The sequence below is a fragment of the Oryzias latipes genome, chromosome 23, assembly GCF_002234675.1.
Source record: "Oryzias latipes chromosome 23, ASM223467v1".
NCBI classification, from domain to species: domain Eukaryota; kingdom Metazoa; phylum Chordata; class Actinopteri; order Beloniformes; family Adrianichthyidae; genus Oryzias; species Oryzias latipes.
The window spans coordinates 7,180,382-7,252,470 of record NC_019881.2 but is presented as its reverse complement, the minus strand read 5'-3'; the positions used below and the strand labels follow the sequence as shown (position 1 = coordinate 7,252,470).

Here is a 72,089-nt window from a genome sequence, read left to right as displayed (position 1 = left end):
GTGGCTTTGAAGTTCAACAAACCTGTAATTAAACATTTTGACAGATTTTTTTAGCGCTGTGTACCAAATATTTTTTTAATTTGAGGTCAATAATATCAACCAAAATTCATACCTAAGACACATCGGATTATCATGAGGACGGTTTATTATTGAAAAAAAATTCATGGAGTTATGGTCCAAATAATCTGGTAAGGATCACTTAATCAGCAATTATTTACGGTAAAATAGACTGCATTTAATTTTTCTATGACTACTATATTTACTGCATTTAGATGATACTATGTGGTACAGGATGTTTTTTATTTTTCAAAGAAAGTCAGCCAAAACTTCGCCTCTATTGTGGCTAATGCTTCTAATGTGGCTAATGCTTCTAATGTGGCTAACATTTCTAACCTGTCTAACGCCTTTATTTTGGATAACGCCTCCAACGTGGCGAATGCTTCTAATGTGGCTAACGCTTTTGACATGGCTAACACTTCTAACCTGGCTAGCGCCTCTATTTTGGCTAACGCTTCTAACGTGGCTAATGCTTCTAATGTGGCTAATGTTTCTAACATGTCTAACACTTCTAACCTGGCTAACGCTTCTAACGTGGCTAACGCCTCTATATTGGCTAACGCTTCTAACATGGCTAATGCTTCTAATGTGGATAACGCTTTTAACCTGGCTAACGCCTCTATTTTGGCTAACGCCTCTGACATGGCTAACACTTCTAATGTGGGTAACGCTTTTAACTTGGCGAATGCCTCTATTTTGGCAAACGCTTCTAACATGGCTAACGTCTCTATTTTGGCTAACGCTTTTAACATGGCTAATGCTTCTAATGTGGCTAACGCTTGTAACATGGCTAACGCCTATGTTGTGACTAAAGCTTCTAACAGGGCTAATGCTTCTAACCTGACTTACGCCTCTATTGTAGCTAAAGCTTCTATTGGGGCTAATTTTTCTAACCTGGCTAACGCCTCTATTGTGGCTAAAGCTTCTAAAGGGGCTGATGCTTTTAACATGGCTAACGCAAAACAGCAGGCGAACTTTTAGCTTATACAGTTTGTATCTGGCGCTCCAATGTCCGTTCCGGGATAAAGTTGGAATTCTCCCTTTTCAGACTGTCGAACCGTTTGCCCTGTTTCGAAGAAATCTGATGCTTCGACAATGTTATGTGTCAAATGGCGAACTATGTTATGCTCCTTTTTTACGACACTAAATGTTCTTATTCTTGTTATCTGTAATCCCTAATTAAAACTGACGTTTTAAAACTCAAAAACTCTAAAGTTTCTCACGCTTCTAATGTGGCTATAGGTCTTGTAACGCAACTAATGCTTCTAACAAGTAAGGTGTTACAAGCATGTTTTACATTTACTGTGATCACAGTTAATAAAGTCTGATTAATGGACATAGCTCTGACTCTTGTCTCACTATATGTGCCTTATAATTCTGTGTGCCTTATATACAGTATTGCATAAGTTCGAAAATAGATCATTCATTGATGGTGCACTTCATAATCCGGTGTGCCCTTTAGTACAGAAATACAGTAAATAAATAGCGGTGTCTGATTTTTCTAAAGGTTGAAGTAAGACTTTGTGGCTTCTACTGGGTTATGGTCAGTGAGAAATGGACCCAAACGGCTCTTCAAGTAGTGAAGGCTGCAGAACCCTGATCTCCAATATTATGGTTTCAGTTTTAACCCCAAACCTGTTCAACCAAGCTTAAAAAAACACAGGAGTTTGTGAGAATGCAAACATTTTTAGAGTCAGGGCTCCTTGTCCTGTGGAGGTTACAGCTAAAGTTGGCGTGTGCAGCGAGCCAGCCAGGTTGCTGCATGGATTACTGTCTGGACTCAGCATTATGCAACCCTTCAGGTCTCTTGTCAGTCTGCTAATCTGGCAGGCGCATTGCATAACTATTCATTACCCTCTTCGTTCCTTCACTTTCTCACTCGTTTTTTCTTTCTCACACATGTTTTTTCTTTAAGCGCCTCCCCCGTTTGTATAGATAGTGTTGCCCAGGGTCATGCTCGTATACATGTGTGGGCGTAACCCCGTGCAAGCGCGCGCGCGTACAACCAGCAGAGAAGTTCTTGCAAGCCACAACAACTCATGAAAACTCCCAGCGGCACGCCTCTTTCTCTCATAAGGTTTCATTTCTCATAAACCTTTATTGCATTGTTGCTTTGTTTTGCTTTTGTACTTTCAGCGAAAGGGAATTCAAAAACAAAAATATGTTTGCGTGATGAAGTCATCCCAGTTTTTTATTAGCACACACATATCAACAAAAAGGCTAAAGTTATTGAATTATTATTGTTGCTATTGTATCTTCACCACATTGTATACTGACATTACTACCCTATGACTCAACAGGTTTGTGTAAACACAGCATTAGGCCAAAGTTTGGACACGCCTAAAGATTCATTTGAAATATGCGCTCAGTCTTTTCACAAATTCTGCATGACAGCTAAAAGTGATTACTCTTTTACACAGAAATATAATCCGAAGGAGAGATTTGTGACATTGCAAAGTGTCCTTGGGTGCAATAGATTCGGTGTTTCATGTTAAAAAGAACTAACTCTCAATTGAGAAATGTTTTCAAATGCAAAAAAGTACAGAAATTCACTGAACTCCAGCGGCACTGCAAGAAAAAATTGGAGTCAAGGGCAAAAAATAAAAAATCCATATGGGACCCCCTCAACTTGCATTGCAAAAAGTGGGATTTCAACACAGAAATCCAATAAATAAATACTTAAACACAAAAAAAGAGAAATATATGCAATAATTCTTATTTTAAAAAAGGACTTTTCCAACAACATAACAGATAAATGCTATTATAAAAAAAGTAAAAAATGAAAGACTGAAAAAACAACAACAAAAAGCCAGCTATTTAAAATATTTGGAATTGAAAAGAGATCTCTGAGGTTTAAAGATGTTGTTTATGTAAAGGGACGCTCGCTTAAGGTCAGCGTTGGGGGTGTGTCCAGCTTTAGGCGGTTTTGCAGCAGCTGACAAGTGTTGTGGCAAATTTTCCGCAACAGTAGGGCTGTAAACATTGAAACTTTGTTGGCCCTCGGGAGCCTCTTTGTTGCCTAGAACCATAAACCTTTACCTGGCTGTGTAAAATCAATGAAACCACATCAATTTTTCCACTTTATGGTTCTTTCTTTTCTTTTTTTTTTGCAGGAAACTATTGCTTGAGTATTAATAAGTGATGACACTCCCAAAGCTTTCTCTATTTTTATTTTACATTGCATACCATGAGATATATTAGACGATTTCACATTGGGATTTGAACCCATGACCTAACAATTGGTACACACTTTGTTTAACCCAACGGCTGATGCCATTGCTATTGTCTTTTTTTTTCATAGTAAAGCATACTATACTTAAACAAGTGCAAACTCTTCTTGCACAACAACAATTTTTATTGTGTACTGTGCTCTGTTTACACTGCAACATTTGTTTACGTGACCTTGATTGACGCTTTTCCCCAGCTTTGGGTTTTTCTCTATTGCAGCAATTGTTGTGAATATACTAATGTATAACGATTGCTGCAATAGGAGGAACAGAAAGAGCCCATTACACTTTCAGTCAAACGTCCACTCTGACACAAGATTATCAGCTGGGAACTTCAGCGCTGTGCTCCCGCTCCTGACGGGCTTTATCAAGTGTCCTACAATAGAAACGTGTCCATTTCTGCAATCAATTAAAAAACTTTAATTTACAGGTTTTACTTTTTCTTCTTCCTCTTTTTTTTCTTTGATTGTGGAGAGATCCAGGGCGCTAAGATGAATGTCACAACATTGTTACGTCACTGGAAACAGGTTGACTGGTTTTTGTGATTCAGCCCCTGCAGAATCTCAATTCAAATGTTTATATGCTGTTGTGCTCACTCATTCACACATACACACACACACCCACACACATACATATGTATATATATATATATATATATATATATTTATATATATATATATATATATATATACATATATATGTATAAATATAAAACTTCTCTGTCTGTCTGTCTATCTAACTATCTAACTTTGAAAACTCTTTCTGTGGACCGTCTTTCTTTGTAAATATATCATGTGTTGAACCTTTCCTGCGATTACTCTTTTTCTATTTGACGGTGGTCGGAAAATGCAGGGGAGATCTTCTCGACTGAAGGCGGGTCTTCCTTCTGGGTTCACTTCCCCGTTCGGACCCTCAAAGCCTCCAGAGCGGGTTCATAAAGAATCATTCACAGCTCTTTTTTTCTTCTGTTTTATTTTCCTGTTTTGTCATGTTCTAGAGTTTTACTTCCTTGGTCCCAATCTGCCCTGATCATGTTCGCCCGTGTCTTGTCAGTCCTGTCTGTATATCAGTCTTGTCCCTGCCTTCCTCTTGTGCTGGTCCATTAATGTCTCTCTAACGTCTCTTCCCTGACTGTCATGGCCATGTCTTCATGCTATGCCCACAGTAAGTTTAGTTTTAGTTTTGTGTTCCTGCTCTGCAGCGCTTTTTGTTAATAGAATAAACCCCTTGCCCTTGAACCGTGTCCTCCATCTCTGCATTTTGGCTCCTTCATGCTCCCCAGCCCCTCCCAACCTGACATATACACATAGATATATATATGTATGTATGTATGTATATATATATATACACATAGATACATATACATATATAGCTTAAGTACTCTTCTTACTTTCAGTGGCTTAATCCACTTAAATTCCCATTCCCCTCTTAATCGGATACCTAGACTAAAGCTTTAAATCCCCCAGGCCCCTGACATTGACACTATGGTAAGGGGTGGATAGGGAGGTTGGAGATGCCTCTAACTGGACATTAGTTTTATTCAAAATACAAGAGGGACTTTATTATGAAGTGCTGCCAATTAATGCTAAAGAGCGCTTGCGTCTTTTTTTTTTTTTCTTCGTGAAACATCTAAATTTCTGCGAGAATTTGAGAATTTGTCATAAGTGTTGGATAATTGCAAATGTGACATGCATTTAAGAACAGCTGGACGCACGTTTTTGGATGAAGATTTAGCTGATGGTGTTCCCCTTTTTTTTTCTTTTACTACTATTTGCTCCCTACAGTTGGAAGAGGCTTGGTGCAAAATGTCAAAGTGGTACAATCCTGGTGAATCTTGTTCCAGGCTTTTTGTTTTTGTTTGAAAGACTTTCAGAAGGGAACAAACCACAATTATTACTCTTTCATGATCAAATTTCAAGTGGTTGGCATTTTCATAAATTAAACGTAACGCTACTCATAAGGCACAACCAAATCAGAATGCCTGATTGGTCAAAGTTCAAATTGGTTTAACTTTTAATGCACATTCAGTGGCCACGCCTTTTGTACGTAGAGCTCGAAAACGGCCGTAGAAACCTGCGTAGAACATGCGAATTTTGACCGCAGATGCCTGAAATTCACATTTACGCACGTTTGCGTAAACTTTTCATATGAAGGGGGCCACGTGAACATGCGTTGAAGAGGCTGATATAAATCTAGCTTTTGTCCACTCCTAAAAGTGCAGTGTGAAAGCGAAGCAAACCGCTAAAAGTATTAAAAACGTCACATTTTTAGCTAATTTAAACAAATTTTCTTGACCCTCTCTTACTTTAAAAAGTTTTCACTGAGGGGTTATGTGTAGTACTAAAACTCCCTGTCAGAAGCTAATCATCAATTATGATGGCACTTTGAAATATGAGATATTTCATAAAAAATGAAACCATTTGGTGAAATTCCTTTGGTTTAGTAAAACTGTATCACTTTCATCCCCATGAATCCATTTAACATTAATAGTATTCTAACTAAAATCCTACAAACAAATCCTTCAGTATTTCAGTTTCTCCCTTAAGTTATGTTAAGGGTTTTTTTTGAACTTCATATGAAATTAGCCTTAGGCTAATCAAAAAATATCAATAAAATGTCTTTATTGCACGATAAAAAGAGAGTAGTTTACATTAGGCAGTACATTGTGGAAACCTTAGAGGATTAAACAAGTCGTAAGAGTTCAAAAACAGGATTTTCCTGGTTTTGATCCTAGTAAAATCTGACCATATTGGAAATTATTGATGTATATTTTGTCTCCAATTAAATTTGGCAGCTGGATGGAGAGTCTTTTTGCTGGTGTGGTGAGCTATCAGTCACATGACCCATAGAATATCTTGTCCTCACTTTGGACGCTGTGGTCAGTGCCTCAAGTGACCTGATTGGCTGAGCGACCGGAATTGTGCTGACGGTGTGTCTTTGAAGACCCAGCGCTGTGGCAGATGTTTGTCCGTTCAGCAGTCTGAGCTCCACAAAGACACAAGCAAACCCACCCAAAGAAAAGCAAAGGCTTCGATTCCACACAAACGCTGCATGGAGCTGCACGTATGGTACATGATGTGCTCGTTTCCCCGTCCGTCTTTGCGACAGTGGCGTCATTACTTATTCAGCAGCGTGGCTAATAGCCACATGTCACTGCTGGGCTCTGGCGCATTGTGCAGAAACTGAACCCCTTAGAGGCTTGGGCCTATAGATCCCGGTGTTATGACACGGCGACAATGGCGAAACAAAGCCGCACGTCACCCCTGACACCACCACAATCGGCAGCCAAATCTCTCGACACCGAGGTCCTTCACACCTGAGCGCTCCTGCTGAAATAAAAGTTAAGTGCAGTTTGTGCACAAAGTTGTTTCGGCTCCAGTTGGCGTCATTAGGGACAGCGGAGAGTGTTCAAGGCTGGGAAGGGGGATGACTGCCGGCTCCAACACAGCCAAGAAATCACCCCCTAACCAATCATGATTCTATCGAAAACGTACTTCAATCCATTGACAGGAACTCCAACGAAATAAAGTCAACTAAGTTGCCAATCTTTTCACGCCATATTGGAGCCGGGAAATGCCGCAATCTGCATCTTGGCTGAAATTAAATATGTGGGAATTACATCAGCCTTTATTTTGTCGAGACACGACTGGAAAAACAAATCCGTGTGATTGTTTGAACGGTTTCTAAGGACTGAGCGACATTTCTGCTTTAAAAAGCTCACACACCGCCCCAAAGTTGCTGTGTGATCTGGAAGTCTGAGCTCTGCTCGGACACAAAGTTCTCCTGAGTCCAGCAGCCGCTAAACCAAAGCGGCGGGACGGATCGCAGTCCGAAGTCTCCCACACATAACAAAACAACAAAACGCACATGTAACAGAGCACTTTCCCCTCCCCTCAAACACAAAGCTGTATATCTGTCTACTTTTCTCAGAGACACGGTCCGCTCGGTCCACCGGCACCCGAACCCGGACCACAGGGTCCAGACGTCACGGGGCGTACGTCACGGGGGCACGAACCCCTTGTGAGGGGTCTAAGAGAGGGGAGAGGGGAAGAGCCAGTGTTGGGAGGGTCACGGGGCTCCATGAACCCTGTGACCCTGAAGTGGAATTGGCTGGTATAGAAAATAGAAGGATGTCTGAGTTCATCTGACATGTCCCTAAAGTTTCTGTCCAGTCTTCAATCATTTGTACTATTTTGAAACAATAATTTTCTTGACCTTTGATTGACAGATACAAATACATTCACACGAGTGAGTGAAACTGCAAAGTCTAGATGTTTGGAGTGAAACAAAACATTTATGGTACTTGGTGATACTGCTATAGCACGTTTCAGCTTTCTTTTAGGTCCAAAACACTTTACAACCACATTGCCATTCACCCACGCACACACATTCACACAAGATGGCGGGCCCACTGGTGCTCGGTTAGAATTGCGCCTGCGCATTTGTAAGGTTCGCTCACTCAGCTCATGAATACAATCGCTCAGTTATCTTTGCGCTCAGTCAATGAATGGCAGACATCAAACGCTATTTTAAACTCAAATATATTTTAAGTTTAGTTGGGTTTTCTTCTATAAGTCCATTTTTCCAAGTGTTTTGCTCATTTAACCCTATAATGCTCACATCAAAGAATTCAAAGAAATGATCAAAATCATTTCTGGAATTAAGATGTGTTTTAAAACCTTTGAAAAAATCCACAAAGAAAAGTTTTGCATTGACATTTTTTTAATGAGAAATTGAAAGTATAAATTATGAATAATTGGGTGATTTGCTCACAACAAAGTTGTTAAAAATGGTCTAAACTTTTCCCGCCAAAAGTGTTTTTTGTGTGATTTCCAACCCTTCCACTGCCCCTAGTGGAATGATGATGAACTACAGTACAGAACACATGACCAACTGATATGTAATTGGTTTTTAAATAAAGTTTGGCTTATGCTAATGATGTAGGGGCAGCTGCTGGGATTGTGTGACATTTTCAGGTGGTTTAGTGTAACAAAGGCAAATACAAAAACACTGTACTGTGTCTGTAAGCTTAAGAAAATGTGATCAGGCACTATGAGGACAGTAAGCAGAGGGTGGGAGAAGGCCACGGAACAACTTTAAGACATTTAATCCTCCAAATAGGATGATGGGTCATTGTTGAATGATGTCAAGTGGAGCTTGAATGGACAAAAAAAGAGCTGCTGTCAATTGGCTGTGAGAACAAAATCTGTTTTCCCTACATATACTTTTGTTTAGGCGGTGAGAAAACAGGTCGTGGAGGCGCAATAAAGTGTCTGCCACATTCCACACCGCAGACGCACGTGACCCTCAATGCCGCGCACCATCTTGCCCCGCGAAATACGCCAGCGACTGCCAGAGCCTCTCACTTTTCCAATCCTCCTGCTTTTTCAGATGGAGCTGCAGATGGATTGTGGGTAATTTCAGAGGGCCCCTGAACCGCGTGTACTTACTGCCAGGAATATTCACAGCTTACCATTGAGTGACAGACTGCTCGTTGGCGAAGCAACCATGGAAGGAAGTGCTGGTCATTTTCTTCTTCAAAGAGAGTAAATGTCCTTTTTTTCTTCTTCATCTTTTAAACCTCGCAACGTTTCAATCAAGCAATTTTCTTCCCCCCTCTTATTTGTTCTTTCATCTTGGTGGCCGTGTACTTCATAAAGTTTGAAACATGTTTTTAAGGTTTGAAACATGTTTAAAGTTATATTTAAAAATCTCTGAGCAAAGAAGGTGGTCTTCATTTTAGGGTTCTCCACATCAAAGAAGTTGTGAACCTTTCTGATGATGCCTCAAGTTAGGCGTTGTATGGTTTTTGAAGACCCACAATGGTGTTTTTGACATGTTCGTGTGGGATTTTTCTGGACAAATACTAAGAAAATTAAGCTTAAAAGGGCATTTCTGAGTATTTTTCCCGATAGAAGGATAATCATAATTCAAAGATCAATAGGAACACCTTTACAACAGTTTAGAAAGATGATCAAAGTGGGTCTTTAACTAACATGAATGATATGTTATAATATAATTGTTCAAACAAAATTTTCATCTATTGATATTTTCCATGAATTTGCATTTTATTAGCTTAACTCTAGTTGTAAAACATGTTGCCATGTCATAAACCCATTTTGACTTCTAATATTAATATTAAACAATGTGTCGTGGGTCCCACCAGGGAATGATTGGGCAGAGGCGCCAAGGTGAAAGTATTCTTGACTTTAATGCAAGAATAGAGCACACCAATTGCTCCACAAAGGTTAACCAACATAGACTTCTCCAATCCAACACTCCAAATTCTCCTCTCAGACTCTCCAACTTCTCCACTCAGACTCCCACACTGACAGCTGTATCTGGTTCTCTTTTAAGTGGTAAGCCCCTCCTCCTGGGCGTTGCTCTCCATCAGTCCAAAGAGAAAACAGGGAGAAGTGTTTGCATTGTTCAACAACATAAATAAACTTACAGAAATAAACAGTTTCATTCAACTAAACATTCTGTGTCGTGTACAGAAAAATAACAATAATCATCAATAAAAATAAATACAAACAGTGACCGATGCGTCACATGACCCAGGGTGTCCATGACCACTTCCGGGTTACTTCCGGGTAAACAAACCAACGTTAATGTTGGCGTCGTGTGTGCTTCGTGTTAATGTATGCATGGGGATGGTGAGTCGGCAACCTAGTGTGCACCCAGGGCTACCTGCAGAGGGATAGGGACGGAATGAAAAGGGTAAGCTGATGTAAATGACGTGTTACCGGGTCCCAGCGTGCGCGTCTATGCGCACGTGTGTATGTGTGCGAGCGTGTGTGCATGCGTGTGCGCCTGCAGCGGCAGCTGACGGTTCTACACCGTCACATCATCCCCCTCCTCTGGGAGATTGGCGATGTGCGGCAATCTGGACAGGAAATCTGCCACTATGTTTTGTTTTCCGGGACGGTGACGTACGTTAAATTTGTACGGCTGAAGCGCCAGATACCAGCGCGTAAGCCGGTTGTGGTGGTCCTTCATGGTATTTATCCATGTCAGGGCCCTGTAGTCTGTCTCAAGGTCGAATTCTCTGCCAAGTAAGTAGTACCTCAAGCTATCCAACGCCCACTTAATGGCAAGTCCTTCCTTCTCCACAGTGGAGTACCTTGTCTCTCTCGGCTGCAGTTTCCGACTGAGGTACAGGACTGGTCGCTCTTCACCTGGGTCTCCCTGAGCCAGGACAGCACCAAGTCCGACTGCTGAGGCATCCACTTGGACGAGGAACCTTTGATCAAAGTTAGGACTCTTGAGAACAGGACAGGAACACAATTTATTTTTCAATGCTTGGAAAGCCTGTTCACACTCATCTGTCCAGGTCACGGGGTTTTTCTGCCTCTTCTCTGTAAGGGCAGTGAGAGGAGCTGCAATGGTGGCAAACTGATGGACAAACCGCCGGTACCATCCAGCTAACCCCAGGAAGGAGCGTACCTCTTTCTTGGTGCGTGGTCGAGGGCAATTGCGGATAACTTCAACTTTATCCACCTGCGGACGCACCTCACCACCTCCCAGCAGGTACCCCAGGTAACGAGTTTCCTTCCGGGCCCACTCACACTTGCTCACGTTTAAGGTCAGGCCTGCATTTTGTAGTTTCCTCAGGACCAGACGCAGGTGATCTAGGTGTTGCTCCCAGGTGTGACTGTAGATCACCACGTCATCCAAATAGGCTGCACTACAGTGGTTACATCCCTGCAGCACCCTGTCCATCAGCCGTTGGAACGTGGCTGGTGCTCCATGCGTACCTCTTTCTTGGTGCGTGGTCGAGGGCAATTGCGGATAACTTCAACTTTATCCACCTGCGGACGCACCTCACCACCTCCCAGCAGGTACCCCAGGTAACGAGTTTCCTTCCGGGCCCACTCACACTTGCTCACGTTTAAGGTCAGGCCTGCATTTTGTAGTTTCCTCAGGACCAGACGCAGGTGATCTAGGTGTTGCTCCCAGGTGTGACTGTAGATCACCACGTCATCCAAATAGGCTGCACTACAGTGGTTACATCCCTGCAGCACCCTGTCCATCAGCCGTTGGAACGTGGCTGGTGCTCCATGCAGACCAAAAGGCATAACTGTAAACTGAAACAGTCCAGCAGGTGTTTTGAACGCCGTGTATGGTCGACAGGTGTTGCTGAGAGGTACTTGCCAGTAACCCTTGCATAGGTCAAGAGTGGTGATGAAATTAGCAGCCCCGATCTTCTCCAGCAGGTCGTCAATCCTCGGCATTGGATATGCGTCGAACTCCGAAACTGCGTTCAGTTTCCTGAAGTCGATGCATATCCGCAGTGAGTCGTCTTTTTTGGGAACGATCACCACCGGACTGCTCCACTCTGAGTTGGACGGCTCGATGACACCTAGCTCCAGCATCTTCCTCACCTCATCGTTCAGCCTTCCCACCAACTTCTGTGGTACCCGATAAGGCCGTTGCCGGATTGGTCGTCCATCTTTGAGCCGTATGGAATGGCTAATGAGTGTAGTTCTTCCTGGCTGTGCAGAAAAAAGAGATGGCGTTTCACGAAATAAGTCCATTATCTGTGTAGTCTGTTCCGGAGGTAAATGTGACAGAGACGGAGGGGTTGAGTGAGTCAGTGCTCCCAGATCAGAGTCCAAGTCTTCCTCATTCTTCACAGCTCTGACTAGCAAAGACTTCTCTGTTGGATGGTTAGCACCTTCCTTCCACTCTTTAAGTAGATTCACGTGGTATGTCTGCTTTTCTTTCTTTTTGTCAGGATGGTGCACCTCATAGGTGACAGGTCCCATCCTGCGGAGAATGGTGTATGGCCCTTGCCACTTTGCCAGTAGTTTGCTGGTACAAGAGGGAAGAAGTAGCAGAACCTTCTGACCTGGTAGGAGTTCACGGTGACGGGCCTGCTGGTCGTACCACGTCTTCCGACTCCTTTGGGCCTCTCGTTGGTTGACTTCTGCCTCTTCCCTGTACTTTGCCAACCGTTCTCTCATCTCCAGGACAAACTGGATCACACCCCTTTCTGAGGTCTTTGTGGATTTGGCCTCCCAGCTCTTCTTGAGGAGATCCAGTGGGCCTTGGACATCCCAGCCATAGAGGAGTTCGAATAGTGAGAAGCCTGTTGAAGCTTGTGGGACTTCCCTATAAGCAAACAACAGGAATGGTAGCCAACGATCCCAGTCCTTCCCTGTGTCACTCACGAACTTCTGCAGCATCCTCTTCAGGGTCTGGTTGAAACGTTCCACCAAGCCATTGGTCTGTGGGTGGTACGGTGTCGCCTTGATGGCAGTGATGCCAAGCTGCTGTTGGAACAGTTTCATCAACCGAGAGGTGAAGTTGGTTCCTTGGTCTGTCAGAATTTCATCCGGTATTCCTACTCTGGAGAAAAACTGAATTAACGCTCTCATGACTGCAGGAGCTGTAATGGTGCGCAGGGGAAAAGCTTCTGGGAACCGTGTAGCATAATCACAGACCACCAGGATGTATTCGTGACCGCTACTGCTCTTAGGTAAAGGTCCAACAATGTCCATGGCTATTCTCCTGAATGGAGTGGAAATTATAGGAAGTGGGTGTAGTAATGCTCTGTCAGACTTGTGTGTTATTGCAGTTTTCTGGCAGGTAGGACATGTTGCACAGTACGTCTGAATGTCAGTGTACATTGATGGCCAGAAAAAACGTGAACTAACCCGCAGATAGGTTTTGTGACGACCCAGGTGACCCGCCCATGGGAGTGTGTGCGCTAAGTGCATGACGAGTGGCCTGCAGGTGGTTGGAAGAACTAACCGTAGGTGTTCACCTTCAGCTGCATACAGAACATCATCAGCAACAATAAACCGCACATTCCCCAAACATTTGTCACTCTCTGTTGTCACCTTGGCAAACAATGGTTTTAAAGTTTGGTCTTCTTTCTGCAAAGCCGAAATGTCAGCTGGTATGTCAGATGTTTCTGCTGTTGTTGTGATCTCAGGATCCAGCAACTTAAGTTTTTTCTCAAACCGTCTTTGACGACGGGATTTCCTGGGCATTTCTTTGCCTCCATCAAAGAAATCGTCATCCAAACGTGGAAGACTTTGCATTCCCGCTTTAGCCTGAGCTCTAGTTAGCACAGGTGCTGAGACAGTAACAGCTAGCTCATCATTAGCTTTAGCTGTTTCAGTAGCCTCATTTAATAAGTCCCCCAACATAGGTAAATCACACCCCAAAATTAAATCAACAGGTAGGTTCTCTACCACCCCGACAGTCAAAAGATAGGATTGTTCATTTATGGTCACTGTTACATCCGCTTTTGGGTACAAATGTTGGTCGCCATGAACACACACAACACTTGTTTGCCTGATATAATCAAGTCCACCAAAAGGGATTAAACTCTGTTTGACCAGAGAAAAAAAACTGCCCGTGTCCAACATAGCAGTAACCTGCTGTCCGTTCACAGTCACCTGTTTAAGTGGCTGGAAAGTGTCTTTGTCCATGTGCACAGGCCCTGCTCCTGTGACAGTCTCTGGCCTGGGTGCGTAGCAAGCACCTGTGAATTTAGTCTTGCGGATTGGACATACGGAGGCTTTGTGACCAATCTGCTGGCAATAGAAACACACAAGGTCCTTACCCGCCGCTCGCTGGTTAGGTGCTGGGTTGGAACCTTGCGTTGCCTGATGGAAGTCTCTCCGTGCAGGTCTCAGTGGAGCGGTTTGAATGGGAAGACGCTGATCCCCACCCGACGGCCGTGCAGACGCTCCTCGTCGAGCGTTGAGATACTGCAGCGCAAGCCGGGCAGCGGTGAGGCCATCCTCCGGGTCGTGCTCCTTCACCCACGTCCTCACGTCAGCTGGAAGCACACGCAGCAGCTGCTCCAGGATGACGATCTCCCCGATCTGCTCCTTGCTGTGTTGCTCTGGGCGGATCCAGCGACGGTAGAGGCCCTTCAGGCGGTGGTATGTCTCAGTCGGATTCTCCCCAGATGGCACCACAGTAGACCGGAACTGCTGACGGTAAGTCTCTGGCGAGATGTCAAATTTTACCAGGAGTGCGTCTTTCAGGTCCTTGTAGATGTGGGCTTGCTGCTCGTCCATTGCTGTGTAGGCCTCCAACGCCTTTCCGGACAGCAGTGGCACCAGGGGACATGCCCACTCAGTCTCTGGCCATCTCCACGTCCTGGCAATCCGTTCAAAACGTAGCAGGTAATTTTCAATGTCCTCACCTGTCTGATATGGAGGGACCTTTGGCTCCATGTAAGGTCTCCAATCAGGTGGCTGTAAACTGACTCTGCTCTGTGGTTGATCTGACCAGCTGGAGTCCTCCTGTGCCACTGGATGCCGTCGACGGGACGTTGCAGCTGGTGTTGGCAGATCCAACCTTGGGCTACTCACTGCGGCTGAGCTTGGTCCAGCGGCTTTGGGACTGATGTTACGCCGCCGACCAGAATGGTGCTCTGCCCTGGAAAAAGAGGCTTCCAAACCTTGGAGGGCAGCGATGAATCTGTCCTCCCGCTGCTGCTGTCCACGGAGGAAGTCTCCCATCATAGCCGCCAAGTCACCTTCTGGGCCTTTGGTCAGGCCTGGAGAACCACCAGAGGCACCAGGATCTACCACCTCCTCCTCAGAGGATGAATTGGACAACAGAGGGACTGCATCCGATGTTGGTTCCATCTCCTCCTTCCGGGAACGCAGACCTCTGTGTCTCACCTTTTTGCGGCCAGCCATCTGCTTATCCCACTTCTGACACCAACTGTCGTGGGTCCCACCAGGGAATGATTGGGCAGAGGCGCCAAGGTGAAAGTATTCTTGACTTTAATGCAAGAATAGAGCACACCAATTGCTCCACAAAGGTTAACCAACATAGACTTCTCCAATCCAACACTCCAAATTCTCCTCTCAGCCTCTCCAACTTCTCCACTCAGACTCCCACACTGACAGCTGTATCTGGTTCTCTTTTAAGTGGTAAGCCCCTCCTCCTGGGCGTTGCTCTCCATCAGTCCAAAGAGAAAACAGGGAGAAGTGTTTGCATTGTTCAACAACATAAATAAACATACAGAAATAAACAGTTTCATTCAACTAAACATTCTGTGTCGTGTACAGAAAAATAACAATAATCATCAATAAAAATAAATACAAACAGTGACCGATGCGTCACATGACCCAGGGTGTCCATGACCACTTCCGGGTTACTTCCGGGTAAACAAACCAACGTTAATGTTGGCGTCGTGTGTGCTTCGTGTTAATGTATGCATGGGGATGGTGAGTCGGCAACCTAGTGTGCACCCAGGGCTACCTGCAGAGGGATAGGGACGGAATGAAAAGGGTAAGCTGATGTAAATGACGTGTTACCGGGTCCCAGCGTGCGCGTCTATGCGCACGTGTGTATGTGTGCGAGCGTGTGTGCATGCGTGTGCGCCTGCAGCGGCAGCTGACGGTTCTACACCGTCACACAATGAAATAAAAAGTGTTTCCTCCGAGCAAATAGTAGAACATTTTGGCAAAAAAACATAAAAAGGTTTTAACAAATAGCATGTATAACTCTAATTGCCATACTCCCAAACAAGTTGTGTTTGTGTTTTTAAAGTCTAATAAAGTAGTCCCATAAATCAAACACATCTCTGAGGTACAAACGTTTTCAGGGTGTGACTGTTCATTGAAATGAATCTGGGAAAAGAAGCCAAATCAGGTACCTTTTTTCCACCCTACGGGCGCCGCCATTTGGAGCCAGACAACATGATTGGTCCGAATTGGTCTTAGACAGGTTACCGGGGCAACTAGTGTCGCCAATCATGAGTAAGCTTATTAGGAGTCCACACCCCTCTGCACTGAAAGTGGCTTGGGAGAAGTTGTCAATCAAGCGTTCGAGGTGGGGACCAGCGGGCACCACATGGTTTCACTGAGGCATCTGATTGGTCATTTTGTAACTTGAATGACTTAAAGAAAGAAAATAAAGAAAAATTATCATGATAAAAATTAACAAAAAGGTGTTAAGAAAAATGTATCAGTGCTAGGTTATTCTGAAACATAGAATGATTAAGTAACAGCTGTTCATTTCTCAACGGAAGTCTATGGGATTTTGGCTTTTTGGAGCCAGCAGGTACTTCCTATTTGGAACATGAGGGTGGAGGGGTCAAGTCCCCTTGTGGTTACTTGTTTACCTGCATCTCACTTAATTGGATTTTCGAATGAGCTTCAATCCGGAAGTCCAAACATCTGTTTTTTTAATTTTGAGTTTGAAAATACCAGCTTCATAAATGGACTTGGTTTCACATCAAGTCCATTAGTTGTTACTTCTTTACCTGCATCTCACTTGATTTTGTTTTGAAATGAGCTTCAATCCGGAAGTACAAACATCAGATTTTTTTTTTGATTAGTTTTTGTTTTATGAGACTTTTTCCATCAGCTTTGTAAATTCAAACTTTGCAAACACATGCAGTGAGAACAATGCAAAATCATTAACTAACAGAATTATTGGAGCTGTTAAACTCTCTAGCACGGTCTATCATCCCAAAACAATTCTGCTGAAAACTCAAACACTCAGATTTTATACTGGCATATTTATACTTTAAATATAACTAAAGCTGTATGTTGCAACAGTTCACATTGTTTTGTTTTGCTAATGTTCTTCACTCAAAACTCACAGTAAGCAATATTTGTTTCTACCATCAGACCCACAGATGAGTGATCTCTTTAAAGTGGTTCAATGTAAATAAAAGATTTTAGAGGCCACAGTCACTTTCTGTGTTTTTTATTTGTACTGAATATTGTAACACAAAATTGACAGTTGGAAGAGCTGCAGATCTAATATTGCAAATTAAGTAAAGAATATTAGTTGAAAATTAAAAATAAATTCTGAAATGTCAAAAGTAAAACACATTTAAATAATGTGCAATCTTAGTCTCAGTGCAAGTCAAACAATTTAACACAGTTAGACAATAATCAAACTTATAAAAAAGCCAAAATATTTATATATTTGGATTATGTTAGATACCAAACCTGACCCTCAGCAGAACAAAGAGCACACATTAGTATTTACACATTTAGGTCAGAAGGCTGCTGGTGTCAACAAACAGAGGAGGTTGCTTAGTTGCCGTACACACACGATAAAATTGTAGCAACCAGGGAACAGCTGATCCTGATTAATCAAACCCACACTACAGAAAAATGCATGTCTGCACTCAATTTTCCAGTTTGGTACACAAAATAAATGTCTAAACCTTTTACTCTTTAAGTATTTTTATTTCAAAAATGTTTTATAAAACATGGGGAGCTGTATGGTCCACACCACTTTGTTTCCTTAGAGAACAAGCAAACTGGTCTCTTTGAAAATAGAAGACACAGTCAAATTACACTGAGGATCCCAAAAAATGAAAATCCAGCAGACAAAAAGTGAATCAAGTTGTTTTTTTTACCCGCCAAGAGGTTCATTCTCATTCCATTTTTGGTTCAGTCTAAAGATTTCTGTGTGTGTAAAATCAAAGGAAGTTTCAATTTTTTGGATTTTCCACATAAATACTTTGCAGATGACACTGCACTTACATGAAATATCTGGATTTAGTGTCAAACTGTAACACAACTTTATTTGAACACTTTATGCCTACCAAGTTAGTCATGAAAATGCCTCCACCACCACCTGTCATAAAAGGCTGGCATTGTGTATCTGAATGTGCGATTCTGTTAGATGAAAGCTAAACTAAAGTAACAAATCGCCTAAATCCTCATTTCAACAACATTTGGAAACCTTAACTTTAAATAAAGAAAACAAATTAACATCTGTGTGGTGTTAAGAATAATTATCACAGAAATAGCTGAGATAATTATAAACATAACCCTGGAGAATCCAAAAACAATTTTCTTTTGGGTTTTTAAAGTTAATTTGACTTTTTAATAATTGATTGTTCATTTTGGGAAGCAGCAATTCACAGCAGCCAAAAAAGAAAAAAAAGGAATTATAAAATCACATTGGGTAGTTTTTTTTTTTAGTTAAAACTATAAAGGCCTGCATTTATAGGAAAAACTAAGTTGTATAGTTATAACTTTAAAAGTCATGGGCTAAATTTATGACCATTATCTCGTAAATTTACAAGAAAAAAAGTCATACATTTATCAGAGCCTAACTTGCAGATGGAAGATGTGGAGCATTTTTTGAAGCCTTATGTCCACATAGGTTTAAAAAACAAAGACATTCAGAATCTTTTGGCATCTCCTTTAATACAAAACAATAAAGAGGAACGAATTTAGTGCATTATGCATTAGCATAAGAACGTAAATGCCGGAAACTGGACCTCTTCAGAGGGAAGTGTCAAACAAACTTGGAGGAGATCTTGTCTTTGGTGGAGGTAGAAAGGATTGAAGTGGACAGCTGCAGCGATACAGATGACTTCATCAACGAGCTGCAGGAATCCTGCAAGCAACGTTATCAATAAACATTCTGCTTACCTGTTCAAATCCAAGACAGTTTGACCAAATTGAGTTTAGTCTGTTCACCTGCTGGACCATATGCTCACTTTGACTTTAAGATACTAAATTTCAAAGTAGCTCTGCTTGTGTACAAGTCTCTCCATGGCCGCGCACCAAAGTACATCTCTGACATGTTAGTCCCATATGAACCATCTCGTACTCTGAGGACCTCAGGGGCCGGCCTCCTGTTGATTCCCAGAGTCAGAACTAAACAAGGGGAATCAGCGTTTCAATATTCTGCAGCTAAAATCTGGAACAGCCTCCCTGAAGTCGTAAGACAGGCCTCTTCTGTGTTCATGTTCAAATCTAGACTTAAAACATTTCTGTTTAGCCGTGTATATGACTGAAAGGTCCTATCTGCACTTTTCTTTCCTTTCCTTCCTTTATTTTTAAATCAATTTTCAAATTTTTTCGCTTCTTTTAAAGTAAATTTTACGTTGATTATTTCTATGATGTATTGTGATTTTAATGCATTTTTCTGTTTTGTGAAGCACCTTGAATTACTTTGTGTACGAATTGTGCTATACAAATAAACTTGCCTTGCCTAAATTTATGACTTCAAATCACACTTTTTTGTTTTTTTTGGTGGCCCTAATACATATGAAGTAAATAAATTCTTTTTTTTTTAACTTAGAAAACCAAGCAAATAAAAGCGCCCAAATTTGACCTTGTAGATTCTCTGGGGTTTAACCCGGTCTGGTTGTGAATAGGTACACTAATATACAAATATGCCCGCCATCAGATAGAAGGGTGTTTCTGTGCCGACTGGTGCCAACTATTTCCAGAGTCTCTCAGGCGATTAGGAAACTTTGATTGCGGTTATCGTGAACTTTCCACAACACGGAGAATACCTTGACTTTCACAGGCCGTGTTTGTCCTCGCCCCACCACCGTGCTGCAGTGCAAACAGTCCGCCTCAGATTTTTCTGCCCTTTTATTTACTTGTTTTTCCACCTGCCAACCTGCCCCGGTTGTGTCTTCATCGGGGAGCTGCTGCAGTAGGAGCTGTGGATTTGTTGGAGACCCTACAGTTGATTTGATTAAACGAAGCCCTAATAGACGGCGTGCTGTGTTTTGACAAATGAATTATTTGCGCTGCAGGTCCCCCCTTCTCTTTAACTTCTTATCGGAGTGCGGAATTAACCCCAGATTAAGATAAGCTGTGACTTTCCGCTGTTTGACCACTCTGTTGCAAGGCGACCGCGGCTGTTTGATCTTTTCTCTTTCCACTGGGAACCATGCCACATGTGACCCAGCAGGTAAGAAGAAAAACAACAAAAACAAAAACAGAGGACGTTTACGGAAAAACACGAAGGAGGTCACAGTCTGGTGTCAGCGTGAGGAATGCCGTGTTTGTCTGGAGGTCTCTCGCCCTTTGTTTCGGCTGTCAAATCATTAACCGACACATTCTTTTGATCCTGTCACCTGGTCACTTTCAGGAAGCCATCAGACCGCCTGCTTCTTTTTAATCGTCCAAGGAGCCGATCTGCTGTGTGGAAAATTACAAGGGGGGGGAGGAAGTCATTTGGCCATTTTAGCATTCTTCTGTCCTAATACGTTCCGAGTATTAGCACGCACAATGGAATGAAACCAGTCGCAAGTGTGCTTTGATGTGTGCCTCATAAAAAGTGCTTTGGCAAACAGTAACACAAACGCACATGGATTAACATGGCACAACAGTTAAGGACATGAGGTCAAACTTGTGCAAATCTTTTATGGAGAAACATTTTTTAAACATATTTGCTGATTTGACCCTTTGATACTAGAGATGTCGCCCGCAACACCTAAAAAAACCACACACACGCTTTGACAATCATTTACGCGATCAATGGGAATCAGCTGAGTCTGACTAGGAGAAAAGTTGCTTTTCTTTTAAAAAGATAAAGTCCCACTATCTGTCACACACCTAGGTGTGCAAAATTTGTACTCCGCCTTTGACCCATCCCCTGGGGAAGCAGTGAGCAGCACTACAGTTTGTCTGTTTGTACCGTTTGGTGGGTCAACCCCCCAAGCCAACCCCTTAATGCTGAGTGTCAAGCAGGGAGGCATTGGGTCCCATATTTCAAAGTCTTTGGTATGACTCGGCCTGGGTTTGAACCCACAACCTTCCAGTTACAGGGCGGACACTCTAACCACAAGGCCAGTGAGCTGAACATTTCTGTCTTTCACCGTCATGAAACACTTTGGGTGTGTCCAAATTCAAGTCTAGCCTTTAGATAATTCCCGCCATTACATCGGCGAATGTCCTGTTGCCTAGCAACCGTGAGTCCCAAACAGAGAGGACTAGTGAACCAGGTATGGAGCCCCAAATATTCTTGGCTTATTTGATCCAACTTTTAATCTTGGAGGTGTAAATATAAAAAGGTGTAATTATTTCCAACTCCGGGTCCAGCTTCACAGTCCGCCATTGTTGTCAGAAAATCTCCAGATTCAGCTGCAATGCATCTTGGGATATGGGCAGCATAGAAGGATACACCAGACCAGACTTGAAATCGGGGAAAAGGAGGCCGGATTCGTTGGAAGGAGTCGTTGAATTTGGACAGCACTTGTTACAACGCTGGGACAAAAGCAGCCTACAAATGCAGCCCAGGAAGAACGCCACTCTCAAATTTGGACACTGCCTTTATGTGCAAGTTTACGTTTTCCTAACTTTACATTCATAAAATGTTGTAGTACAGCGTAAAGCCACTTTTCTCCCCGTTGGATTTCTACTAAAAAGTAAGGATGTTCTGATCAGGTTTTTTTGTAAATCTGCTGACCAAGTCTTGATCCAGGTTGTCTCTGATTTTTATTTTATTCTCTTCAAATTTATGTTGTTGCAGGAATATGACGATGAGTATTCACGACTAGCTCAATCTAACCATTTATTCGCTTTGGTTGTTTTTGAGAGATTATAAATTTCCTTTTTTTTTCACTTTTTCCAGAAGCTTACACTTTGTAGACGGTCCCTTGGAAGCTGTCTCACTGCGGTCTCTATGTGGGCAGAACAGGAAGAGCCGTCCTCATTACAAAGAAACAAAAACCTGGTCTTTTTTCTGTTGAAATGCCTTTGTAGGTCATTGTTTGAGTTAAGGCAAAAAGCAAGAGACACTTGCTGTCAGTTTAACATGTTTATAAAAAGAGTTATGGAGCCAGAAAATCTGAATCTGTGAACAAGTTGCTAACTTTACCGAACGGTTTTTGTGCCCTTCCTGTTCAAACTGGCGCCACATTCTGCTGACCAGTAAATTGTGGTGATCCGTTCATGATATGCAGATCGTCTAGTAAAATTGTCATGGTTTGAGTTTGTTGTGTCTTGTTTTTCGTTTTAGTTATTGTTTTGTCTTGTTTGGTTCTGTTTCCTGTTTTATTTTGAAAGGTTTCCTGTCTTGTCATGTTTCTTGAGTTTTACTTCCTTTGGTCCCCATCTGCCCTGATCGTTTTCACCTGTGTCTTGTCTGCCCTGTCTGTATTTAAGTCTTGTCTCTGCCTTCCTCCTGTGCTGGTCCATTAGCTCTGTTATGGTGTTCATGTCATCCTGGCCGGTCTAGTCCATGTTCCTGTTTCTTGCCTCGTCCATGTTTCATGCCACGCCAAGTAAGTTTTTGTTTTTGTTCTGTGAACCTGCTCTGCAGCGCTTTTTGTTTGTTTTTGCGTATTAAAACCACTAGTCCCTGATCCTCGTGCCTCCGCCTCTGCTTCTGGGTCCTACCGGCTCTCGAGCCACCCCCACGCCTTGACAAAAATATTTATTTGTAATAATAAGCATGAAATATATAGCACTGATTAGAATAAAAAAGATAAATATCCGATCCATAATCGGGATGCAACATCTGATTCCGATCCAGTCTGGACCTTCGGCCTGATTTATGATCAAAAATGTTATTAGCTCAAGGCTGCTTTTCTCCACTTCAGAATCCACTGGAACTACATTAATTGCAGAAACAGATAAAGACTTACATTAGCTGTTGTAAAAGTGTTTTTTTTTAAAGTACATATTTGAAACATTTTACAAAATAACATCCCAACAATCTTTTTTTGAGTTGTTCTCCCCCAGCAAGCTGGGATTCTTTAGATGAAATGCTGTTACAACACAGAGCCACAGGCTTTTGTTGATATTTGGGTTGGAGTAATCAGAAGGGCATGGGAAAACCCTCTGGGGTCACATGTGTGAAACCTTTCAGAGTCAAGTATCAAATGTGCTAACAGTGCCAGAAGATCTACACAAAAAATTGGTATAAACCTGTAACAGATGCCAATAATCACGATTTCTGCTTCAGTTTTAGCCATTAATGAATTTTCAATCAAAAGAAGAACAAACAGCTTTGATATCAGACCAAAGGTTCCAAAAGAAAATGTGGTGTTCTGAATCAAGGCGCCAAAAATCAGCTCAAAGTTACAGGAGAATTCAGTTTCTTTGCCTGAGGTGTGAGACTTCAGACATCAAAGAGTCAGCATTCTTCACGGGACAAAAAAAAACACCCAAACTTTTTTGGTTTGTGTTTACACGATCTGCACCTGCGCAGCGTCGCTCAGCCCTTTTATGAGCTCATCAGGTGGGGTGTCCACTACAACCAACACCCTAATCCAGCCCCTCTCCTCCCCCATCCTCTGTTTGCCTGATGATCAAAGACTCTGCTCCTTTTGATTCTCTGGCACAATAGGGTCTGTCCAGGTTTGAATTTCTTCATTCATTCTAGTCCATAAAGACCAAGGCGCCGCTCCCTGTATTAGTGGGAAAGCCAAAGGAGAGACCCTGACAAGGTCTCCTCCAGCCTCCAGGCCTTAATGCTGGAAGAAGAAGCTGTTTTAACCCTTGTGCTATCCTAGGCACTTTAAAATTGGAGTTGGGTCATCTAGACCCACTAGACAGTGCTCTGAACTTTTTTTCTTCAATGATTTGTGATCTTCACTGGTGTCCATGGATTACATGAAATCTTTCCACCTTTATCCACCTTTGTCATGGTAGGAATAATACGTCAAAGTAAGGGTGAGGTCATCTAAGATAGCACAAGGGTTATTAAACGGTGGATATGACGTCCTCGATTTAACAAAGTTAAATCTAATTAATATGAGCGTTTTACGACGATTATTTATGAGTTAACTGTCTTCTGAAGATAAAAAGATTTATGATTTATTAAAAAAATACATTTAAATACATTTTTTGGGCAAAAATTGTTCAGACGCATTGTGGTCTATATTTGCCGATCTAGTGAGCATTGATGCATACTGGTTTTTGCAGAGACTTCTGGGAAATTTCTAGAGCACTCAATTTTGGAATTGTAGATTCGGACAGTGGTTTCTGTTTTGCTATATCAGCAGTTTAGCTTAGCCTAAAAGCAACGGTCAACCAGGCAAAAAGGTTTCAAAACCAAAGACTGAAACAATGTAGTCTGTTTATATTTGAACGGTAAAAATGTTGAAAGTGAGAGCTGACAAAATGGTCATTGCAGGAATGATCATTAATTTTGTTTAGTCATTGGACCCCAGTCCACAATGAATCACCTCCTGTATTCTGAGCCATGTCAGGCTTGACTGAAGCATGACTCTTGGTCCACCAGACTCCCACGAATCCCAGCACTCATTGATGTGAGCATCCAGTGTGTTACCAACCAAGGAAGCCTGATCCTTTCCAACCTTGTGCTCCCCTTGTGGATTTGTACACCCCATCCCTGTGTGTATGTCCCTCTGGTGGTGACATGACTGGGTTGACAGGGAGTTCAAAATGGGAGGTGTGAAAATCTTCAGTGCAGCTGGGTGCAGCTCTACAGTGTGCTTAAGCCTGGGTTAATACTTTATTCATCAATGTGTCTTTGAGTGTGTGTGTGTGTGTGTGTGTGTGCACAGCCTCTGGCATACATGTGCATTATAAACATGTGTACAAGCAACCCTGCAACTAGCAGATGGGCTTTATCCACCTAAACTCCTCATCTGCATGTGATACAGCATGAGTGGCTATCACAATTGGAGCCAATCAACAAGTATCATTGTCATGAGGTTCTCCCAGTTATATTCAGTTCTTCAGAAAGCTTCCTGATATGATATCCCAAAGATGTTGATCAAACTACATGTATTAGGATGGAAGAGCTTATGAGAAGAGCATGCATATTCAAAATATGCAATGAAAAAAGACAATATCAGCTATTATAGTAAGTTTTTTTTTTTTTACTGGTAAATGCCTTGTTCTACATGTTGGTCTACATTCCTGCTCTTACCTATGGTATTAAGCTTGAGGTTGTGCTTGGAAGTACAAGATCCCGAATACCAATGGCAAAAATGTATATTTTATGTAGGGGTTACCTTAGAGATTGAGCAAGGGGTCTGGTCCCTACAGAATAGCTGCTAGGTGCTATGTATCGAGAGGAACCATCCAAGGTGGTATGAGTACCTCTTTCAGATGCCCAAGAAGCCCCTCCCTAGAAAGGTATTCCAGTCATGTCCTACCAGGCAAGACCCCAGGGCATACTTGGGAGGGCCCATGTCGGTAAGCTGGCCTTATAATAATGAAAATGCCTCTTAGTCCCCAAAAAGTAGGTTGGGCATATCTGCATAGGCCAGAGGTTGGGCAACGGCAAGGCCTCCAGGGCCAGTGTGACTGCATGCTTTTTCAGATTACCTTGCCCTGCTCACGGCTGATTACCTGGATCAGGTGTGTCAAGCAAACTAGAACATGCCAGAGCAGGGAATGTTGGAAAACAAGAAGGAATGCTACCTTCAATGCCCTCCCTTGGCTTAGACTGATGCCCCTGTGACCTAGTTTAAGATATTGATTGATGGTTAGAAGTACGATATAACCAAAACATTTGACAGCCTTATTATCAGATTTTCATCCGTGCATCCTGACTTCAGCTGTGTCTCCGGTTTTTGAAAGTCAATTTGTTTTTCATCCATCCATCTTCTCCCACCTTTCCAGAGATGGGTTGTGGGGGGCAACCTCTCTCACCATAGAAACTTCCAACAGTTTTGCCCCAAGGCGCTTTTAGGCCAGCTGAGAGACACTCTCCCTTAACCACATCCTGGATCTTTATTGAGGCCTCTTTCCAGTGGGACACACCCAGAATATCTCCTCAAGGAGGCGGCCAGGAGGTACCCAAAAGATGTGCCTAAGCCCCCTTAGTTGGGTTCTTTCACTACAGAGGAGCAGGGGATCTACAACAAGCTCCTCGGAAGTGACAGAGCTCCTCATCTTCTCCTAAGGGAACACCCAGCTACTCTTCAGAAGAAACTCATTTCAGCCGGTTGAAAACAGCATCTTTACTTTTTGCTTATGACCCAAAGTTCATGACCATAGGTGAAGGTAGTAACAAAGATTGACTGATTTGGAGCTTTGGCTATTGCCTCAATTGCTTGTTTGACACAACAGATTAATACAGCGATCACATCACTGTACTCCTGCACCTCTATCTGTTTGTCAATCTCATGATCCACCCTTTCCTCGCTGGTGAACAAGACACCAAGATACCTAAACTTCTCCAACAACCCATAGAAGGCAAACCACCTTTTTTGGTTAAGATCCCTTTGACTTAGTGTTGTTAATTTTAATTACACACAATGCTAAACTACCTCAGTGCACAATAAAGGTCCTGGTGCAATGATTCCAGCAGAACATCATTCGCAAATGGCAAAGATGAAATCCTGCACCTTGAAGTTCTGTCCATTGAAATTGTGGATGGAACTGGTGACAACAGACGTTCCTGCCAGAGTCAATCGTGCACCAGGAACCAGTTCTAATTGATGTGGAAACAAAAACTTTTTTTTGTTCTTGTTATAAGGAGAATGGACAGTTCTTGATGTGGGGATCCCAATCTCATCTTCCCAGAGAACCTCTCACAGAACTTTCTGGGGGACAAAATCAAACGCTTTCCACAAGTCCACAAAGCACATACGGGTTCGATGGGCAAACTCCCCAAAACCCTCAAGCACTCTGTAAAAGGTGTAAAGGACATGTAAAGGTGAACTAACTTGGGAACTTGGCATGGCACCGGTTAATGAAGTGAATCACAACTAAAGTTCAAACTTGGCAAAAAAAGCATAAAAATTAGTCAGCAGAAGCCCAATGTCAGGCTATCCAACCTTCGAACACAAACTTTTTTCTTCTTAAAACACAGAAAAGGTACAAAGATAATTGAATAGGATGTCATAAAAAGAAAAAAAGGTGTCAAAAGAAATAACATAAAACAGTAATTTGAAGAATGTTCCCATTTTAAGGGTGGAGTTCTGCATTTTGAACTTGGTCTCATCAAGTAGCTCTTTCAAACATGGCCCCCAGCAAAATGAACAACACATTCCTAAGTTCAAAGTGCTCAAACCTCTTAAAACTTGCAAGCAATGCTTTACTATGTATAGTATGTCAGGATTCTACAGGTATCTGTGGCAAAGCTGTTAATCCTCATGACTGTTATGCAGCCGTTACACTTCATTTCCTTTCCCAAATGCAGGAAAGGAAAGGGGTTAAATCAGGATTCTGTCTTAAGGGGAAATATTGGTTAAAAAAAAGGGTGGTTTTCCTTTTTTAATGTGTCAAGTTACTGAAGCTAAATCTTTAATTTTTAAACACTTTTTTTTATTTGACCAAATTTGTGTGGGGCTTTGGTTGCTTTTAGTCCTTTCAGAGTTTTATTTGATTCTTTAAGTATTGCAGAAAAAAACTATGATGGCATGTGAGAGTTGGAAAGTGAATCTAATATGTTGAAGCCAGAAAGACCACATCATCTGCATAAAACCAAAATTGGTCCAAAAGAGCTAATCTTAAGCGTTCCACTTTGCTGCCTTCTGTCTGTATTTCAAACACACTAGTGGTCTGAAACAGCTATAGAGCTAATTACACCATCCGTCAACGCGAGAGAACTGTCATGATGTTCATTACAAAATCCTGTTTGGTTTTAAACTTAAGTGGACCAAAACTGCTTGGAAACCGCGTGTAGCTACAACAGTTTAAGGCAGTAGGTCCCAAATACAGGACTAACCAGAAGAAAAAAGAGCTCAAATGCTGTGACCAGTTTCAATAAATTCTGCAATTTTAACATGTACGTTGATTTTGGTTCATTTTTGCTCTTTGGTCCACTGGAAATAAAGTTGAAAACTAAGGGCAAACATTTGTCGTGCAGTCCAAGAAAGGCCTATTAATGAAAAATAATTCTCTGTAATTCCCCTAAAATTACAACCACCAGCTAATTACCATCAAGTAACTGCAATGCTAATAGCTAGCTAATGCCAACTCTAAATGCAACTGTTTATGCTTGGAGTTAGCTTTCCTACAAAGTAACCTGTTAGACCCAAACAATAAAAATGTTGTTAATATTAAATACTAATGTCAAGTCAAGAACAAATAATAAAGCTAAAAGCAAATCAAAATTTGTTTTTGATTTAGAGATGTTATTTTTGTAAAGGAATTTAAAGAGAGGGACCCGACTGCAGACAAGATGGCGCCTGACGTCATCGTCTGGAGGCGTTAATTACAGAACTTACACTAACCCACAGGGGGGCTAACTCTAGGCCTCGAGAGCCGGCCTTCTGCTGGTTTTCCACAAATCCTACCTCATCTGCTGCCGATTACCTGGATCAGGTGTGTTTAGCCAATAGGGAGCTTCAATTGCAGGTTGGTTGGAAAACACGTTGGACACCAACCCTCGAGGCCTGGATTATGACAACTATGCTCTGACCCTGACCCTAATCCTAAATCTAACCCAAAAGTGTTCAGAATTGTAGAAAAACTTTAACAAAGCTTAAACGGGAAAAACTATAACTGTTAGGGTTGGAAGTTTTGAAAAGGGTTTTTGAGTGATATGGGAAATTTCTGGTTCCGCCCGAAGACTTCGGACCTTGGCGCCTGCAGCCAGGCCCTCTTGAACATGAATGGTACAATACAGACAATTATTCTGGTAACATTTAAAGACTTTAATATACAATATACATACAAGAGATAGTTGTTTGCAAGTTTGTGCCGGGCAGCAACATTGTTACAAAATGAACAAAATCTGATCTACTTTTATCTTAAGCAAAATTCATATTAACCTAGGTAAACCTGTCAGGCATTAATTAAACTCAAAATGGAATCACTTCACGGTTCTTTAACACCACTTATCAAGTTGTTTATGCCGATTAACTAAGACCGATCTGCCAAAACCCACACGTTGCAATAATTGAGGCTCTTAGAAAAGCCATGAATACTAACAGGAATCTCTCCGCTCAGTCTGAAACAGCCAAACAACAATAGCCACCATCTAACAGGGTGTTACTGGGAAGAGTGTGTACCGCTGTGGTATGTCTGTGTTATCTCCGTTGACCTCAAGGGAATGGTGCTCATTTGCGAAAGTACAAAGTGTACTAGTGAAAGAAGAAGAGGCGGGATGAAGCAAAAAAAAAAAAAAAAAATCAAGATTTAATAAGCAATGAAATCTGGATTTGATCTATTTTTCTTTTAGAACTTTCTTTAATTGTACTAAAAGGTTACGTTTCTTTTGATGGACAAGAAAAAGGCGGAGAATCCCAACAATGATCAATTCCTGATTCATTTGTGCATCCCTTCTTCTCTTTGCCCTCCCAGGAATCTTCCACTTCCAAATGTCCACAGCATCTTCTGTTGAATGTCAATATGACACAGTCCACACTTTGATATGGCAACAAACATGGCATACAGTACGCGTAAGTTATGATAACTGACAGTCACAAGGTTCACGTGTTCCTCACAAAGTGGTTTTTCAGCGTCAGATGATAACGCTCTGCAAAAAAAACAGAGCTTTACTTAATTCTCTGATAAATAAAAAGTGTGGTTTTGCTAAATACTGCAGTAGATATCACAGATCAACCGTAAAATCAGTCGTTCATCATTAAAGCTTCATTAGCATTTTTTCCAATTATGTAGGTAAAAAGTCAAGCTGGACCAAAGAAGTATTCCTGTCCATTTTTTGTTTTGTTTTGTTTTTTTCATTAATATTTACATTATCTGTATGCATCAGTTTTTCGTACTGTTTTTGTCTTGTTCACGGTCACACGGAAGGTCAAAGTTATTTTGTTGGAGTCTGTTTTCTTTCTTTGTGAAGACGTGCAATGGACCTCTAAAAATATAAATATTTAGATAAGAGAACTCGCCTCAGAGGGTGAAACGTCTTAAGTAAGAAAAGACAAACCAATCCGGTACCCTGTATTCATTTACTTACTCGATGGACTCAACCTGGATGACTGAGAATCAGCACAGTCATGTCAGATAAGAGAAGTTACGGATTTTACTGTATTTTCCGCACTCAAAAGCCTTAATTTAAAAAAACAACAACAGTGTGTCTTACAATCTTATATTTTGATTAATTCTGGTTTTGTTTACTGATGTTAAAGCGATATCGAGAGAACCAATGCTCCGTAAAATGCTTGGTTCGGTGTTATTCTACACATGGTAACGTTTCTAACGTGTAGCGGTGTCGCACTGTGTTTGGGAGTTAGCATATTCAGAAACGTTTGTATTATACCATGCTCCGGGTGAATAGTCGATTCTGATTGGCTGCTGGGTGTGCATTAAAAGGTGATAATCCACAGTGATAATGCACGCCTAAAAAAGAAGTTCTGGTCACATACCTTAAATGTTCTGTGTCACTGCTCTGGTTTCTTTAAAACAAACTTTTGCTTCATCATCTGGACGAATACAGGCGGTTAGAGGTGAACTTTCTCTGTGATCTGACGTTTTATTCAACCCATCGTGACGTTAAGCATTTATTTCGCTTTCTTTTACCGCTGCAGTCGAGGTCTGAGCCGGCTCGGCCAGCTTACTGTGACAACGTGCCGCACCACCTCACAAATAGTTCGCTTTTTGTGAAAAAAGTGATCAAAACTGAAAAAATAACAAGAGTATAGTACTAAAAACTGATTAAATAATTATTTGTTTTGTAAGTGACAATGGTATAAGCGGGTTAATGGCGTGATGACCACATGCTTAAAAAAGAAGTTCCGGTCACATAGCTCAAATGTTTTGTATCACTGCACTGGCTTCTTTAAAAAACTTTTGCTTCATCATTTGGACAAAAAGAAGCGGTAAGAGAAGAACTTTCTCTCTGAACTGATGCTTTATTTAACACATTATGACGATCAGCATAGATATTGCTTTTCTTTACCGCTGCAGTCCAGATCAGAGGTCGGAGCGTTACTGTGACAATGCGCACCGCCGCACCATGCAACAAATAGTCCGCTTTTTGTGAAAAAAGTGATCCAAACTGAAAAAAAAAGAATAAAGTACTAAAAACTTGTTGAATATTAATTTATTTTGTAAGTGACCATATAAGCGGGTTAATGGTCTTTGAAGTGTGCATTATCAGCATAAACGCACCTCGCCAAAGCAACTATCCTCTACTTTGGGTCGGATGGTTCAGGCATGCATTGATTTCTGATAATGCATACTTGGTCGGCCATTATCCCTTACTTAACATTCAAGGCGCTTTTAATGGTTGCCGGTTTTATGCGTGGAGTAACGATTCCTGAACGTAAAAGTTTAGAATGCAGAAAGCAGAAATAAGTGTTTTCACAGACCTTTTATTGGAAGTGTCCGTTACAACGTACGTTGCAGACTCCGGCGTGAATACAGTTTATAAAGTCTGACTGACTGACTGATCTCAGACTCTTTTTTTCACGCTTATTGCGCCTTATAGTTGATGACTTTCTCATTCATCCAGGTGACGTTTGACGTGTTGTAAAAAAATTTCAAAGGAACAACCCTTTATGTCCAGATACCATGATTCCATTTAGCCCCTAGTGGTTAATATGCAAACTGCATTTTACTCCAGCTAGTATTGGTTTGAGCTTCAACCTGGAAGTCACAAACACATTTTACCTCAAGTTTCTTGTTTATCTATGATACTTTGTCTAAAACCTGCCCCTGATTATAAAACTGTAATTCTGGGACAGTTGAACTACTTTTCCCATAAAAAAATATGACACTGAAACCACATCAAAGGCCTAAAAACATTTGCGAACATTGACACATGGACTGTCAGACGCTCCATGTTAACGGATTCCAAGACCAGTTTACCTTCTATAAATTATCTAAAAAATAAAAACATCACTTTTTTGAAAACATGTATGACTGAACTTCATAGACACATATAAAAGTGGTCAATTTATCCTTCAGATGCTTCCTAAGGTGATATTAGTCCACCGGAATTTTCATAGATAAAGCCGTTTGATAGAAAGGGCTGTTTTATTTACCCCACCCATGCACATTTTTACGATGGAATCATGTCTTTTGTGGCATCCCGAAACCATAACTGCAGATGTCGTGCAACCGGCGGTCACAGGCGGACAGCAGTTGTTCCCAAGCGTTAGCGTGCAGGGGCGTGCTCGGTCAATCCCGCGTGTATGCACACAGATGAAGTTAGGATTCTTAGGCGATCGCAGAGGTTGGTCCAAGGAGTGTCCCGATTCCCAGGGATACTCCTGTCTGACATTCATCTTCTAAGCTAGCTAAACACAGAGCAGCCTGGCCGTGACTCACCGCACACACCACAACCACAGTTTCTTTACCATCAGTGACACACCAGTGTACATTTTACACAGCCAGTGCAAATCGCCAATGACTCATAAATTGAGGATTGACTCACAAACCAAACATCAGATCGTAGTTCTGTCCAAACACCATTGAGAGATTTGTTTGTCAGTAAGGGGCTTTAATCCCGTCTCCTTTGGAACTATTGGATTCAAAATTGGCACCCGGACAGGGAGACTCTCCTCCGAGCGGCTCATGTTTGAAACCACAAATGCCCGGGTGCGCTCGGCAGGCGGTAACTCTGACTGCTACCGCTCCGGCTTCTATTATTAATGCAGCCGCTCGTATCCAACCCAGACCGTTCACCTTGTTGCGCATTCATTCACAAGCAGCGGATCAAACATCAGCAGGGTGTCCTGCCCCCAGGGGGAAACACCGCAACCTACCCCAAAGCATTTTTCACCACTTTACGAGACTCTTTTTATTTATTTTTTCTAACGCAGTGAGAGTGACGAGACGTTTTACAACGATTTACGAGGAAGCCGACAAGAGGGATTTAGAGTAGATTTATATGCTGTTTTATGAACGCCCACGGTGTAATGCCGTCTCTGAGTGAATCAAAAGGATCTGGATTGCTTACAGTGGGGGAAAAAAAAAAAAAATGCATGACTCAAAACCTGCTTCTCAACCCTTTAAATTTCCTCTGGGCCGCATTTTCCCCCGATCACTTACAGCAAATTAGAGGAAGCAACGATTTATCTAAAACAAACAGTTAAAATTAATAATCCGAGCATTTCAGATACTCATCCAGGGTGAGGAAATTCCGCTACCTGATTTCCACACTTTTGGGGAAAAAAATATGAGTCAGCAAGACTGCGGCTATTGAGAAGACTGCAGTTTTTTTTCTTTACACAAACATTTTGTCCAGGTTCAGTGTGTACTCCTCACATTCCCTCATTAATGTGTGTTAAAGGATACCCCGGCTATTGAAACCACACTCCCTCCTCTTCCCCACTAACATACGTTTTCGTATCAGGTGTCTTTTATCACACTCTTTGTTAAAGTTCCTGCAGCATTAATCAGGAAAGATGTGCAGTTGCCAGAATTTTTTCTCTTTATCTGTGCCAAAGAAAAAAATAATAAAAACAGAACAAATCTCCCTTTAGTGCTGACAGCTCTGAGCTGCGGGTGAGACCTGTTCTGCAGTGAAGGGACACTGCATTCTCTTCTTTTCTGCTCCTTTTGTACAGCGAGAACAACAATTAGTCTGTTTTCATTTGACTCAAGCAGGCCCATTCCTGTGTCAGCGCACAACGTGGATCCAAACAATGCGATTGTTAAAACTATACAACCCAGAGATGAACACAAGTCCCTTTTTTGCAAGTCCAAGTCAAGTCCAAAATCCTTGTATCCAAGTTCAAGTTCTCTCAAGTCTTTGCATTCGTTTTTGAGCCGAGCCACAACTCTTTGCATTTTATTCCAAGTCAATTCCCAAGTCCTTGTCTTCAATTTCAAGTCAAATTCCAAGTCTTTGCATTTAATTTCAAGTCAAGCCAAAAGCCCTTGCATTTAAAGTCAAGCTCCAAATCTGTACAATGATTTCTAAATGAAGTCTTAAGTCCTTGCATTTAATTTTAAGTCAAATTCAGAGTCTGTACATTTACTTCCATGTCAAGTCTTAAGGCTTTTTTTAGGTTAGCAAGGTCCCTAGTCCTTACATGCAATTTCAAGTAGTCTTAAGCGTTTGCTTAGATTTTCAAGTCAAATCCCAAGTTTTTGCATTCATTTTTAAGCCAAATCCCAAGTCTTTGCATTTAAATTTAAGTCAAATCCCAAGTCTTTGGATTTAATTTCAGGTCAAGTCTTAAGGCTTTGCATTTTTTAGGCCAGGCCCTAGTCCTTAATTGCAATTTCAACTTGTCTTAAGTCTTTGCATTTATTTTTAAGTCAAATTCAGAGTCTGTACATTTACTTCCATGTCAAGTCTTAAGGCTTTTTTAGGTTAGCAAGGTCCCTAGTCCTTAATTGCAATTTCAACTTGTCTTAAGTCTTTGCATTTATTTTTAGGCCAAGCCACAAGTCTTTGAATTTTATTCCAAGTCAATTCCCAAGTCCTTGTCTTTAATTTCAAGTCAAATTCCAAGTCTTTGCATTTCATTTAAAGTCAAGCCACAAGTCCTTGCATTTAAAGTCAAGTTCCAAATCTGTACATTTAATTTCAGGTCAAGTCTCAAGGCTTTTTTTAGGTTAGCTAGGTCCCTAGTCCTTACATGCAATTTCAAGTAGTCTTAAGCGTTTGCATCCATTTTCAAGTCAATTCCCAAGTCCTTGTCTTCAATTTCAAGTCAAATTCCAAGTCTTTGCATTTAATTTCAAGTCAAGCCAAAAGCCCTTGCATTTAAAGTCAAGCTCCAAATCTGTACAATGATTTCTAAATGAAGTCTTAAGTCCTTGCATTTAATTTTAAGTCAAATTCAGAGTCTGTACATTTACTTCCATGTCAAGTCTTAAGGCTTTTTTTAGGTTAGCAAGGTCCCTAGTCCTTACATGCAATTTCAAGTAGTCTTAAGCGTTTGCATCCATTTTCAAGTCAAATCCCAAGTTTTTGCATTTAAATTTAGGTTAAATCCCAAGTCTTTGGATTTAATTTCAGGTCAAGTCTTAAGGCTTTGCATTTTTGCTAGTTAGGTCACTAGTCCTTACATGCAATTTTCAACTTGTCTTACGCCTTTGCATTCATTTTTAAGCCAAGCCACAAGTCTTTGCATTTTGTTCCTAGTCAGTTCCAAAGTCCTTGGACTTTTAAGTCAAATTCCAAGTTTTTGCAATTCATTTCGGGTCTTTTAATTAAATTTCAAGTCACGCTACAAGTCCTTCCATTTAAAGTCAAGCTCCAAACCTGTACATTGATTTCTAAGTCAAGTCCTAGATCCTTGAAATTATTTTAGGTCAAATCCCAAGTCTTTGCATTCATATTTAAGCCCATTCTATTCCAAATCTAGTCCCAACTTCTTGCATTCAATTTCAAGTCATCTCAAGTCCAATTTTCATGGTATACCTTTTTAAGTCCAGTCTCAAGCCTTTTTATTTTATTTAAAGTCCCTTCACCAGTTCTTGTCTTAGATTTGAAGTTTGATTCCAAGTTTTTGCATTAGATTTTAAGTCGTCTCAAGTCTCTGCATTCAATTTAAAGTCAAATTCCAAGTCTTTGCCTTCAATTTCAATTTAAGTCCTAAGTCTTTTTGTTATTTTCCAAGTGAAGTCACAAGTCCTTGGATTCTATTTTAAGTGGTCTCAAGTTTTTGCATTCAATTTCAAGCCAAGTCCCAAGTCTTAAAACATGAAGCTAAAAGGAGAAGTTTATTGTTACAAACTGACAATAAACTACTTTTAACCAACTTGTTTTGGCAGAATAAGAGGACGTTGGTGTTCTTACAATTTCAGTGAGAAAGCTTAATGAAGAAAGCTTTTATCTTTAGACATGACAGTGATGTCAAGGAACAAAAGTATCAGAATAAAAAATTAAGAATGCTCAAGTCCAAAACCTCAAATTTCAAGTTAAGCCTGAAGTCTTTAAGATCATAGTGTAAATCAAGTCTCGAGTCTCTACATGTGATACTTAAGTGTGACAAAAGTAAGAGTCTCATCTCCAAGTCCTAAACTCTGACACAAGTCTCTATTTGGGTAAAAATCCCAGCATTTATGGAAGGTTTTGGGAGTTCACTCGCTTGTGGGGGCACGAGATTATCCATCCTCTGCCAAAATGAATTGAAAAGCTAAAGTGTGGGCTGTTTGAATGTCAGAGCTATATTTATCCGTTGACAGACAGAGACACACTCTGTGCTTCTGTCTGTCCGCTTTTGACAATGAGGTTTGGAATGCCACCACATAACCCCAAAAAAACTAGGCCGAGCGCAGACGGACCAACTGCTTCACAGACGTGCTGACATGTCCGAGGCTGTCATTGTGTTGCATAAATCACCCCCCCCCCCCCCCCCCCCTCGCTCCGTGTGCTGCAATGTCAGTTTCTGGCTTGGCACAAAGGACTGCATATAGCAAAAAAAAACTACAGTAACAGAACTATTTGAACATTTTAACATTTAGAGCTGAAATGTGTGTGTAATATCATATTTACAACAAAATCACTAAAGAAAACCCAAAATGATAGCAGCTTCAATTGGCAGAGACTTCTGCTACAGGATAGTTTGGTAAAAAATGTAATCATTTTCACATCCTCAGGTTGGAATCCTTTCAATGGACAAAGGGTTGGAACTGGAGGTGAGTCTAGCAGTTCTTCCATCAGAAAATCCTACTTTTGCTTGGGTGTGCTTTTAAAATGCACACAGAATGTGGTTTAGTGTCTTCTTAGTGTCTACTCTTTGAAAAGGTCAATATTCTCAGTTTAAAACTTGTAAGGGCAGGCTACGCGTGTTCATGAATGGGCTAAACACGCATTCTGGAACGTGTGTTTTGCCCATAGCAGTGTTTCGCAACCTTTATATGGCCGGTCAACCCCCGGGGATTTTATCGTGGCCCGGTGGAAAGGGGTGGGGGTTGCCGTGGATACTTAATTTTGGTCTGATTTTAAAAAGAAAATAAACCTCTGATCATCACAAAAAACACATCTTTTAATAATAATAATAATAATAAATGTGATGGTGACTCTGTCAGTTCTCCTCCCCCTCCCCTCTGTACTTGGCTCCTGATTCGACACAGCTGCGACCACTCACCTCATCACCTACCTGCCTTCAAAAGGAGATCCAGTTCCAACATTCATCGGCAATTCATTGCCCCTGATGGTGCATGGTATGGTCGTCACGTTCATAGCTATCGTTACTAAGCCTTTGCCTAAGTCTCGCTCTCTACCTTGTTCTCAGGATTCCATTACCACGAGTGGTCGCCTGAATCATCTATGTTTCCGGATCCAAGTCTCTGCATTTCCTCCTGTCACGCCACGAGCCTCTGCCGATTCTCCAGTCACGCCACGAGCCACGGTCGTATCCACCAGTGACGCCACGAGCCACAGATTACCAATCTATCCTCGTCGTGGGTCCTCCTCGGATTCTCCTGCTTCGCCTGCAGCCTACAGCAGCAAGAACAGAAATGAAAACTATTTCTTACTCACCTCTGAACTCACCTGTGTCTTCTTCCAGGTTCCAGCGTCTGGGTCTGTTTTGTCTTGTCAGTCATGACAAATAACAACAGATGACACCAATGGAACATCAATCTCTAGTAACAAAGTCTGCCTATGGATGTTGTGAGGGCTATGTAAACAGGCTCTGTGTGTGGGAAATCACCTGTTGCAATAATTCCATAATTTAAGCCGTATCCATATTTTTTTCTTAAATTCGTAGCCCGGTCTTCCATCTGTTCTTGTGTTCCTGCACCAATTCCTTATCCATTTGCAAGGAAGCGTTCCACATACAACTTTTCTCGTGTAGCACGCCGCCGAACTACTTTTAGCGCTCAAGTGACTGAAATGTAACCAACAGATCCCTGTCGATTTTCATAACCAACTTTTTTCAGAAGAAAAGATCGTTCAAATGTAGTCATAAATACTTATGACTATATTTGATCTGCGGCCCGCCTGGTGGTTGGAGACCACTGGCCTATGGTGTTCACACTGGACAAGCACGGAGGGGCTTCTTCTTTTTTTTTTCTCTTTTAACTGTTTTTTCTAGTGCATGTCTGCTACCAAATGTCAAAGTGGTGCAAATCTCTGAAATCTTGGCTCCAAGCAGCTTTCAACTGCTCAGTTGTTGGACAGGGCAAGTTGGAAAAACAAAACAAACAAACAAAAAACCCATCGAGCTCAGATTCTTCAAGTGATTGTTCCATCAATCCTGTGACCCAATTATCAGCAGGACTCCGTCCAGGTAAATTATATAACTCCCATTAAAAGCCACCGTAGCATCCAGGGCAGACAAATCTAGGCCAGGCAACCTGCAGAGCACAGGAGGAAGTCCACAGGAAAAGAGGAAAACACAACTGAATAAATAGAGGAGTTGTAGGATTTTCCCTTTAATGGGTTCCCTTTTTAGGACCAAGAATGATCATTTTACATCAAATTTGCTTCGGATGTATGTGTATTTCGCTGGAAATAATGTGTGCCATCAGGCTTTATTAAACTCTTCAGTACCAATAGAAAAACATTGATGTTGCAATTGAATTTATGAGCGTGGAGCTTAAAAAAAAAAGGGTCTGTCGACATGCGTGTCCTCTGCGGTCCCAGGCCTGTCAGATGGTATTTGCTCAGTTGTGTCTTTTTAACCCTTGTGTTATCTTGTGGGGCCCGGATGACCCCACCCTTACATTGACGTGTTATCCCTACCAGGACAAAGGTGGATAAAGGTGAAGAGAATTTCATGTAATCCATGGACACCAGTGAAGATCACAAACATTGAATAAATAGGTTCAGAGCACTGTCTAGTGGGTCTAGATGACCCCACAAGATAGCACAAGGGATATAGTGGAATATAGTCTCAGCACTAAATGCTTCCTACGGCATCTGACTTAATCTTTCTTCAACTTTCTGCCTTAGACTGCCAGTCCAGAGCACGGTTTTTAAGGTGGTCTTGACATTTTCATCTACTCCTCTATGTTTGTAATCTACACCAAACATATCTGCAATCAAATTATACAGTTGTACATTGAACAGGCCGTGTGTCAGAAGAGGCTCTGCCCCGTTTTTTTGGTGTGTTTTTTGTTTTTCCAATTCTCCGCCCACTTGTGTGTCAGCAGTTCTATCCCTTGTGTTAATATGTGTGTGTGTGTGTGTGTGTGTGTGTGTGTGTGTGCACGAGGAGGAAATCAGGCGGCCAATTACATGCAGAAGGGAGGAAGAGGAGCAGAGGAGGAGGGGCAACACCACCCGCCGTCTGGAATAAAAAAAAAAAACAAGGCTAATGGAGATTGGCAAAGTGGAAAAGCAATAACAACAAAGGACTTAAAATAGACACAGACAATCACAGATGACTAAAGAGGAGAACGATTTACTAAAAAGGAGAGAAAAACACGAGGGAACACAAGAAGGGGAATGTTCTCCTCCACCTGAAAGCTTACAAGGAAGGTTCATCAAGCTTGAAATGAATCTGTACCAGTAAATCTAAGCATAAGTTTAGAATATGTCTCATCACTAATGCGATTGTGATTAACCAAAGGAGTTTTATTATAAAGCTGCCTCTTTAAAATAGGAAAGGTGTTCACGAAGCGGCTTAACTTTTAGAAAATAGTATCTGTTTTTTCCACCAAATAATAAAGTACACAACCCCGAAAACAGGGGAAAAGAACGTGCAGTGATGAGGATGATGAGAAGAGTTTCTGTGGATCTGAGATAATGGTTTAATTCTCCTCTTTTCCCCTCAGTTTCAGCTTGTTTACGGTGCGTTAGTAGGTTTTCGCTGGTTTTCTCCAACACTCCAAAAACATGCTTCATAGGTTAACTGATGATTCTAAATTGTCCCTCAGGTGTAAATGTGTGGTTATGTGGTCCTGCAACAGACTGGAGACCAGTTCAGGGTTAAACCCCGCCTTCACCCAACAGTAGCTGGGATAGGCTCCAGCAACCTTGTGATCCTGAAACGTTTTCAGCAGGTTCTGAGCTTGGATGGATGGAATTCATTTGATCTTAATCTTAATGGGAAAAATAATCGTAACTCCATAAATAAAAGTCCCAACATTTTTTTTGTGTTTAAATCCCAAGTTTTTTTATTTTTACTCAACAAAATATAATAAATACTACATATAAATATGACATCAAAAGTGCATCACTAAAAATAGAAAAGTGCACCAGAAAACAAGGATAAATAATTGCATATTTTCCGCACTATAGGGCGCACTAGATTGAGCGAGAAAAAAAGTCTGAGATAAGTCTGTCAGTCAGATTTTATGAACTGTGTTTACTCTAGGCTATGTCCGAATTCCCACCCTAACCCCTGTATACTATATAGTGCATTCGCCATTTTGTAGTACTGTCCAAATCTACAATTCCAAAATCAAGTGCCCTACAAATTTCCCAGAACTCTCTGCAAAAAAACAGTGTGCATTGATGCTCATTAGATCAGCAAATATAGACCGCAATGCATTGCGTTGGAACAATTTATGCCTAAAAATGTATTTAAGTATATTTTTCTAACAAATCATCAACGTTTTTATCTCCAGAAGACAGTGGACTCATAAATAATCGTCGCAAAACGCTCATTTTATTTAGATTTTAACTTCGTGAAATTGATGTCCTATGTCATATCATTGTCATATCCCCCGTTAAAAAAAAAAAAAAATCTAGTTGAACATTGTGTCAGAAATGCTTTTAAAATTCAGGGCACTACATAGTGCCACACTATATAGATTTTTAGTAGTTAATGATTAGGGTGAGAATTTGGACACAACCTAGATCTCGTCTGTACCACTTTACACATTAGCGAAGTTAAAGTATTCACAACACACGTAACAAAAACCTTGTAGCGCAAAAAAATCGTAAGGCTGATACGGCTAAAACAAACGTTACTGTGACTATGCTAACCTTGTTAGTAACACATCAAAAAGACACATTCAGTTACATTCGGAGCGTTAGCCACGTTAGAGTATTTACTGAAAAAATACAACTCCTAACCTTGTTTGCAGCTCCCAAATATCCCATACTGATACCGCTAAAACAAACATTACCCTGACTACGCTAACTCTCAACATGATTAGTAACGTAAAAGAAAACAAACTCCATCACCGCAACACGTTAGCCAAGTTAGCATATTCACCAAAACACCAAACCTTTTTTGGAACTTGATTTTAAAAAAAAAAAAAAAAAAATTACAGAGCGTCGTGTTTCTGTGAAAACTGCTGCAACATCAGTTAACACAAGAAGAATAAATAAAGGTCTTTAAGTGTTCCTTAGAACGCGGAAGATACAGTAATACCATAGTTGAAGTTGTTGTTTTTTTTATCCAGAAAAATTCTGCTGTTCAATATAAATACAAACAAACTAAAAATATCCACCATCACTGCTGTCGTGCTTAGGATCTCTGTCTGGCTCCACTTTTGCTTGTCGGCTCTCTTACTGCTACAGTGACCTGAGCCAGGAGTCAGGTGCAAACAAACCAGGACTTTCGTTTTTTTTTTTAGGTGTTCCCGGATTAGCTCCTTTGGTCCAGTGGGTCAAAGCAGACCTAGATGAACCTGAAATCCATGCTTACTCACAGAAAAGTCTGGATATAGGTCACCATTTAAATCCACCTGGAAGTTTAAATTAATTGTTGTGGGGGAAAAAAGGACTTCTTGAATTTTTTTTGTTGCAGGACAACATCCCTAAACGAGCCTCCATACAAGCCTGACACCAAAACCAATAGGTGAAGAAAACCCTTTTTCTTTTTTTTTTGCTTTTTTGTTACAGTTTTACAGTTTGTCCTGACACCAGACGGCGGCTTCAGGCCTGATCCTGTCTTTTCTTGTTTGAAGCGAGAGTGAGGAGGAGGTGAAATCACCTGGAATCTTGTTAGCTTCAACAGTTTTGTGTCCGTGTACACTCCAGATTCCGGGGGGGGGGGTTAGCGGAACCATGGCTCGGATTAGTTAACCCTGCCTCACCCAGGTTACCGCTCGGTCTTATCCCCGCGGCATAAGCCTTTAATGAGTTCACTGCCTTCCCCCTTTACTGCATCATCTCTCCTTCTCTCTTTTCATTTCAAACCAGGCTCCACCCTCACTTCTTACAGAAATCCTCCTTTTTCTTCCAACACTTTTTTATTTCATGTTCCTTGCATTTCTTTTTTCGTTTGTTTTTATCGCTTGTCATCGCTGCGTCACCTGCTCTGTCTTGCTTCTCCTGCCCCGCCCCCCACATCTCAGCATATGTTCTTCTGGGTCAGGATTAGGGCCCTTCTCGTTAGTTAATTAGAGAAAGACTGAGCGACAGGAAAGAGCTAAGAAACGGAGGGAAAATTCTTGACTCCGGTGCTTATTTTGGGAGAATTTAGGCGAGCTAATGTCCCATTTGCTGTTCTTTACGTGCTCATTTTGAAACATTTCGATATCTACAATTCCCTAAGCATCACATGGAGAAGTTAAGTCTAAATCCTCGTCCTCGGTTCTGCAACATAAAGGCTCCTGTCTCCCTTAAAAAGCCCCATTTTCCTGCCTCAGCTCAAGCTGCCCTCCTGGGGGTCCACAGCTAGATTACGCTGGTCAGAACCCTACGAAGCAATTAAGCAAACAACGGGGTCTTTCCATTCCCTTTTTCTGTTTATGCTGCTCCCGTCTGGATTGGATTGTCTATATGTTCCTGGTAGAGATGGTTGCTGGAGTTTCCTTGATCCCACGCTAAAAGCTTAAAGCTTTAGTCGCAAGCATTTTTACGGGGGTTGAACCTGTACAGGTACAGTGGGTTTTCAGTTTGTCTGGCCTGGTGAAGGGTCGTAGAGAGGAGTACTGGTAGCTACATCTGTATTCGTACGGGTATAATGGAGGTTGGTCGAAATATTCAGAAATGCAATTTTAAGCTAAATTTTCCTTATAAATGTCCACCATCATCAGAAAATGCCACAAGAACATGTTAAAAACACCACGCTCAAATGCCTCTTGTATGGGGTTTGCAGGTTATACATAAGAGCCCGTAGGATGGTCAACACAAACTACACGCTCTAATTTCCTAATTCCTATGGGTGTATTCACATTGGAAAGGTCTGTTAGTCTGGACCGAGTCCACTTAATTTGGTCTGGACTGAGTCCTGAACCTTGTATTTGGTCTGTATTCAGACTGCCGTCAAGTGGACTTTTCTTTTTCGAACTAAAGCTTGTAAACAAAACCATGTGACTAAAGATCTATAATCTTGAATGTCTGTATCAACATCAGGTACAACAACTTTTACTTGCTGTGATCTGGTGGAGTCATGCTGCAAGGCGGTTACGGAGAAGGGGACGGGTAAGGAGGTACATTAATAAGTGTTTTCCTAGAAAAACAGTGTGAAGAGCAATATGTGTCATGTTTAAAATTATTTTAATAAGCCTCCATTCATCCAACCAAATATCCATGAATTTTTTTCCTCATCGTCATGTTTGCTTCCTTTCTCCTCTGTTTACATCCCAGTCATGCCCGGCTACATTGGCCGTTTTGACCCAGTTGTTCCGCACCAGGCACGGAGCCTACTCCGACTGAGGAACCTCTGAGCAAACCGGAGCTCAGTCCGATTTAAAACTAACAGAGACCACCTCGAAAGACAGGTCCAAGAGTGGTTGCTGGTCCCGGACCAGGGTCCACTTGGGTGTATTCAGATGGTCTGAATGCACCCTAAAGGTTAGGGTGAACAATGACCAAGCGCGCAATTGTCAATTGAACAGCACCAACAGGCCTCTTGCGCATAGGGCCGTACTTGGGGAAAATCCGTACATCACACCTGCGTCTCACCTACATCACCCTTCCTTACTCCTTGTTAGCTACAACCTGTCACTCACAGCATGGCCCATAGAAAAAATACGTACAAACATTTTCGCTCTACGGTCTACGACTCTGACATTTCGTGCAGGGTACAGGTTTGCCCCGGACAGCCCGTATCCATTTGTAAAGGGAGTTGGGACTGAGACTTAAAATATTTCCGAAAATCAAACAGAAAAAGTAAAAAGAGAAAAATACTAGAAAGAACAGCAAGGTAACTAATAACCCCCCTCTTGTTGTTTTCCAATCGTGCACCACTATCACATACCTTTTTCGGGTCATCAAAAGGTTGGCCTTACATTGACCCGAGCTTGTTTTAAGTCTTCAAAGTTATGAGTGCAGGAAATATAAGCAGATTTTATAGGATTGGAGCGCTCTAAGCTCATCTATTGTAGAGACCCCCTCTGTTCAGGCTTAAGGCCCGATTAAGGCATATGATATTGAATCCTCTTTGGGCTGCAGCCATTGTGTCAGTATGTGTGCTTGTGTCGTGTGTAGGCCCTCCTTGGCACATGGAGGCAACTCATTTACCTGATGTACCGCAAGGCTCTAGTGACCTTGTAGTCAGGGGCTTTTACCCCCCCCCATCTCACAGGGAGAGGAGGGGGGGGACGGGTTGGGGTCAGAAGTTCAGCAATGTACTAAGTAACGACTTTCAATCAACATCCATCACTCACTCGCCGGATGGGTGGATGGAGTTGGGGGGGGGGGGGGGGGGGGGCTGAAGTCACTCCTTGCTGATGAGGCTACATTAGATTAACATAATGTCCCAATTATGGCACCATGGGGGGGGGGGGGGTACGTCAGGTAGCAATGACTTTTAGTTTTTTCATGACAAAGTCGTCGTCATCGTCGGGTTGCAGAATAACAAATGTTTCCTTTGCTTTGTTTGTTTACGTTTCTAAGATCCATTAATCAAAAAGTGCCATGGAGAGGCTTTTATTTTGGTGGAAACAGGAAGAGCAGGAAAAACACAGTTTAGCAGACGTGTGTCTGAATCAAATGATGTCCCGTCTTTTTTATTTGGATTCAAAGAAATACATTTCTTGCAGTAGTTTATGACACAAGGTGTTGCCAGTCTGGTTGTGTCTTTTATGTTTTTCCTGGTAAACTTGTTTGACCTGCAGCTATTTGCTGGAATAGGTGAGGTTCTGTTCATTGACTGTATATAAGAACTGGTCATAGTGACCCCTTCCCCCCTGACGTACCAAATAGGAAGTTCTTGCTGGTTCCATGAAACCATAGTACCATATTCTACTAACCGGTACCTTGTTAACATGTTCTTGGTGTTATTCAAGTTATAAACCAACCAATCAGAGGCCTTAATAAAAGCTGCTGGTCTCACTTCGAACATTTGAAACGTCTGATTGACAGAGTCTTCCGAGCCCGTTTTCAAGTAGAGGTTGGGGTGTTGGGGTGAGGTTGGTGAGAGTGGTTGCCATGGAATTGTTGACTCTGACCAACCACTACTTACTGACATTGTCTGGTTCCAACATGTCAGCGTCCGTATCGTGAAAACATGGCAACTGAATTGACTTTATTTGGTTGGAACCAGAAGTAAATGGGTGGCGTCACACTTGCTTAGGGAAGTTCCTTTATACAGTGATCCCTTGCCATATCACAGTATATTTTTTATTGTCTCATTGATTTGCAGATGTTTTTCAGCGCATTTTTCTTTTAATCATTATACTTTGTTCTGCATCTTGATTAGAAATTGATCTTGTCAATCAATCTCCTCCATGCCCTGTGTCCTATAAAGAATACGCTCAGTTTGCCAAATTTCTTCGATTGAGTTTTCATTCTCTAATACTGGACTTATAGTTTGAACTTTGGGGGTTAAACATTTTCACATTTTGCTATCTTGTTTAAAGTTTGATAAAAAAAAAAGTATTAAGTGTCTAGTGGGGGGCCAGTTTACAAACAAAAATGTATTTTTTGAAATAACGACTTTATAGTCATACATTTAGACCTTTAAAGTCGTGAATTGATGAGAAAAAATTAATACTTTTATGACTTTAAGTCTCGTAAAATTATGACTCTCAACAGCTTTACTTTAAGTTGAGTAAATTCACCAAAAAATAATATATTAATAAAAACATTTTAATTTTATTATTTATACTTTCATTTAGATTCACCTCGTGCAAACAATTGACAGTAAAACAAAAATTTTGCAATTTGAACTTTAGAAAATTTTGATCTCATACCTAAAATAAATTATCACATGAACCCTAAAATTCTGAATACATTTTCTTATGTTAAAAAATTGAATACATATTATTTTTTATGATTTTAAGCGGGTTTTTTTTACGCCAGATACCACACTCATTTTGATGTAGTACAAAATGAACCTCCATAGTCAACAAGGAGGCTTTAAAGTGAAACTCTATATATCTTCTAGCATTCTTCGACCCATCTCTTCTTGACACCCGTTTCTAACAAGTGCGGGATTTGAAGAGATGTCACAATAAAATAGATGCCGGTTTCCAATAGCAACCAGTCTCCTTTAAGGGATGGTTTGTGTTAAACAACAGGGTATCTGACTAATTTTTAAGTAAACACCTGGCTACTGTACTTTATTACATCGGCTCCAATCTCACGTTTTATGAGTTGGAGCTTATTCCATCAACGTACTTTCCATAGAGGTCATATTGGGGTGATGAGCGTTTTTGTGTAAAATTCGGACCAGTACAGGCCAGTGCTGGCTGCATCATTGGCAAGACAGCTCAGTAGACGTCTATCGTAAACGTTTTTAGCCATTACGGTAACATCGTATACTGCTTCGATGACATCCCTCTGCTGTATTGATCGTTTCATTACATCCTGCAATGTTCATCCGGTTTAGTTGACAACATTATATGGCTGTAAATATTGTACCATACTGTGTTTTACCGTCACATGAACTCGGTTTACCTGTGACCCAACCGTCTGAGTCATGTTTTGAATGAATGGCAGAGCTACGATTGGAAGATACACATATTAGTTTTTGTGTTTTCTTTGGTGATATTTGCATAGATCTAGCAGATTGTGCATGGCTGTGGGAACAAATCATTGCGTCCCACACACACACACACAGCAGTTAAACGTGGCCTAGTTTCCCGTCTCACATGGTGCCGCACGTGCTTTTCCCTTCGACCAGCTGCACCTGTTGACCAGCGTCAAACGGACCCGTCCATATATAGCTTCCTTCGCTGTGTGTGCGCGTCTGATGCTTTGACATTTTTGTTTCTGCTTCTTGGTTAAGCTGGCAGTCATGGGTCACATATCACAGGCTGCCCCCCCCCCTTTCTTTATGAGAATACCCATTTTACCCCCCCCCCCCCCCCCCAAAAGGTGAATTGAGGTCCAATCGGCGTCCCACGCGTAGCCTCTGTTTAGCCAATAACAGCCTTTGCCAGCTTCCACTCTGTAATAAGAGTTGACTCCAACCCCAAGACCTCGCAGTATAGAAATAGATCAAAGTCAGCAGTTTTTTTTCTTCTCTCTTTTGCAAGAATAAAACTTTTTTGTTCACTCCCACGTTCGCTACGCGCTCAACCGCTTTGATTAGTGGCCTGATTCCGTTAAGGTGTCACTTTGAAGGCTTTTGATGTTTTAAAGTTGGAAGTTAATTTTAGACGCGGTTTGTGTTTCGTGGTGCTATATTTGTAACCACGCTACGTGTTGAAAAAAAATAAAGAATGACGTCTTCGCCCAGTTTCTCTCAGATCTGTCATCGCCTGTGGCCTTCAAACACGATCACGCCAAAATATTATGAACAAAAAAAAACACCTATTTTTCAATGAGTTATTGTCTATTTAGAGCTCATTTGCTTCTTTTAGTGCCAAGCAAACAATCACAAGCACTTGCTGACCCCGCACAGTACCACCAACATCCCAGCCTCTCCGCCTCTGTCCGTCCTTTGTCTGCTGTAATTAAAGCTTGGCCTCGTTGGCCTCCAGCGGCTCGTCTCTTTATCCGAGGGAAGAGCAGGGAAAGTTGTCACATTCCTCTTCCCTGTGGCATGATCTTCCGTTATCCTCTTGTGATCCTCGTTTCCCGCACTCCTTTTTTTGAAATGCTTCTTTTTAGTTCTTTACACTTCTACTTCACATTCTGAACAAAAGAAGGAAGGGCCCCCAGGATTATTTATATCCCGTTATATTTAGCGCTCAGGTTATATTAGTCGGCTGGATGTGGAGCTGAAATCACAGGCTGCTTCTGCGGATGATGGTTGAGGATTCAGCTGTTTTGAGAGTACACCTACAATCTTGTCCGTGGGTGAACTCGGATAATTGCATGCTTTCACTGCACCAGCCGGCTTGGCAGCACATTCTCTCAGGTTTTTTTTATTATTGTTTTTTAAGGGAACTGTTCCCTTTTCAAAGTGAGTCTCCTGTCATTTTTAATAGCCGTTTTCCCAATCGAAAAATTTCTATTACCTTCCGCTGCACATCCTATGCTCTGATGTGCAGGAAATGGTTTGTTCCAAATGGGTTCTATTCTCAACCATCATAAAGGATGTCTTGGACTAAGTCATGTAGACAAAGAAAGCAAATTCCTCCAACTTTTTGGATCATCCAGCCTCGTCCTCATGAAGTCGAGTTTAAAATAAACCCTCGCATTGTCCGGCAGTGGTACTTAAACTTAAAGTGACACTTTGTCGAAGTGCAAAACGATCATTATGGATGCAGAGTATCTATTTGGAATGATTGCAGATTGCACCTCCAGTGGCTGGTGGCTGTCACCAGTGACTGTCTGTCTCCCTCTTCCAGTCTCCCTTCACAACAAAACCCACATTCTGACTCATTCAAAGTCACCATAAGATTCTGTCAAATCCAAACCAATCCTGCAACAAAGGTTTTTCATACAAACTGCCTCGGATCCATCTGTGGTAAGTCTCGTGCTGCGTTCAAACCCCCACATTTAATGAAACGTCCATGTAAACACGTTTTGGACCTCTGCGTTCATGCAAATCTACGAAGTTTCTACGACCGTTTTCGGGCTCTACGTATGAAACACGCGGCCTCTGGACACGAGTTGAACGGGTGGCCGTGGGGCAGAGATAGAGCGGTCGACCTCTAAACGGACAATCCCAGGGTTGGTTTATATGTGTCCAAGTGTCCTTGGGCAAGACACTGAACCCCAACTGAAGTTTGGTGCCAGTGTTAGGCAGCAGCTCCGCCATCAGTGTGTGTGTGTGTGTGTGTGCTGGGACTGACTGGGCCCGCAAGGGAATAGTAAAGCACCCTTCACCATTTTTATGATTTTTTTAAATATACCTATTCTTCAGGTTTTTAAAAAAAATGTCTTTCATTCCTGGTCAGAGGTTTGACATGTTTACTCACCTGGTATAACCAGTTCTGTCTGTTTTGAGAGATTTGGAATGAAAATAAAGTTTGGAAGTATTTGTGTGTATGCTGCAAGTACATGCCTGTCCACCTTCTTCACAGCAGTTTAGATACAGTAGATCACAGATAAAAAAAAGGAATTAAAAAGCTTCACTAAAGAGGAAATAACTTCCCATTGTGTGTGCTGTCATTTCCGCCAATCCAAAAATGGAAGCTGGTGTAGTGAGCTTATTTGGGCTGCATCTACCAGAGCTGTGAAAATGTAGCGAGTGGATGAGTAAATGCTCAAAAATAGCTTCCACTTGCATAACTGAGACAGAAACTGCCGTTTTGCTTTTCACGTCCATGTTCCCCTGTGAGACAGTAGTTGAGTGGGAGAGCACGCCAATGTTTTGAGCCGTCCCCTGCATTTTTTCGGTTTTACCTGCATATCAGTGGAAAAATGGCCCCTTTGGTGTGTATGACCTGTCACAAACGTAAACATGTGGCTTTGCAAGAGGAAACCCTTCTGGGGTCAGGCGCTTTGTTTCAGTGAGACATCTCCCATGGAAAGGATTGTTTGGGTCTCACTCTGAAACCACGGCAACAGAATGATACAGGGGGGGTTCAGACAGAAATGTGACGCAGACAAAACATGGTCATGATAAACAGATAAAAGGCCTGAAGGCGGGGGTAAGATCACATATGTCGAAAAGTCTTTAAAACTTAAATTAAATGGTTTGCGAAAGAAATTCATGAAAGTGTCATGGGACTCCGGGGATTCTTCTCCTTCCCCCTCCCTTCTCTGCTCTTCCTCCCCAGATTGGACACAGCTGTTGGTACTCTACTCATCAGCTCTCCTGCTACTTAAGATGGACCTTCCCCAGTATTCATCACCAGTTTGTTGCCCTCTATGGTGCAGTTCTTGGTCTCATGCTATCTAGTGACTTTAAGTTAATTCTAGTCCTAAGCCGTCTCATGTATTCTCGTCTACCTCCTTGTCAACAGGATATTTCACCAATAGTGCCGACCTGGGTTCACTCATCAACTCTCTCCATCTGGTTACGCCTGAATTCCTGACTTCCAGTCACGCCACGACTCCACGCCAGGCAGCCGCGCCATCTTCCTTCAAGTCCAACACCGCTGGCCGCTCCAAACGTGTGCTACGCGTCACTACAGTAAAAAGGAAGACCTCACCCAGTTCTCACCGCCTCTTCCTCCTGGACTCACGCTCCTCCATCGTCTCTGGTTGTCGTCGCTGATACCTCTATCGACCACTGAACTCTTCCTAACATTGTTTCTCCTTGGGCATTAATCTGTGACTTTAATTACCCCTGTGTCCTGGGTCTGTTCCCGTTCACCGAAATCATGACAGAAAGTAAGTGAACACTAATGCCACCTTCAAAGCAGGCTTGGAGACATCGGTTCCAGCAACCACTTCCCATGAAAAGTCTATGTGAAAACACGCATATGCGCATTTTAAAAATCTTGCGTTCATGCGTAGTAACACAGGTTTTTGAGTCTGTTTTTAAAACGCTTTAATCCGCAGTGTTGAGATTATTTTGACAACAGTAACTTTTTAATCATTGATGTAATTGACACAATTCCAGCAGATTCTGAGGCAGAGAAAAACAGCTTTGCGTTCATATGTAATAGGCTCCGTGCACGAAAGAAGGCAGTTCTACTTCCGCCGCCTTGAGTGTGAGGCCGACCATTTCCGGCTTGCGACTTCTATAGCAGCGACACGGCAGATTTTGATTGCGAAAGATGGTATATTTCACCCGTTTTCTACAAGGTCTCCCGAAAATCGACGTGAACGGCATATACAGGATTGTCGACCAGTGCGTGGTTACATGGGCAAAATATCGTGTCTAAAATATATAGTGTCGAAAATACCGAAAGGAAATGTGTCCCGTTGTAGACAAACCTGTGCTGTCACATATTTATGCAGCAGCTCGGTAATATACGAGGCGATCTTCCAAACGTGCTTTTATTAATTTTATGAATATTATGAAGTGCCTGTTCGCTCATCATTTTATATTTAATCCTTGTGGTCAGTGCTTTTTTTGTGGAAGAAGAACAGAACTGAAGAACAACCCAGTGTTAGGATAGGCTAACAACACGGGCTAACAACATTAGCCTTTTGATGGAGACAAAATCCAGGACAAACCATGTGGGAAACGCTGCAATCTGCATCCTGGCTGCATGTAAATGATCAGCCTTTATTTGTCGGGACACAATTAGAAACAATTCCATGTGTCGTGATTTTTTTGAACAGTTTCTGAGGACTGAGCGGCATTTCTGCTCTGAAGCTCACACACACTGTGTGCTCTGCTCTGTCCTCGCGAGTCCGGCAGCCGCTAACCCAGAGCGGCGGTTCGGCTCGCAGTCCGAATTCTCACACATAACAAAACGCACACGTAACAAAGCACCCTCCCCTCAAACACATCAATAAATCCAGCTGCTCTGCTCAGAGAGGTTCACTCGGTCCACTGGCACCGGAGCCCGAACGCAGAGCTTGGATGCCGGGTCCAGACCTCAGTGGACACGCATCCCCCCGCATCTCCCTCGTGAGGGGTGAAAGAGAGGGGAGACCCAGCGGGGCGAGAGCGGAGCGGGGCTTTACGCGGGGCGTCCGCAGAGCCGCTGGTCGGTCCCGTATGAGCTCACTAGCTTTCTCTCAGCGAAACACCGTCTATGCATGACGTAACCCAGAGCAGCAGTGACACACGATCGGAATGACCGTTTACATGAACAACGATCGGTATAACCCAGCTATCTCGATCGGAAAGAAATTCTGATCCGAACGAGTCTGACCGGGGCAGAGTATTCCGAACGGCGTGTTTACATGACGCATTTTCTTTCCGATTGCTGCAAATACGAAACACGACTCGTCTTGCTTGGGGTGAAGTCCTCCCGCTGTGTTCACCATACATTCGGCTCTCACCGACACATATACTGGAAAGCTATGAAAGCTTATATTAGTACTGTTGTACTTTGACAAATTCGCACACGGGTACACAACAATGTTGTGATGTCTTTGTCACGCGTTGAAACACCAAACGCCTTTCTTGTACCCGAAATCCGCTCCTATTTACTCAAAACTAGCAACTCAACAAAACTCCCCACAACAATAACACGACCAACAGGAAGTTGTCGGCCTCACACTCGAAAGACGGAAGTTAACCGGAAGTTCTATCGTGCACGTAGGCTATACTTCGATCTGGTGACATGTTTATGCAATCAACTGATTCTGTTGCAGAGAAAAAGGTCTTTGCGCCGTTGAGTCATTAATGTTTTCACGCAATTTCTGTCGGTAAACTATGCTGCCCGACAGGGCTCACACTACATACAAAAGAAACAATGCAATGGCATAACCAGAATCACCATGGCATTACCCGAGATGCGATGGCATTACCCGAAACACAACGGCATAAACCGCATCACAACGGATGAAATTTTTATTTTTATAAAAAACGTTTACATTTCATGCTAGAATATTTAATGCAAACGTCCCCTAAATCTGTCAAAGACAGTTTTGATTGCTTATTGAAGAAGTCATAATTGTTCGCACTCTTCTCATATAAATACAAATAAAACGGGGTCTGACGAGGCTGAAGCCTTCAGAGACCTTAAGAGTTTATCTTAACGTTACTCCAGCATTCCAGCAGTTCTCTTTCCAGGAATTTCCAGAGACTGGGAAGGAGGGGAAGGGGGGTGTTGGTTAGTGGACGGGGAAACGCTGCATAGCTTCAGTGACTGAGTGTTATGGGGACTGGATACTGTACACGTCTGGCGGAATCGGTGAGGTGATGTCTCAGAGCCCCTACCGCCCTCCCAAAGTGGGCCCCATCTCCTATTGCAGTTCTTCTGTGTTATTGTTTTGGCTGAGGTAGTGTTGTGGGGGTTTCACAAGGGGCAAGGCCCCTGCCTATTATGTCTGTGCGTCTTGGAATCTAGGTCACCCTCAGACCTCATCTTCTGGCCCCGCCTCCCCAACCTTATCCTCCAATTCTAATGACAGCCAAAAAAAAACAAACTTGTACTTGAATCTGCTTTGCCTTTTTCTCTTCTCGCCATCTAAATCAATAGGCCACACACCCCCCCCCCCCTTCTCTCTCTCTCCCTCATCCTCCCGTCTTGGCCTTTTCTCGCCGTGCCAAATGCCAGGCATTTATCAGGGATAAGCAGCTGTTCTTTTAGCTCCAGGGAGCAGAAGAAGAAAAAAAGAAAAAGAAAAACAGAGTCAAGGTAGAAGACAGAGGGATGACTGCGAACCACCAACCGATCGAGAGCGCTGTCTGCGCAACACGTGGCCGTACGCGGGCGGAGCGAAATCCCGGCACGCTGACGGATAGAGCCGCCCTCAGACGCGCCCCTCACGGCTCCAGTGCTGAATAAAAACAAAAGGCGTCACTCCCTTCAGATGACAGCTCCTCTCTGTAAAAATGAAAGCTTCTACAATAGTCAACAAACACACCATGTAGACGCAGAAACAACAACAACAAAACAACAAAAGAAGGTCATTTTTACAGGAAAAGAATTCGTTATCTCTTTGGAAGCTTGCCCAAACTCATTATTGAGATTCAATCTTTATTAAAACTGTTCCGATAAGGAAACGCTTTTACTGCCAATTGACCTTTGATGTGACCTTGTCTGTGGTTTGGATCTTTGCATTTTAGCGGAAAGTCTTGGATCTAAATCTGCCCAATCATGAATTTCCCCAATGGTTGCATCCCATTTGCAACAGAAAAGTCTGTTTGCTCAGAAAAGGTGTAAGAAAAAAAGACGAAAAAACTTCCAGGGAGGCATTAGAATCTATAAAAGTTGATTGTTTGCATGAGTCAAACACTTAAAAGGTTATTCTTACATTGGAATTCAGTGAGAGTATGCTCCATGTCAGACCAGAAATGCTGCTTCTTATCTACCAGCTTTATCAGCGGGAATCTCATATCAACGGGGGACATCTGTCTGTCTATCAAAGCTTCATTCCTCCCATACCTTTGAGTGTTTTGGCAACAACCAGAGCCAGAGTGGAGATTTCTATACTAAGAGACTTCAAGTTATGCAAGTTAAAAGCATTCTGTTGGTAGTGGAGGGCATACTCACTTGGGGGACTCACTGAGTTTTGTGTTTTTTATAAACAAAGTGAAGAGAGGGCTTGCCAGTCATTTGGCATGATATCTCCTTTTTGTTTCTTTGTCACTTGTCTCACCTATCACACTTTCTGGAAATAACAGAATCACTTGTGCAATGACAGTGAGTAGTAAAATCAACAATCAAAGGTTACGTCAACTGAGCCCCCAGGGTCACTGACTTATTAATGCTTTTTAAGGGAGGTATGATATGTGAGGAATAATATTACTGCTAATAATCACATGTTTTGGGAGGTTTTTAAGGGAAGCTTGTTAATTTTCTTTTTGAGCAAGACACTGATCTAATGTTTTAGACGGTTTGTTGATATGTCTTGTCAACCATCATCCAACAGTTCGGGTTTTGACCTTTGGCAGTGAACGCAACAGCAGACCCCCAGGATTAAGGCACTCACAAGCCCTCATCTCAAAACCCCATATCAGCTCAACCATCACTATTCACGGCAGTAAAATCATTTCCTCTCTTCAACATTATCAGATCCTCAAGAGGATTAAATGGAAGCACCATGCATGTAATTGGATGCAATATCTGCATGGCTCTGAGGTTGACCTGGCCACCTTGACTAACGGCAGAAGATACATTAAAGACAATTGACTTCTCAACCAATTTGAAGACGTGCTGACCAGGAAGGACAGTTGGAATCAATTAACCCACTATCTTCATCTTTTACCATGTAAACAGAAGAAGTGATACATGATACATGGTGTAAAAAAAGGTACACTGAAGAAGTGTTTTGTTTAAATTTATGCACATTACATTTATAGAAATAAAATCAGAAAATTTGCAAGACCAGCATGCTTTATCACTTAATCATTTTTCTAAATGCTAAATGCTGTCAGTGTGGTTATTATAATAACCAGAATAGCTTAAGAGACCTCTGCTATCACATTCTATCCTGTTTTGGTTGAGTGTGGAGTGATTAAAAATATTATATTTCTACACTACCTTATTAACCCGAGTCAGTTTGTTTAGTTAAGCTAATAGTATTAAGAAAAGGGTGCATTGAAATGTTTACATTTGCAAAATTTGAGTCAGCTACATCAACCTGTAACTTTGGGGATACTCATGAAATTTACCTTTTTGTTTAGTAAAGCTACAAACATTAGCTAACATTAAAATTGAAACATTTGCATAATTTGAGCTAGCTTTGTCAACCTGTTACTTTGAGAAAATTCGTGGCGTTTACATTTAGTTTAGTCTTGTCAATAGTCTTAGCTAACATTTAATAGTTACATTAGGATATTTTAGTTAGCTACATCAATCTATTACTCTGAGGGAACTTGCACCATTTACATTGAGCTTATTTAAGCTAAAAACATCAGCAAAAATTAAAATAGTTACATTAGCGTATTTTAAGTTGGCTACATCAACCTGATACTTTGAGGACACGTATGCGATTTACTTTTAGTTTAGTCAGCCTAATAGCATACGCAACAATAAAATAGGTACATTAGCTCAATAAGAGTAAGCTACGTCAATCTGTTACTCTGTTATACCGTGGTCCAGGTGAATACTCGATTATGATTGGCTGCTGGGTGTGCATTAAAAAGTGATAATGCATCCCTGAAAAAGAAGTTCCGGTCATATAGCTTAAAAGTTCTGTATCACTGCGCTGGCTTCTTTAAAACAAACTTTAGCTTCATCACCTGGACAAAAACAAGTGGTAAGAGGTGAACTTTCTCTCTGAACTGATGCTTTATTTAACCCATTGTGACGATCAGCATTTATATTGCTTTCCTTTGCCACTGCAGTCGAGATTGGAGGTCAGAGATTGGAGGGGCTCCATTGCACCACACAACGGATAGCCTGCTTTGTGTGAAAAAAAGCGATCCAAAACGGAAAAAAAAACAAGAATAAAGTACTAAAAACTGGTTAACAATATTTTCTAAGTGACTATGGTATAAAAGGGGGAATGGCCTTCAAAGTATGCATTATTTACGCACTATCACGTCTTGCTTTAATTTCTGATAATGCATACTTCGTCTGCCATTAACCCTTAGGTAACTTGTGCCATTAACCTTCAGTTTTGTCAAGCTTAAAACATTAGCAACATTTAAAGAGTTCCATTAACATAATTCTGGTTAACTATGTTAGTCTTTTACTTTTAAGAGAACTACAACACTTACCACAAGATATGCTGATGAAGCAGAAAGGTATTTACCTTAAAGAAGTGTTGGACTAGTCCCCTTATGTTAAGACAGTTACTTAAGACAGTTACTTACTGCGTATCACAGCACAGTGATACAGTTCAAGACAATCGGGAGGAGTGGAAAATATTACAAAGTACTTTATCAGTTCCCACATAAAGAGCAACTAGCTTAAATATTAAGCTAGTTACCCTTGCTTTTGTCAAGCTAACCACCTTACCTAGCACCCTGTACCTTTGCGCATATGCCAGTGTAGCGGGGGGGTTCCTGATGTATGGATGGCAGCATGAAAAACAGAAGTAACAATTATTGTACAATAATAAAATAAATAAAACAACTAATCAAATGAAATCAATATTTAATACTGTAAATCTATCTAGTGAGTGCATTTTGTTTACTCATTTATGAGGAACATGGGTGTATACCACTGGATTTATAAATGGAGGTCAAACAATGAGAGAATGGGTTATTTTAACCTGTACCTTTTAAATTTCTAAAAAAAAAAAAATCTGTGTGGACCAGTATCAGTATTACTTTCACAAAAGCAGGATTTGACTCCCTCTTTGATTTCAATCAAAGACTAATAACCATTTGTAATTACTGAATAAAAAACAATAAAGACAATGATTTGTTTTGTTATTTAACAGATGCTGGCCAGTTTGTTTTTTAAGTCCATCCTAGCTCATTTCCATAATTCATCCCTTGATTTATTAAGAAGATAATCCCCTTGTTATACTGTCACCATGGCAAGAATTCACCAGGGAGCTGTGCGTTTGTGTGTGTGTGTATGAAGGGGGTGTGGCTATATATGAACCCAATGAACCCTGATACCCGTATCTGTTTGCCTCCTCTCCCTCCTCCCCCTCGCCTTGGCTGCTCTAGCTGCTTGTAGATGCTAGTGATTAATTGCTTATTTACTTGGACGGCGGATTGATTGGCGTGTGCACGGAGCAGACCTGACGAGCTGCCAAAGCTGTCCCGACAGAGCTCAATGCAGGCGAGCCGCAAGGAAGACGAAGAGTGGCTGACGGCAAGGAAAAGGCGAGAACAGTGCCATCTGAACTCATTAAAGCCCAATTATTCCACATGACACGAGTACCGAAAGTATATGGATACATTTTTTTACAACCCACTAGCAGTCGTCTGCATGGTGAAGGCAGAAGAAACACATTAATGTAGACGCACAACCTAAATGTGTCGTTCGCCTGCATGCACTGACACACACACACATGCTCCAAATGACACTGTTCTGTCAATCATCGACGTTTACCGCAGCTGCAACAATTTTAATCACAGCCAAAGGCAGAGAGGACGTTTATCAGACATCATCACCCATCAAATTGCATGCATAATTGTATGTCTGCAACATAAATGATAAAAATATACGCCCCACATTTGCCGTGGATTAAATAAATGTTTTCAACCAAGTCTTTGGACACACAAAACTGACGCTACTCTAGTTCTTTTTTACTCACTACAGTGGTGACTATCAGAATTCTACTGGAAAACGTTTCAGCACAACTGTCCTGATGGGTGGATGTGGGCAATCGTTGGGTGAAAAAAAATAAGCAAACCTGTACCGGGCACTAAGGCGGCCTGTACGAAATTTTTTAGATGGTAAGCCGCATGGTGAGCTTATAGAATAAAAATTTTCAGGCACATTTTTCTTACGGTAATGCTGCGAGTGACGGGTCATAGTGAACATTTGAACCACACACAAGGTAGGGGCTGATAAGAAACTGCCCTCGCATTTAAAACAGAAGTGGGAGACAGAATTGCCGGTTCACTTGTCAGAGGATGACTGGTACTCAATCTGCCTTCTACCACATACCTCAACAAGTTCAAGACAAAGGGGAGGAGTGGAAAATATTACAAGGTACTTCATCAGTCCCCACATAAAGAGCAAACATTTGAGGACTCCACAACAATGCTGGAGACTCTGTGGGAGCGTGAACGCCAATCATTCACACATTTTTTGGACATGAAGTAAAATGAATCCCTTCTGGCAAAGCATCATAAAAACCCTGGAGTACATACTAGGGTATGCAATACCCACTGACCCACAGATACTATATCTAGGACTGTTACCAACAAGAGTGATACAAACAGGGGACAAGTACCTGTTTAAAGTCAGGATCATGGCCTGCAAAACAACCTTAACAAGGAATTGGCGGAAAAGTGAACCTCTGAGACTGGAACAACGGAAAAAGGAAATCTGTTCTATGGAAAAAATGACATTTGACTTGTGGTTGAAGGCTAAAAATGTTCAACTCCAATGGAGGAAATGGAAGCAATACTCATCCCGCTCAGAACTTAAAGCTTAAAACAAAATTTTCAACTTGTTCAACTTTGTCTGTTTGGTCATTATTGTTTTTGTGTGTTTTTTTTTACTTGATTGTGGTTTCTTTATTTTTATTTGTTTGTATTTTAAAAGTGCAAAACGAAAACTAAAAAGTACAAAAACAACAACACACAAGGTCAAAGGTGAGATGCAGGCGTATAGTACAGAACCTGCCGGAGCCCTGCCTATAGGGCCCAAGACAGAAGTGTTGACTACTTAAATGGAGCCCAACTGCTAGAAATCAATTAGACAATCAGAATGCAGTTTGTGTTGACATCCTGCGTGTGTCCTACAGGCACTTAAGGATCACTTGCACACCCTGTGCGTGCAGCATTTGTACGCCATCAGCAAGGAACCAGTTCTCACACCTTAGTTATGACTAAAGTGTGGCGTAAGGACACCATACAACAGCATCACACGTACATCATAAGTGTGTGTAAATATTTTGCGATACACTTACTACATGCGCGAAAATTGCATGTTCCATTTTTGTGACATCTCTTGAGGTGGCCGAACAAGCCTAAAAGTAATTGCAACATACACTTGTACTCCCCTTAACCCTTGTGCTGTCCAAGGCACTTAAACGTTGGTAGTGGGGTCATCTAGACCCACTAGACAGTGCTCTGAACAATTTTTCTTCAATGATTTGTGATTTTCACTGGTGTCCATGGATTACATGAAATCGTCTCCACCTTTATCCACCTTTGTCATGGTAGGGAGAACACGTCAATGGAAGGGTGGGGTCATTTTGACCCTACAAGATAGCACAAGGGTTAAGATTGTGCACCTTTTTACGGTCTTTAAACCTGGACAACCCAAAAACGCTCAGCCGCCGTACGGGTCAACCCCCGGATGAATAAAGCATCAGTCAATTCAATCAGTGTAACGATTAATCGATTTATAATCCTATAATCCAACCATATCGATCTGTCTGAGGCAGGTTGTTAACCGATTCGACCTATGACCTCATGATATTTTTTCAAAATGAAATTAATAATCAATACTGGAAAAATACCATTTGGATTGAGGCTAAAGATGTCCTAGGTTGATTTTAAGTTAGTGAATAAGATCGTTAAAAAAGGAACCAAAATTGACTATGAATCACATCGTCAATCAAGAATTATATTATATGAATCGAATCTTTGTTCAAATTGATCGCTACAACCCCAAATCATTATGTTACCAAATTTTTTCACTTTCGTCCGTCCATTTTCCTGATTTCTTGTGCAACATTTACCCAACTTTGACTTGGTTTTGGGAGCGTTTTGATAGCTGCTTAGCCCTCAGGCCTGGCTAATAAAAGGAAACATCTAAAGGTGTTGGATTAACCCATCAGTTCTCGACTAATCTCACAAGTGTGTATGCATGATCAAATAACTGCTTTAGCCCTTGTGCTATCTTGTGGGGTCCAGATGACCCCACTCCCAGCGTTAACATGCCTCCAAGCAACATTTGCAAAAGGAAAAAACAAATCAATCCAGCAAACAGCTATTTTAAAAGTTGCTTCAAAATTAGAAAGATTGGATTGGAGTCTTTGGTTGTAACAATCCCAACAATTAAAAAGTAGTCTGTATCTACAATACAATTGATTGCAGGCTTAAATGAATGCAAACACAAACAAAAAATAAACGAATAACGTCAAAGAAAACAGTTCGTTGGAGGCTGCAAGGTTTTGTCAATAGTCTAGCGAGCCCTGCAGCTTTCCTTCAGTGTCGTCACCAAACATATCTTGCTTTAGGCTTGAATCCACCACACATCTGTGGAATAAATACCACAGTATGAAACAATATCAAGAGCATCGGAGTTGGGGCATGTTCATGTGTAGAACAGTTTGTCGCTACGTTGTTGCTTCATTTATCCTTTTTATATTCTTGTGCTTAACAATGTAGAACAAATTACCTCTTAAGTTTTACAAACCTTTTTTTTATTTGGCAACAGCATGTCTGATAACTTGAATGAAGTAGCATGTTGGGCGTTTTTCAACTCATTTAGAGTATAGTCATTGAAGGATCAACTCCCTAACCTCCTTATTCGCACGTTAGCTTTTTAACCCTTTAACACCAGTGATGTCACCACTGACACCAAAATAACTCACTTTCTTTGACCTGTCGTGACACTGCCATTTTGCCTAAATTTGAGTCTTAATAACATTTTTCCGTTCTGATGAGGTACTTTTTTAACACCTAGGTCTGCACCAAGTAGAAAAACTATATTTGGTTGAATGTTATAAAGCTTTCAACCCATTGATTTCCTGTCTCTCTATTTTTTTTATGGTATCTTCCGCCATTTTTTTTTGCAGTGTAACTCCTACAAGTTTTCATGGTTGAATTTAACTATTCAACCATTAAAATGTTTCGCTTTTTCCAGCTATGACTTTTGGTCCTTCAGATCCTTGAATTTTTCAAGATATCCCCGGATTCTCCAGGATTTCTGTCTTCGTTGAAATACAAGAGGAATCCTCGGTACAGAAGCTCACTGGTTCGATACCCGGCACTGGCATTTTTCATAAAAATATATTTTTTTGTCATTGTGCTGTTTTCACTTTATTTATGGTCAACTTTCATAATTTCTTTATTTAATTTTTCAAGTTTTTTTGCCAATTACTACCCTTTTCATTTTCATTCAACAATATAGCATTCAACCCTGCATTTTCTCCGGGAAGCTCCTTCTAGTTTATGTTGTGTTCCCAAAATGGAAAAATTCACTAGTATTACTGTCTTTTTTTTTTTCTTTTTTTATTAAAGACTTGCTTTAAATATTTCCATAACTCTCCTATTGTTCGTGGACAGTCAGAATCCCAACTCACTGGTTTTAGGTTTGATCCTACTGGTTCATGCGGTACAACAGTGGGCCAGATCAAAAAAAAAGTGCACTCACTGCCCCCACCGCCACCACCCCCACCCATCTGAATTCCACTTTTATCCCCATTTCTGCTCACAGACTGTCCCTCCTCACCTCCCCCATCTGCGTTGCATTTCTGCTGACCCCTCTCCTGGGTTCTTCTGTCAAGAAGATGCCAAATACCAGCCGGTGCCAAGAGCCATGGCTAAGCATACAGCTGCATGAGGCCAGGGCCTGATTTATCCCGACGGGGTGCACCTGAGCGCCCATTGCACTGCAGGAATCCACACACACCTTTCTGAAGACGCACCTTTTTTCCACACCCTTGTGCAATTGTCAAATTTCTCCCACTTACTCGCCACCCCCCACCTCTGCTTTTGAATCCTCCTGAAAGGAAGCAGGGAAAAACTCTCCACTCCAAGTTTTCTGGAGCCCAGATGTTGGAGAATGGAATGTTAGGAATGCAGAGCAGCTACAACAACAACAAAAAAAAAAAAATGTGGCAGACACAATAGAAAGGACCTGCTGTAATGTAGGTAAGGGGAGGATGGGAGAAAGTGGAGCAGAGGAGGAGGAGGAGGAGGAGGAGGCAGGAGAGGGCACTGGGTACGCCGTGTCCTTAAAAAGCCTCCGCTGAAGCGGAGGGAGATGGGAGGAGACAGTGAGCAGCAGCGGTTCAGCTGGGAAAGAGGTTAGTAAACCAGTGGAAATTGGATAACAGCCTCCTTACGTCGCCACGGTTTCACATAATGAGGACTCAGTGAATGAAAATGAGAGATTAACCGAGATATGGTGGGGGGACAGATGGCGATGATTTAATCTCGTCTGTACAAATCCCGCACATATGATGGTTTTAGGAGGGGATACGCGGCGTGTGCCGGTTTTTGTCCAAACACTTGAGCCAATTAGGCGATCTTTGATTGAGTCCTGGCGATAAAATTGGCCGGAAAAAAGGGGTTTTGAAATTGCCGCAGTCTGTGCCGCAGTGTCACTCTGTCCTCCCTTTCTCCACATCTTTGTTTTTTCTTTTTAGTTTTTTTTTTTTTTTTTTAGGGAACGATTTGTCCTTCGCAGAAAAATGTCACACCACCCTGTCAGCTCTGACTCCATCCTGGCTTCCTCCACACCCACCCACTGTCTGTCTGTCTGTCTGTCATTCCCTTTCCCCCCCTTCTTCTTCTTCTTCTTCTTTTTCCTCTCTGTGGTTTCCCTCTCCACCCCTTTTCACATCGGATCATATCCTCCTTCCATCCTCGCCTCTCTTGTGTTCTCCTTCCTCGCCCTCCCCTCCGCTGTGCGTCTGAGACGGAGGACTACAACCACCGGCAGTAACAACTCTGCGAATGTGTCAGCAGCTCTCACACACACACACACACACTGTGGTCGACACACCAGGACTACAGCTGTCCGCTCAGTTCAATTAAAGATGGGAGCTTCTGAACAGATTTGACGTTTCCTCCCCCCCCAAAAAAACACACAAATAATCAAAAAAAACTACCAATAATTCAGCACCAGGTTCTTTGAGACATCATGACAGGAATCGCTGCACCCCAATGCTTCGAGCACACCAGGCATTTGTAGGTTTTTTTACTCATATTAGGCATACAGAGTTCCTACTGAACTGTCGCCATACTAACGCATGTACCTACATTTGGAAGACGCTTGGTGCGAAATGTCAAAGCGGTCCAAATATCGTGAATCTCGCTCCAGGGTTTTTCTTTCACCGCTCTATTCTGATAAACAAAAGACTTGGTGTCATACGATTCCGACAGGATAAAATCTGCAGTATTAAGTTCTCCTTCGTGATCAACGGTTGGTACTCCCATGTTTGGAAAAGGATATGAACCCACCAAATCGGAGTCCCTGAATAGTCAAACTAGTCAACTAGTTTAACTTGGGGGCATTTTGTATTCGCAGAGCACAAATATGGACTTCAAAACGTACGTAGTGGCGTGTGAACGGGAGAGTTTCGAACGCGGAAGCCTTTGACATGGATATTTCATTGGAAGTGGTTGCCTAAACGCACGTTTTCAAGCCCAGCATGATTATAGCATCAGGCTACCTGAGCCCTTGATGCCATGCAGAAGGGTATCAAATACGACACAGACGTATTATCCAGTGTGTGGGTGTGCATGCCCCCACTAAAGACAGTTACTTTGTCATGTGGAAGTTTGTGGGAATGTCTTGCCATTTGGCAAAAAAAACTCAATCATATTTAAATTTGGCCCAAAAGCAACATCTCAACCGGCTTCCTGCTAATTCAGCATCACGATTTTCCGACGTAAGAAAGAGTTTGAATTGGCTCACTCTCAGACAACGGAATACCAGTTGGGTCGTCCATGTGGCTCTCAAGCGCTCTCATGGCAGCTGTAATCGAGCTGGTGCATCAGTGGACTGTAACTTGACAGTGGTTCAGTGAGCATGAGCCGTGACGAATTTCCATCAGAACGAATAAATGCTGCACTCGACTGTTCTGGCCTGTGTGCTTTTTAGTCCCTGTCACCATTTGGTGTGACTAGAGTGGCCTGGTTAACATAGGAGGCAGATGACCTTAAAGTTCAGGAACAGGTTTTTAATTATCAGCTCACACACCTTGGCTGCTCAGCTCACACACACTCATCCTGCTTCACACTGAAGCTCCTTCCCTTTTATGGGCTCCTGTTGATTGGCTGGCCACGCCCAGGAAGGAAGCCACTATAAACAGCCACAATAAAGAAAAAGGCTGTGTCCGAATTACCGCCCTAACCCATATATAGTGCACTATATAGTGCGGTCGCCATTTTGTAGTGCTGTCCGAATCTACAGTTCAAAAATCATGTGCACTAGAAATTTCCCAGAATTCTCTTCGAAAAACCAGTGTGGATCGATGCTCACTCGATCGGCGAATATTGCCCAGAATGCACTGCATTCATACCAGAATGCATTGCGTGTGACCCACACTGCGCTTGAATGATTCGAAGATGGCGGACGGTTGCGCAAGAAAGAGGACTTAAAATTGTAAGTATATTTAAAAGTATCAAGTATCTGTTGTAAAATATATTTGTAAATACGTAAGATGATGTGTTTAATAGGTTATATTCCTCAATCGACTATCTACATTGTTTTGAAGCTCATCAATTTCGGTAATGCTAAAGCTAACGCTAGCGCGAATTAGCGCCGAATGCTAAAAACAAACGCTGTTGATATTACATAAAAAATGAGTAAGTTCTAACCGTAGTAATAAGTTATTAACACATTTTTTAAATGTGTTTATATATGTGGGGACTGACGAGGATAAGGAAAATCTGATCCATCTGTGGATGGAGAAAGATAGCCTGTTTGTTATCAGGCAAGCTCGTGCCGGATGGGAGTAAGAGCACTTGATCAGATTTGTATTTATTTATCATTAAACTGTAATCGTTGTCATGTTGGGGTAAAGGTTGTTGTTGAAAGAGGAGAGGAGGAAAGAGCACGAAGGGACAAAGAGTGACAGGAGAGTCTGTTAAGGTTACCTGAGTTTAAAATATTGTTCACAAAATGTAACGTCATCGTTGTTTTTGCAATTTGTTTAATAAATGCAGTAACAAAAATGAATTATTTACATGTATTATTTAAATCTGAGCCATTTTTAACAATCTCAAAAGAATTTTCATATAAATATCAAATGTACATATTTACATTTTCGTTTTATATGTTAACATTTATTTTTATACATCTTAACAATAATCCTGGTCTTCTAGAGTCATGTGTGTCACAGTTGGAGCTAAAAGGAAAGCAGAGATTTGTCCTCGCAGACGGACGCCACTTTACCCGTCCTACTGGTTCCTGGTCCTACTGGTTCAACATCTGTGGCTCCAAGCAGTCCCCTTCGCTGATGCACAGATTGTGCAGAACTGAAGGCAATGATTTTCATTGCAAAGGTTGGTTTTACTTCCAGTGCCCCCAGAAATATTTCTCTCCTCCTCATCTTCATCATGCCAAATGCTCTCTCCACCACAGAGTGTGCCTTGGCGCGGTGCTGGTTGTAACGGGCCTGAACCGCATTCCTCATGGGTTCCCTGTAGGGTGTCAGCAGCGTGATGGGATGAGCAATGCAGGGATACCCACCATCACCCAAAAGGATCTTTCAGGTGGGTAATGTTTGATTTACATAAATTGGGCTTTTACGTAGAACCTGTGAACTGTGGACTGATCCTTGATTCCCAACAAAAATATCTATAAATTTGGCATTAGAGTCACATACAGCCTGCAGTTGAATGGAATAAAAAGTTTCCTGTTAAAATGACAAGCTGCATTTTCTTTTAGGGCCTTTATTCTTATGTGGCAGCCATCAGTGTTCCCCACAGCCTTTTGGAAGGTGCAAGAACAAGCGAGCTGCTAAAAAACCAGAGGTGACTAATGGCAGTTCATTCCCACTGGATGCTGGGTGACCCTGCTCATCAGCTGGAGGATGCGGTCTGCCGCTCACAGTGGACCGTGGCATGTCAAAGGCCCTGGTTACCACGCCGTAAGATGCGCCACACGCCAGCCAGAAAAGAAACACCAGGACCTCAGTCTCCTGTACACCCCCCCCAGAGTGTGAGGAACCCGAAGCTGCTCCACCAGATGCTCAATGGTCCTGCGGGTCAACCGATCTGCGGGTCTGCCGGTATGGTCTTGTGTCGGACTGACCGTCAGCGTGAAGGGCCACGACAGACACCTTTATGTTGGCAAAGCAGTAGAGATGTGGAAAACCCTGTAAAATAGAAAAATAATTATTTCATTGAGAAAATTAAATCTGATTTTTTTTTTAATGTTTCATTTTATTCTGATGTCTTAAATTTTAGTTTATGACGTATTTATAAATGCTGGAAAATCTCGTGGGCTTATTTTTGGCTGGGATTTTGGATTTTTATATAAATATTTAAAAATTAAAGTATTTTTGTTTAAAACAAGTGATATGGTTTGACTCTGAATAAAAAATACTAAACTTTGATCTCACAAGTGTTTCATGTAGTTAGACTATACAACTCATAGTCCAGTGTTGAAAAAGAATGTTAAACTCTTACCCAGCTGACTGTGTAACCTTGAGCACAATTAGTAACAAATGCTTAAATTGAACTAATAAAAAAACTTTAGGTTTAACTCACAGGTTGTTCATGTCTGGTCAGGGGCATCCAGAGGAAATCTTTTGAGACGTCTGTTCCTCCTCCTCGCTGTCCTGTGATGCTGCATATCTGCTCGTTTTTGGTTTGATCTCACGAAAAATGGTTGAATTATTGCCAGGAACACGGACAGATTCATATATAAAGCTATTTTCAGTAAGGTAGAAGATAAAACTACAGAAAAAAAATGCTTCCTCGCAAGAGCCCGTAAATCGTTCAGCGGCACAAAAATAAATATTGCCATGGACTAATGACATGGGGGGTTATTTATCAGCAAATACATAAAATCTACACCAATGTGTTTGTAATCTTATTATTTATAAATCAGCCACGTTTTCCATGATCAGAAAACAGCAGATTCATAAATAGTCTTCATAAAATGTTCATATTTATTATATTTTTACTTTGACAAATGGGTGTCATTCTCGGCGTCAAATAGAAGTTGTACCCCTCCAGACCAGGTGGTGGCGGTAATGCGCCACTTTGTTTTCGTGCAAAGCGCCATTCGAAAACACCCGAAAGAGAAAACTAGTGAGCACGGGTGTCCGAATTGCTTTGAAAATTCAGAGAACTATATAGAGAACTATTTAGTGCCGCACTATATAGGGTTTTAGTAGTTAGGGGTTAGGGCGGTAATTCGGACACAGCCAAAGTAAATATACAACAAAAGATAGAAATGTCTTGTAAATCATACAGTCCTGTAAACAAAGAAAACATAAATAAACAAACAACTAAAATCATTACAACCATAGGGTATGCAAACAAATTCAAATCCTTTCCACTTCCTATGCCCAACTCCTAAAGAGGAAGTGAAGGCCTTGGCCACCATTTTGGTCTTTGGGCACTAGGAAGAGACGATAAGAAATGGGACAAAATCAAACAAATCTTAAACATTTGGTGGTTGTGTTTTAAAAGTGATGAGCAATTACAGCCACGTGACAAGTGGATACTTTGTCACAATCCCTGAACGTTGACACGAAAAAGAATGAGTAGACCCAACCCCTTGTGACACGGCATGACACAACTGGTGTGTTGATCCGGCTTTGATAATAAAATAGTTTTCCACCAATCCATTTTTTTCCTAGAGTACTGCCCTTTTCTTGACCAATGGAACACGAGGCAGTTTTTGGATAACAAAAGGAGACCCTCCAGCTGGTTGGGCTGAAAAATAAGCCTTCCACTTGAAGATTTACGACTTTGTCACTTGAAATAAAAGAGCTGGTTCTGAAAACCCAACAGATTATACATTTTTAGTCTTAACATTGCAGTTTTGGGTTCAATTATTGTTTTACATATGACTGTAATCGGAATTGTTATATTTTCTAAATTTTCAAGCACCTTCAGGAATAACTGATTCTCAGTAAAACCTCACAAATCTTACTAATTTATCCATCCATCTATCCAACAATCTATCCATCCATCAATCCATGCAACAATCTATCCATCCATCCATCCATGCAACAATCCATCCATCCATCCATGCAACAATCTATCCATCCATCCATCCAACCATCCATGCAACAATCCATCCATCCATCCATCCAACCATCCATGCAACAATCCATCCATCCATCCAACCATCCATGCAACAATCCATCCATCCATCAATCATGCAACAATCTATCCATCTATCCATCCAACCATCCATGCAACAATCTATCCATCCATCCATCCAACCATCCATGCAACAATCTATCCATCCATCCATCCAACCATCCATGCAACAATCCATCCATCCATCCAACCATCCATGCAACAATCCATCCATCCATCAATCATGCAACAATCTATCCATCTATCCATCCAACCATCCATGCAACAATCTATCCATCCATCCATCCAACCATCCATGCAACAATCTATCCATCCATCCATCCAACCATCCATGGAACAATCTATCCATCCATCCAACCATCCATGGAACAATCTATCCATCCATCCATCCAACCATCCATGGAACAATCTATCCATCCATCCAACCATCCATGGAACAATCTATACCTCCAACCATCCATCCTTCCATTTTCCTACCTATCTATTGATCCATCCATCAGGTCATTCATCCAACCATACAACAATCCATCCATCCATCCATCCATCCATCCATCCATCCATCCATCCATCCATCCATCCATCCATCCATCCATCACCTCTCTCTCTCTCTCTCTCTTTCTCTCTCTCTCTCTCTCTCTCTCTCTCTCTATCTATCTATCCATTTTCCTTTACTCATATGGGACTGGGCAGCAGTCAAAACCTATATCCCCAGACCTCCTCTACCACAGAACCTTCCTCCAGCTCCTCTGAGCGGACCCCAAGGCGTTTCCAGGCCTGCCAAGCGTGTCCTGCTCCAAGTTTTCTTCTTTCACAGCTCTATCAGTTGCTAAGGTGACAAACAATTTTCCCACGTGTGGGATCAATAAAGTATTTCTGATTCTGATTCTATTACGATACATGAAAAATTTCTTGTCATTGAAAACCTCTACTATTAATATTATCCGGAATAATCCATTTTCAAATGGTTGGTACTTCTGTGAATTCATCCATACTTCCGTACTTCACTATCAAATCCAAATCCCTTTTCGGTTAAAGTTGAACCGTTTAACCTTCAACGTATGTTAAATGGCAACTTGTTTTGTACGTAAAGCCCAGAAACGGTCTTTAAAATCTGTGTAGCTACACGTAAACACGTGAATTTTAAATGCGCAAGCCCAAAACGTGTGTTCATGCGTGTTTTGATGGACATTTTGAATTTAAGTACTCAATTGAACAGGCGTTCCTGAAGGTGGTATAATTATACTTCTACTCTTCAACTTTTTATGCAATCAACGTAATTCAGCAGATTGATCGCGTAAATGGCCAAAAGGTTATCTTAGGTCAGGGTGTGTTAGTTAAATGTCGTCAGCGACATCCCCGATGTTAGAGGTTTGACTAGCAGAATTTCAGTAACACTTGCTAAAATGTTCGCAAATACTAATTGTATAGGTGTTTAGATATTTGGAGTTTATCTGGTGGGCGTGGTCATGCTTCCACAGAGGTCCTTCCACTTGAACTTCGCTAATCTAGGAGTCAGTAAAGTCCTACAATCTTTTTCGTTCATTCATTTTCTCCTCGTAGCGACCCAGAGCCTAAAGTGTTTGATGTCCTTCACCTTTTTGCAGCCAAAATAGCTGAGGTGGGGGGGGGGGGGGGCACATTAAGAGGGAGCCATCACTAAATCACCGACCCACATTGTAACCGGCGATGTGATGCCCTTATGAACTACAAAAAGGTCAAGGTTTCAATGCTTCTGTAGTTTCTCAGCTCCCTTTATTGTGTTCAGGGTTGCCAGGTGGGGGAGGGCCCCTCTACCTGTCATGGGGCAGGATTTAGGTTCCGGGCCTGGACAGGTGAACTGATTGCTCCCAAACAAACCCCCATAGTTAATGTGTTTTCTCATGACATGAATCTTTAGGTGTTGAGAAATTCTGGCTTTAAATACTTCAGGTTCATTTTAATCATTTATTACATTATTTATTCCATATTTTGGTTAGCTTTTCTACAACTAAAATATTTTTCCAGTTTTACTCTGACTGATCTGTACAATTTTAGGGAGTAAAAAATTATGAAATGAAGAAAAAATATATCGAAACTGAGCAAACACATGGAAGTCGCACAGAAACAGTTTAAAGGCTGCAATCTACTCTGAGGAGCCCACAGGTGCAGCTTCAGTTTAAAAAAAATAATCTTTATCTTTTAACTTTCACTGTTTTTAAATTATTTGGACAGATTTTTGAGCAGTGTGTACCACAGAAAAACTTCCAGGTGCATAAAAAACAACTAAAATTAACACATAAGATTTTAAGAGCACCTTATGGTCCAAAAGCGACAGGAAACCATGACGATATAAAATGTTAGCTTATTGTATTTTGCATAAAAGAATAAAACAGCCAAATACCAAAAAAAAAACAAAAAAACTTGTAGGATAAGTAAAGTCTAGCAATACTAGCTGATTAAAGTTTGTTTCAGGAAACACTGCCCCCTAAAGAACATTTGTTGCAACTGCAGTTCAGTCCACTCTCGAAAGTGCAGGGTGAAAGAAAACTAAAGCATAAAAATAATCTTTTTTATCTTTTTTAAAGAGCATAAAAGCATTCAATTGAACCTACAGAGTTCCATTGCTGTATCGCTGTTCTGCAAATTGCATGAATATAATCTTTTTACAACACTTTGTGTTTTGCGTTCTGTTTGGCTGTAGTTCATTGTCAATCAATCTCCTGTGACGTGTCTCTTGTACAGAATTCAGTTTGCCAAAGTTACAGAAATCTTTGATCGCAATCAGATCTTCGGCTTTGTTATATTATATGAAGAATTTCTTTAAACAAGATAGAAAAGTGTTAAAATGTTCATGTTTATCGGAGACTCTGTCAAGTGTGTAGTGAGGATTTTTATCCCCTTCAAACATTAAAAATCCTGGATTTCAGATTCAACTTATCGCAAGATATTATTAAGAGCTGCGATAAAAAAGGGAACACTGTATTTAGTAAACTGACTGTTAGCTTCCTTTTCCCATCTCAGATCCATCTTCATTCAGTTTGTACTTCAGGCAAACATTCTTTAATGAATTTGCTCTCCAATTAATTTTCCAGTCAGAAGTCTCTCCGGAGGACAATCTCTGGTCTGGCGTCAAACAGATAAAGTCAGGAGCTTGAAGGATAGGAAGAGAGAGGCGTTCGATGACGGGGTCCGACAGCTGCGCCGGACATCAAAGCAGAGCTGGGTCGGTCTCACAAAGTCCATAAATCTCCCTGCTAGCGACACATTTAGCATAAAGTTACCCCTCGGAGAGGAAGCCCCCCCCTCACGTGCGGCTCACGGGCCTCACTGAGATATTTAAAAAAACAGAGCGATGATTCTGGTCTTGTGACATCACACGCAAACCCTTGGATCTTAGAAGCAGTCCACATTATTATTTTTATTTCTGCTCCCATCCCTCCATACTTTAAATTCACCCATGGCCTACTTTCACTGCATCAATCTGGAGTAAAACGAAGCAGAGGCGAATATCTGCTCAGCGGGGTCAGTTCGCTAAGACTGAAATTGGTGCATTATATTTCAGAAAGGCTCAGTAATATTTTCTCAGCATCCCAGCCTGATTTCACTTCCAAGAGCAACGCTCCCCACCCCAGATTCACCGAGATTAATCTCCTCTGCAGCTGACCACCTGTGGCCTCACTTTCCCTGCTGTCACAGCCTCCGTCCCCTCACCCCTTCCTGCTGTCGCGCCACCATGTGACCCTGAAGAGCCTTGTGGGGTTTACTCCATACTACCTCATGCGTGCACAGCACTGGACCATCTTTGGAGCACGTACTTCAAACTCAGTGGCACACCAGCGAACACACATTATTGATGGTCTGAAGTGGTTGATTTCGTCTTTTGACAGCACCTTAACCCTTGTGCTGTCTTTTTGGGTCCAGATGACCCCACTCCCAATGTTAACGTGCCTCCACTGGCTTGTGGGGTCACCTGGACCTCACAAACCAGTGCGCTGAACCTCTTTTCTTCAATGATTTTTTATCTTCACTGGTGTCCATGGATTACATGAAATCCTCTCCACCTTTGTCCTGGTAGGGATAACACGTCAATG

The 72,089-nt window shown here is 41.7% G+C and overlaps 4 long non-coding RNA genes across 4 annotated transcripts; 3 read left to right on the top strand and 1 right to left on the bottom strand.

The window, feature by feature from the left end:
• Positions 1-12,144: 12,144 nt before the first annotated feature.
• Positions 12,145-15,059, top strand: LOC111946926. The gene is made up of 4 exons (XR_002872739.1): positions 12,145-12,587; positions 12,673-13,852; positions 13,927-14,431; positions 14,541-15,059. It is a non-coding gene; the product is annotated as an uncharacterized LOC111946926 (long non-coding RNA).
• A 4,204-nt stretch (positions 15,060-19,263) lies between these two features.
• LOC110017638 lies at positions 19,264-38,281 on the top strand. Its single transcript, XR_002872818.1, has 2 exons — positions 19,264-19,946; positions 36,371-38,281. It is a non-coding gene; the product is annotated as an uncharacterized LOC110017638 (long non-coding RNA).
• Positions 38,282-65,368: 27,087 nt separating this feature from the next.
• On the top strand, positions 65,369-65,861 carry LOC111946949. The gene is made up of 2 exons (XR_002872802.1): positions 65,369-65,451; positions 65,627-65,861. It is a non-coding gene; the product is annotated as an uncharacterized LOC111946949 (long non-coding RNA).
• Positions 65,653-66,554, bottom strand: LOC111946948. The gene is made up of 2 exons (XR_002872801.1): positions 66,451-66,554; positions 65,653-66,056 (listed from the first exon to the last, which is right to left on the bottom strand). It is a non-coding gene; the product is annotated as an uncharacterized LOC111946948 (long non-coding RNA).
• Positions 66,555-72,089: the final 5,535 nt, after the last annotated feature.